Consider the following 72,089-nt stretch of genomic DNA (forward strand, 5'->3'; position numbering starts at 1 on the left):
TTGGAAACTTGGAATGATACTTGCCTGAGTAAAGGCCTAAACGCATTTTACATAATATGAGCTGGCACTCACTTGCCCAGCAAAAGCTATGGAAAGATTCATATCAGTTGCTTTTGGAAAAGTTGTCCTCATATTCTCTTGGAGGATCTAGGTGGAAGGCCAATATCCGCCTCTTTGTCATTTGCACAGTCATCAATATTCAGTGAGCCATACAATTGGAAGGAGTGTAGAAGCTTCAGATAATTAAAGTTTCTCATCTTCAGAGGGAAGGCTGAATGAACATATATTTTGTTGGGCAGTAACAACGGATAAGGGCAAATAGAACATTTGACCAGTCTGTCCTTAGAAAATTAAAAACAAAAACTATGTATGATCCAGACTAATGGTAAATAACTTATATTCCATGGACCCAGACTGTTTTGTAATTAAAATGTTATTAGACCACAGCCATGCCCACCCACTTAGAGACTGTGGATACACATTTTTCCACTACCTGACTCTTTATAGAAAAAGTTTGCCAACTTCTTGTCTAGATGAGAAAGGGAAGAGATAGGTATAATGTTAGCAAACACTAAGGCAGAATTATATGTTGCAAATAGTTGTGCTGGTCCTCATTTTGCATTCATATTTGCATATGGATTATGTTGGTTGTAGTATATTGGTACATTTTATATAGTTTATAAATCTACAAATATATAAACGACTTTATACAGTTTATCAACCTGTAAATCTTTACAATGATGGGTTCTTTCTATGGTTTTATAGCTAAGAAAGTTTATTCTAAACATGGAATTAGATAATATTAATGTTTGTTATTTTATGCTTGTATTGGAGCTTTCTCTTCTTTGTTTATGTGACTTAGGAAAAAACATTTTAGACATGCAAAATATACATAGAAAATTTTTATATCTAAGGGTCACCAGCATTATGAAATGAGCTAGGAAGATTTTACATTTACATTTTTGAAAGAGTTTATGAAGTTAATGTATTTTCTTTATTGAAATTTTACTAAACTTCACCTATAAAACTGACCAGGCATAGTGCTTTTTGGAAGGGGCAGAACATATTTTTGACTGCTATTTCAACACAATGGAGTCCCTGGTCACAGTTACCAAAATAGTCAAAGAATAGTCTATATCCATAGAACATTATGAGATGTGAAGACAGAAAACAGTAATGGAATGTCTGAGGTCCATGAGAGGTGGAAGAAACATGTCCTGTATATAATATCACATTTTCCATTCAATCTTGTGTGGTATATTGCAGTTACAAAGAGAAAGCTATATTGGAGTTTCACAGCTGGCCCTAACAGTTTAACCTTAGGGGATAGATTCTGAACAGTCCTAGTTTCTCTTAGCAAAATCAATTAATTCTCTGGACCAGATTTTTTGGGGTGGTACAATTGGTGGGTAAACAAAACCACACTACTCAGTTTAAACTTGTCTTCCTGACACAACTTAAAACTTAACAAATTTTTTTTATTATCAAACGCTTGCTAATGAGTATAATAAGCTGTTTGTCACATGGATGGCCCCAAGGATTGGATTGTTTCTAGGGTTATTTTGACATACAAATATGAAAAGAGGTGTCTTTAAATATTTCTCCCACCTAAAAATACATGTTTTCAGTCAGAAATTTCACACTGTAGAGTTGATTAATGATTAGCAAATACCATCAGTTCCCTATTCAAGAAATTTCAGGATAGGCGGTTGATGCCAGTGAATGATATTTTGTGAGCAAACTTTCCACATTAATTAGGTGGTAGTGCTTTTACAATTTTACCATTTTTAATCTATCCTTGTAAAAAAGTTGATGAGTAAGACACAGATTTGTTGTATATCATTTCATAGCAGGTGAGAGGTAAACATGGTAAGTAGAGTGTTTGCCATCAGATAACAAAAGACGGGCAATCCACTCCTGATTCCAGAAATATCAGACTGCTTCCTAAAGCGAAGAGACCATGAGAAAATTACCTTCTTTGGAAAGTAGCATTTCATACAATACAATACAATACAATACAATACAATACAATACAATACAATACAATACAATACAGTACAATACAGTACAATACAGTACAATACAGAAAAAAAGATCATTTTTGAATATTTTCCTGAAACATACTAAAAAAAAAAAAGTCTCCTGAACTTAGAAACCCTTCTCAGAAATAACCAGCTATCTAAACGAGATTTGCTATATAACTTGCGTATTTCTATGCCTTCTCTTTCACTCTTTGGCCTTCAAATACACATTTGTTGTTCTCAAATTCTATTGTCAATCTTAGGAAGACTGAAACAATAGGTAACAAGAAAATGAAATATAATTTTGCATTTGAAATTCAGCAAGGTCTATCCATACTGTAATAGCTGCCTTCATTGTAATTAATATATCATATGGGTGATCACTGAAGAGACAGAATTTAGTTATATGAAAATCACAGGAATCCCTATCTACTGCCTCAACTAGGGAGACTCAGTCTATGAAAGGGACTTTAAAAAAAGTCAGTTCTTATTGTAGTATGTGGTGTGCTGTCAATCTTTTCTAGAGACACTGCTCTTTGGTCTAATAAAACATCGTATTTTATCTATTGTTCTTTGCCCATGTTTTAGTAACAAATCATGAGGGCAATCCTATTGCTCCATTTAAACTTGCACCATATAATAAAACTACTTTCTTAGGGGGCACCCTGCGTTGGATATTGGATATATGAATATACCGTGCTCCAAGAGATTCAGACTTTGGATAATTCTGTCCTATCCTGGAAGTTAAAATGATGGTATCTCATTACAGAATCAGCTGTGACTGTAATGTGGCTTATTTAAAGGGGTCACTTATTCTTTGCATTTAGCAGAGTTCCTCACAGTCAGAGGCAAACCACCTACTTCCTGTGAATCAATACCATCGTATAAAATTTTTAAAGCTCCCAATTTGTAACTCATCTTGTTCATTGTCATGTATAGATTAAGCAGACTTTGCTATCCATGACCCCAGTCCCTCCTTCATCCTGACGGTATATTAAAGTCAGTTTCTGAAGCAAATGATCTGAGTTTAGAGTTGAAAAATTGCATCTTCATCCTAGATTTTACAAAAATTCATGGCAAGGTCATCATCCCTCAAGTCTTCCTGGAACAATGCTGTTTAGCAATTTTGGTCCCAAAGCCTTATTTGTTAAATCATTCAAAATATCAAAATTGTACTTTTGCTCCTAAGACTTAAATTCTGGGAAGTGTACCAGGAGTCAGTTAGTCATAGTCATTTACAATTGCTAAATGATTTTATTTGAGAGTAAATCTGATAGCTTTGAGAAAACATACAAATGGAAATCCAGAGAAGAGACTTTGTACAGAAAAACAACTATTTCACAAGGAACTGTGCCTGATCAAATGATATTAAAGCAACTTGTCAATGAGAATGTGCCTCTTTCCTTTCTTCTTTATGGGCTGCTTTAGAAATAGTTTCAGTTTAAGAATCAATTAGATTGATTAGTCCATTTTCACACTGCTACTAAAGATATGCCTGAGAGTGGGTAAATTATAAGGAAAAAGAGGGTTAATGGACTCAAAATTCCACGTGGCTGAGGAGGCCTCACAATTATGGTGGAAGGTGAATGAAGAGGAAAGTCACATCTTACATGGTGGCAGGCAAGAGAGAATGAGTACCAAGTGAAAGGGCTTTCCCTTTATAAAACCATCAGATATCATGAGATTTATCCACTACCATGAGAGCAGTATGGGGGGAACTGTACCCATGATTTAACTATCTCTCACCAATCCCTCCCTCAACACATGGGAATATGGTAGCTAAAATTCAAGATGAGATTTGGGTAGGGACAAAATGTCTTCTCATCCTCAAATTCAAATGTTGCTGTATCCAAATATTCCCTGTTTTTCTGGGTTCAAACCAAATGTCACTTCATTAAACACAGAGCCATAATTTTCTTTCAGAGATAATCTAATTTAGATACATGCACTTGTATGTTTATTGCAGTACTATTCACAGCAGCAAACACATGGAGTCAACCCAGGTTCCCGTCACTGGTGGATTAGGTAAAGAAAATGTGGTGCATATGGGCCATGGAATATTACATAGTCATAAAAAATAACAACATCATGTCCTTTGCAGCAACGTAGTTGTAGCTAGAGGTCATTATCCTAAGTCAATTAACAAAGGAATGGAAGACCAAATGCCACAGGTTTTCACTGATAAGTGGGAGCTAAACATTGGGTATTCATGGGCATAAAGATGGGAACAGTAGACACTGGTAGTTACTAAAATAGGGAAGGATGGAGGGTGGTGATAGTAAAAAAACTAGCTGTTGGGTACTCTGCTCAATACCTGGGTGGGGAGATCAATTGTACCCTAAGTATGCTATATATCCAGGTAACAAATCTGCATATGTATGCCCTGAATCAAAAAAAAAAGTTAAAATTACTGATAAAAAGTAAACTTTTTTCTCTAAAATCCAATATGCTGCTATTTGTTTTTTGCAAATTACATGCTCCATACTTTATCTTGTATAACATCTTTTTGTGTGTTTGCTTTTTAATCTTAATTATATTGTCAGTTTCTATTTTTCATTTTAGAACTTCCAGGATATTGTACTGCATGCAAGAGGTACAAAGACAAATATCTGCTTAATGAATTCATAATTTCCCTCAATAGACCCTCACATATAAATTTGGATCAACCAGTAATTATCATGAAGTTTCTCAAATATCATCAGGCCATATAAATAATTGAAGAAGTCTACATCACAAAGAGTTCCTGCTATCATTATGCAAGCGCTCTCTCCCTGCAGTGATGAAATTACACACTTTAGATCAACCTAGGAGGAATTCAAACATTAGCAAATTCATGAGATGTGTTTCTGTTTTCACCTCAGCACTCAATTTAGCTGTGTCAGTATGGTCTTTGCTTGACTCACAATGCCATTACTTTATGCCATTTACAAGGCTGGTCACTCCATTTTGCAAAATGCTTGTGAAATATAGGCTTTCATGCAAAAGGCATTAATAAGAGCAGAAGTCTTCATCTAAGACAAGCAATTTTAGTCCTTAACAGTAACAGGGTAAGCAATGGTTAACAAATTTGCTAATTGTTTTTCCATTCTTTGGAGCTTTATGTGATCTTTTATTAAAGATACTGTAATTAAGGGGAAAAAATGAATGGCCATTTTTCAATATTTATCTTCTTTTTGTTTCATTTCTCTTTTTTTCCTACAGTGAACCAAAACTATGAAGGAAGGAAGGAAAGGAGGAAGGAAGGAAGGAAGGAAGGAGGGAAGGAGGGAAAGAAGGAAGGAAGGGAGGGAAGAAAGAAGGAAGAAAGGAAGGAAGGAAAGAAGGGAGGGAGAGAGGGAGCAGAAAGGACGAAAAAGAGAAAACTGGGGCATACTTTCTTAACTTTTTTTCTTTTTTGAAACAGGGTCTTATTCTATTACCCAGCTGGGTGCAGTGGCATAATCTCAGCTCACTGCAGGCTCAACCTCCTGGACTCAAGCTATCCTCCTGCTTCAGCCTCCCATGTAGCTGGGAATACAGGTGTGTATCATCATATCTTGCTGATTTTTGTATTTTTTTGCACAGACCGGGTCTCACCACATTGCCTAGGCTGGTTTTGAACTCCTGGACAGAAGTGATCTACCCACCTTGGCCTCCCAAAGAGCTGGTAATACTGGCAGGAGCTGCCAAGCCCAGTCAGGCTAAATTTAAAATATGGTTCAGTTAGACTCTCTTTTGCACCACAAGTAAACTAGATAGTTTGTTAGCCTTTCTCACTAAGTAAATAACACATTCACGTGCTTGACACAATGCAAAAATCCTGGAAGTTATTCATGTATCAACGTTAAATCCCCCAAAACACCCCAGACACACTCAAATGCCCACATGCTGTCACTTCACCCAAGCTGCTATTATGTCTTAAAGGGAGTTCCTAGTGGTCATAGCAGGGCTGTTTTCAAGCAGCTCCAGCAGTTATCAGCATTCAACTGTTAGGAATCCCCTGCTTCACTGGGCTTACCATAGAATGTAGGATGTAAACTAAGCTCCACTTTGAAGTCTATGAGGACTGTGTGACTGCCTTCTTTCCTACTTTTCACCCTAAGTCTAACCATGTCTCCTTCACTGTGATCCTGCAACACCAACCTTCTCTCTCTCTTTCCTGAAACCATAAAGCTAATGCATACCTCAGGGCCTCTGATTCTTCCAGCCACTGGCTAGCTATCACAGCCCTCAGATCCTCCTGGGATGCCGTCTCCTTACCACTGAGTTTCAGGTACCATCTTCAATGACTGACTGACCTAAATTTTCCTTTGGAAATTTTTCTTTGTCTCTCCTTACCTGGGTTTATTTTCTTTAACTACATTCAGCTTATCTAAAAGAGGCTTGATCACATACTTTTCTGTTCATCTCTTGCTAGATAACTCCACATTCAGTAAAATATAAGATCTGTGAAAGTATAGACGTCCTCTGTTTTCTCATCATTGTGTCCTATTACCTAGAGGATGCTTGGAGCTTGGGTAGGGACATGCAGTGAATAATTGTTGAAATAATTATTTGCTTTCCCCTAGACTCCATTTAATTGTCATTGTGCCCATTTGTATGCATAAAGCATTTATCTAAATACACATTCAAAACATGGTATCACTCTTGTAAGTCAGTTGAATGTGTATTGAGACATCGCCTACGAAATGTAAATAAATGCTGTTTGATTCTTCAGGGTTTCCTCACGCAAGAGCTAAAGGAAAACATCTCCCCTGAAGTTTTGCTGAATAATAAGCTCTCAAAAGGCAGATTAATTGCAAAAAAATGTATACAAATTTTATTAACATGTATGTGGGTTCATTCAGAATGAAAACCCAATGACACAGTGAAACCGTATTTTTTTTGCTTAGGTTCAATGAAGTATGGAGAGTTGTATAGAAATAGGATTGGATAAAAAGGGTCTGATCTTATGCTGATGATCTGATGGGGGAAACCTAGCCAGGTCTATCTGTCTAGATTCTTCTTGGGATCTCTGAGGAGCTCTCTCTTTCTTTTAGGTGTGGGGGCAGGACCCTCTCTGGAACAAGGGTCTTAGGACCTACAGTCAGGCAAGGTACATCAGGTCATTTCTTCATGGCCAATTTTTACACCAAAAGGTGGGTGTGAGTAGACTCATTTATTTAGGCTTTATGGCTGGCTGTGGGGAAAAGGGATTCTGGTTTCCAGAGCATGCCTTGAGGAAGAGGGATTAAGGTTTCAATGGCACCTCAGGAGAGAATGGAACTGAGAGACAGGAGGGCAGGAGAAAAACTTTTGCTTTTGCAGCTGTTGCTGAGGTCTGCGTGTAGGGGTATTGTTTGCTGATCCCTAGACACTCATTAAGTGGCTAGTCTGTTCATGTGAACCATTCTCATGTTGTAGCCTAAATCATGGTGGAGCTACAGTAATTAATAAGTCACTCAACCTAAGTTGCAATCATCATTTTCCCCCTCTAAGTTAAACTGAGTTTCAAGATTTGCTTTTTAGAAATGGTGCATAGAATTTCATTAAAACAGAACTATTTTACCAGTAGGGTGTTATTTGAACTTCCATCATTAGAATTGATACTAGATAATTGCATCACACTGACATCCAAGTGTTCAAAAAGGTAAAAGACATAGGATTGTACTCCTTGAGTGTGCAGTTACTGGGGACATACATTTGCATAAGCTATTACAGAGATTCCTTTGTGGTGGAAATTAACTTGCAATTTTTTTCAATGACTATTTCATCTGCTAAGGTGTCAAATCTCTTTTTATTCTCTGCATGCTACAAGTAAGTAGAGCAGGCCTGGTGTGATTCCTTCACTTATGGTGGGCAGTTAGCAGCCTGTCCAGTTTCACATACCCAATAAAAAGCGTCAGCCTGGAGGTGGATCAATAACTAATTTAACCTCACACCTAATTCTTTTAATGATGTATCAATCACAGCCCCTTAAAACACCTGTATCAGATGAAAATCTACAGCTGCAGATTGAATTTAATTAATTTATGCAGCATTCATTTTACCTTAATGAACACCCCTCTACGTGGCCTGAATGCTTACGAGTATACATAAATTGCAGTTCCAATTTTCTCTGTCCATGAAAAGTAAAGACAAGCAAAACAAAGTAAAAAATAATTATCCAACTGTTAATGATAGGTGATGTTTTCTTTTAATCATGGGATGGAGGTGGGAAAAGAAAAGCAGGAAGAAAACTTCAAAAAAACACCTGAATAGATGTAATCACCTGTGTTAATCAATGTGTGAGACATTTTAAATATTTTACCAGATGTGGTCTTCGAGAAAAGTCTGTGAAGAGGGAAATAGATTCTTACATAGGGAAAGTGGTTTCTACCCAAGATGACTTGGTTTGGAATGGATCACTTTTTCTTTCCATTATGCTGTAATGCTACCCTTTGAAGCTGATGGCTGGCCTGATTAAACCCACCAAATGTCACCTGTGTTGCTTACTTATAACTGCCTATGTCTAGTTAGTCTTACTTAAAAGTGAGAACCTTCCATACTTGATTTTCTGTTCCTGCATCAGTTTGATAAAGATAATGACCTCTTCCTCCATCTGTGTTCCTGCAAAAGACAAGATCTCTTTCTTTTTTATGGCTGTATAACATCCCCTGGTGTATTATGGTATATACTATATTTTCTTTATCCAATCTGTTATTGATAAACATTTAGGTTGATTCCATGTCTTTGTTATGGTGAATAATGCTGCAATGAATATTCATGTGCATGTGTCTTTGTGGAAGAATGATTTATATTCATCTGGGTATATACCAAGTAATGGGATTGCTGGGTCAAATGGTAGTTCCGTTTTTAGCTCTTTGAGAAGTCACTATACTGCTTTCCACAATGATGGATTTAATTTACGCTCTCTCGGATACTGTGTAAGTGTTCTCTTTTCTTTGAAACCTCACCAGCATCTGCTATTTTTTGACTTTTTTTTTTTTTTTTTTTTTTTTTTTTTTGAGACGGAGTCTCGCTCTGTCCCCCAGGCTGGAGTGCAGTGGCGCAATCTCGGCTCACTGCAAGCTCCGCCTTCCGGGTTCACGCCATTCTCCTGCCTCAGCCTCCCGAGTAGCTGGGACTACAGGCGCCCGCCACTACGCCCGGCTAACTTTTTTTTGTATTTTTGGTAGAGATGGGGTTTCCCCGTGTTAGCCAGGTTGGTCTCGATATCCTGACCTGGTGATCCGCCCGCCTTGACCTCCCAAAGTGCTGGGATTACAGGCTGAAGCCACCGCACCCAGCCATTTTTTTGACTCTTTAATAACAGTCATTTTAACTGGTGTGAGATGGTTTCTCTTTGTGGTTTTGATTTGCATTCTTCTAATGATCAGTGATATCAATTTTTTTTTTCATATGATTGTTGGCCATATGTATGTCCTTTTTAGAAAAGTGTCTATTCCTGTCCTTTTCCTACTTTTTAATGGGGTTATTTGATTCTTTCCTGCAAATTTGTTTAAGTTCCCTATTGATGCTTTAGTATTTAAAAATCCCTAAGTTATAGCATGTTTACTGTAGGGAGCAAACGTCTTTTACTTTAGTGCATTGGCGTTTACTCTGTGGGGTCAATGTTATCCTTTTTGAGGAGAGAGAGGATCAAGAAAAATAACTAATGGGTACTCATCTTAGGAACTGGGTGATAAAGTAATCTATATAACACACCTCCATGACAAATGATTACCTATGTCATGAACCTGCACATTTACCCTTGAACTTAAAATAACTTAAAAAAAAAAATATGTGGCCGGACGCGGTTGCTCACGCCTGTTATCCCAGCACTTTGTGAGGCAGAGGCGGGCGGATCACGAGGTCAGGAGATGGAGACAATCCTGGCTAACAGGGTGAAACCCTGTCTCTACTAAAAATACATAAAAAATTAGCCGAGGGCGGTGGGGGGCTCCTATAGTCCCAGCTACTTGGGAGTCTGAGACAGGAGAATGGCGTGAACCCGGAAGGTGAAGCTTGCAGTGAGCCGAGATGGTGCCACTGCACTGCAGCCTGGGTGACAGAGGGAGACTCCATCTCAAAAAACAAAACAACAGCAACAAAAAATGTGCCAAAGTGTTGCCTGATGTGCTACTTGTCATAACTGTTGAGTGAAGGTACTTTAATATTTTTCTATAGAGATGAAATGGATTGATTAAATGTTACAACCTCATAGTATAGAATTGCATCAGGGAATTAAAATAAATGAACTAGAATCCGTATGTATTAACATGAAAATAAATAGTGAAATGTCTTGTCAGGGAAAAAAGAATCCTTGAATGAAAAAAAAAAGTCTGTAAAAAGGTTGGAGACATTATGGTTTTGTTAATGGCATGTTTTAGCTTTAAGGGCATCCATTGACTATCTGCCATGAAAGATGAAACACTTTCTAGTGATGTCTTCCTCGCACCTACACTCTCTCCAGCTCACCAGTTTTGTTGGTTATATTGTCATTTTGAAAAAGCAAAATCTGTAACAGTTAAATCCAGTTTCCAAAATTCTTTCAATAATTTTATCTTAGAACTAAATTGGGATGGATATGTTTCACACCAGCACTCATGAGATCAAGCCTTCTGAATTTTAGAATAATTTTCCTATAATCTGTTTGAATGGATTTCAAGAGTAAGTAGTAGCTCTTCTTCAAGAAGAAACCCTGGTTGCTGTCACATGTCTTCATACTTCAAGGACAGTTGTGAAGAATATATTGTATCAAACTTTACAGCCATTGTTCCATTCTATTCTGACATAGAACTTCTAGGCCAACCTTCTTTTTCTCCATGTTCTTCTGGACTTCCTTTTCTTCCTTAATGCCCTCATCTTTATTTTTAACATTTTGTAATATCCTTAAGCCATGGTCTAATGAGAAATTTATTGTGTAGCCGTTTTTCTGAAAACCAACTTGGAACCACTAGAGTGAAGTCCTGATTTATTCTTAAAAATGCCACTTCTGTGACATCTTTAATTTTTTCTTCTCTTCTCATCTTCATGATGTCCAACAGTCATCTGGAAAAAAGTTCAACATCACTGATTATTAGAGAAATGCAAATCAAAACCACCATAAGATACAATGTGACACTAGTCAGAATAGCCATTATTAAATGTCAAAAAATAACAAGGTTACTGGCAAGGTTGCAGAGAAAAAGGAACACTTACACACGTTAGGAGTGTAAATTAATTCAGCCATGTGGAAATCAATATGGTGATTCCTGAAAGAGCTAAAAACAGAACTACTATTTGACCGAGAAATCCAATTACTGGGTATATACTCAAATAAATATAAATCCTACTATAAAGATACATGTATCTGCATGTTCATTGCAGCACTATTCACAAGGGCAAATGCATGGAATCCACCTAAATGCCTATCAATGTGGACTGGATAAAGAAAACATGGTACACCATGGAATACTTTGCAGCCATAAATAGGAAAGAGATCATGGCCTTTGCAGGAACAAGAATGGAGGAGGAAGCCATTATCTAGTAAACTAATGCAGCAATAGAAAGTTGCATGTTCTCACTTGTAAGTGGTGGCTAAATGATAAAAACATGGAATATATAAAGGGGAACTGTTGGGATTCCCTCAGGATAGTGGCAGAAATATTAAAAGGAAATACTAGGGAAAGTTATACGGAATAGTCACAAACCTTTTTGAAAGGCCGAAAGATTACATAGCTTGTAATAATTGAACAGGCTGAAGGTGGCCAGTTCTTACCTTAGAGCTTAGGTCATAAAATAAATACTAGGGACAATAGAGGCTTCCTCAATTAAGTCTGTTTACCCTGCCTCCATTAACTAAGCTTTGAGCCACATGGCCCTCTTGCAGGGAGGTCCACCAGGGACATCGCCCCTTAATGGTATTTACTTTAGACCATGGAACCAGAGCTTTAATCATTCCTAGAACTACTCTCTTAACTGTGTTAATTATCTACAAATGTGTTTATTCAAAGCTTCTGTTGTTAATTCTATACTAAATAAATTCCTGGAGTGCAAGCTGCTCAGGGCCACAGCTGCCATTATTTACAGAACTGTCCTTGGAGTGTGTGAGTGGCCTCGGATCCTCAGCTGGACTGGCAATGCAGAATATCTGTGTGTCAGTGTACTTTATTCATCCATTGCAGGGTCAGAGGTCTGTGAAGCACAGACTCCCCACAGCTAGTGCCCTACAGCAAAAGGAGAGCTGCCTCAGGCAACAACACTTTGGGGCATGTTGGAGGGTACAGGGTGGGGGGAGGGAGAGAATGAGGAAAAAAAAAAACTAATGGGTACTAGGCTTAGTAGCTGGGTGATGAAATAATCTGTACAACAAACCCCATGACAAAAGTTTCCCGATATGAGGCACCCTCACATCTACCCCGAGACTAAAATAAAATTTTTTAAAAAGGGAATGTCAATTATGCAAACATTGAATCCTGCTTGTCTTTCATTGCTATCTAATCCAATGTAAAACATGCTTATCTTTCCTTGTGTCACTTGGAGTGATTTCCTAAAACCTATCCACTGTGTTTCTGGCAGTATTTCAGTCTTTAAAATTGTATTTTATTGTAGTCCAAATAACCATTGTCAACCTTTTTCTTCTTGTTTTTTCTGTCTTATGAGCTCTCCCAACTTAATTTAAATCAAGTGATCTGTGATTTCTGCTGTTTTGTAATTTTTTTTTTTTTTTTTTTTTTTTTTTTTTGCTTAAAGGCATGTACTTATTTCAACTCATGTTGAAAGCACAATCATGTGTTGAAAATGTGTTGTAGAATATGAAGAATGATACTGGAAGAGTTTTCTGAAATCAATATTTGCTTATGTGAACATTATTTTTCTCTCTCTTTTTGTTGTTTGTTTGTTTGCTTTTTGTTTTGTTTTGGTTTTGTTTTTTTTTGGCATGTTTCTCTTTCCACACTCCCCACCTGCCTTCCTTGCAGTTTTTAAGCTAGAGTTTTCTGGTGGGTATTTTGACTTTTACTTCTCTTAGAACAGACCACTGGCAATCCACAAAGACTAAAATTGAAGGGATCTGTTCTATAGCTGTCATTTTAGTTTGCTACTTTAAACTCCTTCTTGTCAAATCCGTTATTGTTTGTCCTGGGTTCCTTTTTCTTGGATTGGATAGTTTAGATAGTTGGTATAGATGATTGCAAAATCCCTATATCAGTACGTTGCTGATAAAGACATACCCGAGACTAGGTAATTTGTAAAGAAAAAGATGATAAATGGACTTACAGTTCTACATTGTTTGGGAGGCCTCACAATCATGGCAGAAGGTGAAAGACATTTTACATTGCTGTGGCAAGTGAGACTGAGAGCCAAGTGAAAGGGGTTTCACCTTAAAAAGCCAAAAGATCTCATGAGACTTATTCACTTCCATGAAATCATTGTGGGGAAAACCATCCTCACGATTCAATTATTTCCCACCAGGTCCCTCCCACAACCCATGGGAATTATGGGAGCTGCAAGTCAGGATGAGATTTGGGTAGGGACACAACCAAACCATATCATCCATTAACCCATTGTTTCTCTGTGGTTGTATTTATAATTTTGTGATGACTTCCTCTCAAACTTAACTTGCTTCACCTCAGGCAGTCTTGTAGAATTGGACATGTAAGTCTTACGAAAATAATAGGGGTGACAGGTTTTTTTTATATATTATTATTATTATTATTATTATTATTATTATTATTATCATTATTTTGAGAGAGAGTCTCACTCTGTGGTCCAGGCTGGAGTGTAGTGGTGTCATCTGGGCTCACTGCAACCTCCACCTCCCAGGTTCAAGTGATTTTCCTGCCTCAGCCTACCAAGTAGCTGGGACTACAGGTGCCCGCCACCATACCTGGCTAATTTTTTGTATCTTTAGTAGATATAGGGTTCCACCATATTAGCCAGGATGGTCTCAATTTCCAGACCTGGTGATCCACCCACCTTGGCCTCTCAAAGTGCTGGAATTATAGGCATGTGCTAGCACACCTGGCCTGGGGGTGACAGTTTTTTTTTAAAAACTCAGATGTTTTATCAAAAAGCTTATCCACCAAGATCAAGTGGGCTTCATCCCTGGGATGCAAGGCTGGTTAAATATACACAAATCAATAAATCCAGCATATAAACAGAACCAAAGACAAAAACCACATGATTATCTCAATAGATGCAGAAAAGGCCTTTGACAAAATTCAACAACCCTTCATGCTAAAAACTCTCAATAAATTAGGCATTGATGGGATGTATCTCAAAATAATAAGAGCTATCTATGGCAAACCCACAGCCAATATCATACTGAATAGGCAAAAACTGGAAGCATTCCTTTTGAAAACTGGCACAAGACAGGGATGCCCTCTCTTACCACTCCTATTCAACATAGTGTTGGAAGTCCTGGCCAGGTCAATTAGGAAGAAGAAGGAAATAAAGGGTATTCAATTAGAAAAAGAGGAAGCCAAATTGTCCCTGTTTGTAGATAACATGATTGTATATCTCAAAAACCCCATTGTCTCAGCCCAAAATCTGCTTAAGCTGATAAACAACTTCAGCAAAGTCTCAGGATACAAAATCAATGTACAAAAATCACAAGCATTCTTATACACCAATAACAGACAAACAGAGAGCCAAATCATGACTGAACTCCCATTCACATTTGCTTCAAAGGGAATAAAATACCTAGAAATCCAACTTACAAAGGACATGAAGGATCTCTTCAAGGAGAACTACAAACCACTGCTCAGTGAAATAAAAAAAGGATACAAAGAAATGGAAGAACATTCCATGCTCATGGGTAGGAAGAATCAATATCGTGAAAATGGCCATACTACCCAACGTAATTTATAGATTCAATGCCATCCCCGTCAAGCTACCAATGACTTTCTTCACAGAATTGGAAAAAACTTTAAAGTTCATATGGAACTGAAAAGGAGTCCGCATCACCAAGTCAATCCTAAGCCAAAAGAACAAAGCTGGAGGCATCACACTACATGACTTCAAACTATACTACAAGGCTATAGTAACCAAAACAGCATGGTACTGGTATAAAAACAGAGATATAGATCAATGGAACAGAATAGAGCCATCAGAAATAATGCTGTGTATCTACAACTATCTGATCTTTGACAAACCTGAGAAAAACAAGCAGTGGGGAAAAGATTACCTATTTAATAAATGGTGCTGGGAAAACTGGCTGGCCATATGTAGAAAGCTGAAACTGGATCCCTTCCTTACACCTTATACAAAAATCAATTCAAGATGGATTAAAGACTCAAACATTAGACCTAAAACCATAAAAACCCTAGAAGAAAACCTAGGCATTACCCTTCAGTACATAGGCATGGGCAAGGACTTCATGTCTAAAACAACAAAAACAATGGCAACAAAAGCCAAAATTGACAAATGGGATCTAATTAAACTAAAGAGCTTCTGCACAGTAAAAGAAACTACCATCAGAGTGAACACACAACCTACAAAATGGGAGAAAATTTTTGCAACCTACTCATCTGACAAAGGGCTAGTATCCAGAATCTACAATGAACTCAAACAAATTTACAAGAAAAAAACAAACAACCCCATCAAAAAGTGGGCGAAGGACATGAACAGACACTTCTCAAAAGAAGACATTTATGCAGCAAAAAAATTCATGAGAAAATGCTCACCATCACTGGCCATCAGAGAAATGCAAATCAAAACCACAATGAGATACCATCTCACACCAGTTAGAATGGCAATCATTAAAAACTCAGGAAACAACAGGTGCTGGAGAGGATGTGGAGAAATAGGAACACTTTTACACTGTTGGTGGGACTGTAAACTAGTTCAACCATTGTGGAAGTCAGTGTGGCTATTCCTCAGGGATCTAGAACTGGAAATACCATTTGACCCAGCCATCCCATTACTGGGTATATACACAAAGGACTATAAATCATGCTGCTGTAAAGACACATGCACACGTATGTTTATTGCGGCACTATTCACAATAGCAAAGACTTGGAACCAACCCAAATGTCCAACAATGATAGACTGGATTAAGAAAATGTGGCACATGTACACCATGGAATACTATGCAGCCATAAAAAATGATGAGTTCATGTCTTTGTAGGGACATGGATGAAACTGGAAATCATCATTCTCAGTAAACTATCGCAAGAACAAAAAAACAAACACCGCATCTTCTCACTCGTAGGTGGGAATTGAACAATGAGAACACCTGGGCACAGGAAGGGGAACATCACACACCGGGGACTATTGTGGGGTGGGGGGAGGGGGGAGGGATAGCATTAGGAGATACACCTAATGTTAAATGATGAGTTAATGGGTGCAGCACACCAGCATGGCACTAGTATACATATGTAACTAACCTGCACATTGTGCACATGTACCCTAAAACTTAAAGTATAATAATAAAAAAAAAAGTGACATGAACACACACACACACACACACACACACAAATAAAATAAAGGGTCAGCCAAGGACTGGAAAAAAAATTGAGATGTTTTTTCTCGTTTTTGTTCTCACCGATATGATTTTATTCGGAACTTCCCATAAGCACCTCTCTAGAAAGATGAGGCAGAGGGGAGTTTACAGTCAGCTTTCAACATTCAAAACAGGATTCTGAAGCAAGCGATATCATCTTGATACACAGGATTTGTTGAGAAAAGGGATTTACACTCATCCATTTGTATTTATATTTAATTACTGGGTATTACTCTCAAATCTCAAACACTTTTTTTCTGAGAACTATTTATTCTGATGGAACACAGGCTATCATTATCTACCCTTTCTTGAGTAGACTTCACAATTAGCCAGAAAGTGTCTTGGTAAGTGGCCTGAACTTGTCATCATTTCTTGCTTTCATTGAAGATGAAGTTTTCTTCCACTTATTTGATTGAGAAAGAGATTGAAGTTAAAAATGGCTTTACAACATTTAACAGAAATACTGGATAGTTTTAATTTAAGTTATCCATCTTAGAAGAAATTTCTGTAAAAGCTTGACTTTTTGCATGTAGGGATCATCTTAAAGTCTTTCAATCATTTATTCAAGGAATATTCTCAAGTTCCAGCTCTAAGACTGTGATTAAGCTAAGTCCTGAATATGTATCAATGAATAAATGAACATAGCCACCCACATGTTAGAAAGAGAATAATCCCTAAGATAAACAAAAATAGAGCAAAGAATATGGGTCTATGTGCTAAGTAGGAGAGGATGGTGTCTGGGGAGGGGTTGCTGTGGAAGATTTGTGAACAAGATGTCTTTTCAGTAAATTTATTCAATCTTACTTTGAATGGCATTTCCCACTCATAATGTCCCTATTTCTAGCAGAATTAGATTTGTAAGCAAATTTCCCATTGTAGGCATAAAATGTATTTCTTCATTTGAACCAGGATTGAGTTCTTCTTGAAACAGAATAAGCCAATCTCTATTTGAAGAGTGAACACCAGCTTCATTCAGTGCCCTTCTCTCTTCTCTCCATTTCAGACTAATTTTCAAGTTACTGTCCTCTCTCGTTTTAGATCTGATGTATGTCACTACTTTGGAATTATTTCTTTACATAGTTGGTTCTACTGAATGGAATTCCTGATTTATGGGCAATTCTTTATAATGGGCATTATATCATTTTATTGAAGCCCTGGTGTTCAGTTTGGGAGAAGGAGCGAGTCACCTTCCAGACATTTTTTTCCCCAATTTAAGGTCTTAGAAATTGACATGATTAGTCAAAAATAAGTAATTAAAATTGAGTTGAGTTACTTAATAATCATGTAAGCACCAATGTTTTCTGTTAGAAAATTAAGTAATTAAGGTGACTATTGATTATTATGGATGATAATATAAATTCATATTTCCAAAAGGATGAGCTCTCATTTTTTCATCTATATGTTTAATCACTTAAACTGAATCTTGTCTACTGATAAATGATGCTTAGATAGTACATAATAAACATATTGCATTGTTGGGCAAATTGAATAAATGTTGAGTTTGAATTATTAAATTGAAAGAAAGCATACTAACTAAAGAAAATGACCACTCTCTCAATTCCTCAGGCATCTCTAAGAATACGGAGAAAATAAAATAGGGTGTGGTTATTAGGGCCGAATTATTATTGGACCGGGCATAGATTCAGGAAAAGAAAACTGTGCAATTTAAAGCTATCATAACTCCACAATTTGAAATTTACCCTAAAGAAATCATCAGATTTACCAAAAGATTTATGACTGAAAATGTTTATTACAATTTTATTGCATGGTTCTCCAGGCTGTATAGAAAGCATGGTGCTGAGATCTGCTCAACTTCTGGGTAGACTTCATGAAACTTACAATCGTGGCAGAAGATGCAGGGGAAGCAGCCCCATATTACATGACTAGAGCATAAGAGAAGAGCCAGGGAGATGCCACACATTTTTAAACAACCAGATCTCACAATAATTCACCATCACAAGGACAGTACCAATGGGAAAATCCACTCCCATGATCCAATTGCTTTCCACCAGGTCACAACTCCAACATTGGACTTTACAGTTCAACATGAGATTTGGATGGCAACACAGATCCAAACCATATCAGAGGCTGAGAGAGATGAAAAGCTTTCTGTTATTTTGAGCAGATGAGTAAAATAACTTGATAGATATACTTCCCTAGGATCACAGCTAAAGTCCTCTGTTGCACCTGTAGTGCCTTCAGAACAAAGTTCACACTTTTTTTTTTTTTTTTTTGAGGTCTCCTCTCTCACCAGGCTGGAGTGCAGTGACATGATCTCGGCTGACTGTGACATCTGCCTCCTAGGTTTAAGCAATCATCCTGACTCAGTCTCCCAAGTAGCAGGGACAATAAGTGCAGGCCACCATGCCGGATTCCATTCTTCTTAATATAGTTACCTGATACATTCATCTGTCAGAGCCACCCAGTATATGTTCCAGCCTTTTTCGTACTATTCCTAATAACCTAAGTGCACCATGTAGTTTACTTCACCGTGTCTCTGTGCATCCTGTTTTGTCTGACTCAAAAGTCATTTCTTCCACTCTTTAAATAGTCAACTCTGACCTGTGCATTTAAACAACCAATTTAGGGTTGCATTTCCTATCCTGGCACTACTTGGATTTTATGTTAGCATCTCTTGCTCCAGATTGGGCGCACCCAGAGGACCAAGACTCTTCTCAGAGGAGCTTGTGAGAATTGATGAATTTAAAGAAAAAAGATATAGAGAAGAAAGTCCATACACATTAGAAAAAAATGCCAAACAGAGTAAACAACGGGTAAAAGGGCAAATCATTACAAAATGACAAAAAGGGTGACTTCAGAGCAAAGCCCTTTCTTAGCATAGCAAGTAGGACAGACATTTATATTTGATAACATTATTCCACTCTCTTGCTATCCCACAGCCACCTGGTTCAAGATGCAGATATCATGAAATGGGGCTATATCATTTAGTAGGAAAGAAGACTGTGTAACATAAGATTACCAGGTTTCTCAGAGATGTTTTGCTGAACTATTTTTTTAAGGATGTGGAGGGAGCTTTGAATATTTTATTATATATCTTGTCTCTACTGGAAACAGTCCTTGTTCTCAGTTTACTGGGATGCACTATGCCTTCTCTTTGGAAAACAGTCTTAGATTCTAATACAAGAGAGCTTGGGACATTGCCAGAGGTGAAAGGCTGGGCTAAATTTCTGTATCCAAGGCTCTAGGCCTAAATGAGAAGCTGTCTCCTGTGCTGCACAGTCTAGTTCAACAGAAATGAAGACTGTAATTAGGGAGCATTGGAGGAATAAGCCAGTGTATTGGGCAGGGCCTTATATTATGGTGCACTGTTTTTTTTTAGTATGATTCACAGGCAATTCCTATACACAGGCTCCCACTTACAGATTATGGAGATCAGTTAACACATATATCCAGAGATGATCCAACAAGATGATGGAGTATTCTAGAAGGATCTTGGTGTACACACTGATTTTCTTCTATTAAGAAAACACTACAAAATAGGGCTGAATTAAAATGAGTTGTAACAGCAAGTGAAATCACCTTGAAAGATTGTCTAAAATGTTGCATGATTTATTTACAAAAAGACTTTTTTTTCAACTTTTATTTTAGATGCAGGGGGTACAAATTCAGGATCATTGCCTGGGTGTATCATGTGATGCTGAAGTTTGAGGTATGGTTGTTGCTGTCACCCAGGTACTGAACATAGTACCCGATAGTTAGTTTTTCAACCCTTGCCTCCGTTATCCCTATCTCTTCTAGTAACCCAAGTATCTATTGTTCCAATGTGTAGGTACATCTATTCTCAATGTTTAGCTCTCACTTAGAAATGAGAACATGTGGTATTTGGGTTTTCACTTATCTTAAGTGAATTAACACAGGAAGAAAAACCCAGGTATTTGGGTTCAAGAAATTCTCAGGTATTTATTTTTTTCATTCTGTGTAATTCACTTCGGATAGTAGTTTCCAGCTGCATCCATGTTGCTGCAAAAGACATGAGTTTATTATTTTTCACATCTGTGTATTATTCCTTGGGGTATATGCACATTTTCTTATCCAGTCCACTGTTGATGGGCACTTTGGTTCATTCCACTATTTTGCTATTGTAAATAGTGCTATGATAAGTATAGAAGTTTAGGTGTATTTTGGTACAAGAATTTATGTCTCTATGTAAAAATTTTTTATTTAGTGAACTTATTTTTTAAAGAAGTTTTAGTTTCGCAGTAAATTCAGGTGAAAGTACAGGCAATTCACATGTAGCCTCTGTCTCCAACAACAAAACATCTCTTTGAGAGCATACAACCTCCACCACACCCTTCTAACATGTAAGCAGTCATGATTTTCAGTTATTATTTTGGATTAACTATGCCACTGTCATTTTCTGGGAGCCTCCTTTCCTTGTTTGGCTCAATATTTTTATTATATTTTATTTGTAAAAGCAATTTTAGGGTCACAGCAAAATTAAGCAAAAGGTACAGAATTTCCATGTGCCTCTGACCCCACACATGCACAGCCTCCCCCACTCTCAACGTGGCATTTCACAGTGGTGCATTTGTGAAAACTGATGAACTTACACATCGTTGTCCCTGAAGTCCATAATTCACATTACGGTTCACTCTTGGTGATGTTCATTCTAGAGGTTTGAACAAATGTATAATGACATGCATCCATCATTATATTAGGTGGGTGCAAAAGTAATTATGGGTTTTGTTAATACTTTGGTACAATAATTTTGCACCAACCTAATAGGATCACACAGTATAGTTTCCTTGCCTTAAAAATCCTCTATGCTCCACCTATTAAATCATCACTTATTATCTGAATTTTTACTCTAGCCATCCTTGTGGGTGTGAAGAGGTATCTCTTTGTAGATGGCAGATTATTTAGAGGCTAACACTTGGTTGTGTGTCCAACCAATTGGACAAGGCTGAGTATTCATGAGGACGATGAAATGAATCCATTTAGCTGCACAGTGAGAAGAGGGTATGTGCAAACAGACAAGAAAACAAGATGCACCCAAACATTACAAACCACATTTCAAACTCTTCTCTTTGGACAACTATCTCATAATGCATCCTTGTCTTAGGTTGCCTGACTGGAAGACAGCATGGATGATCCCTTGTAAATTTATTGACATTGTTGTGATTCCAAATTCATAGCCCGCAATGTTAGGTGAAAAGCAGCAGTTCTATCCAGGATAGCAAGAACATTGTGTTACAAAGTGATTCAGACTGAGAATGAGAACAATTTTGGAAGTATCCATGAAATTCAGCATTCCAAATTAGTTTGGGATATAGATCACCACCATGAAATATGTGCCTTTATCAAAGATGTTAAGATTCTACTATAATTTAGCATAACCTTCTCTTATTTTTTCTCAGGGCTTTCATATGATGAATATCTCCACTCCCCTAACACAGCTACCATCAAGAGACAAAATTGAGTTCCAGATATTTATAATTTTCCTCATCCTTTCCCCGGAATAATTGTGTAAGGGAATGATATAGTGGAACTAAGACTTTAAACATAATTAACGACTATGATTTGGGCTGTGAATATTGAAGATATTATTGATGATGATGATGATGATGATGATGATGATGATTATGACCATAAAAATAGAGTTTGTCAGAGCATTGAGTACTTCCCAGCTATCTTCAATACTTTGTCATCACAGTTTTTCCTTTGTAGGCAGCATTCACATTGGATAATTTTATTAGCACCTGACTCACCAGGACAACCACTGTCTCTTGCCTACCCACTATCTGTATCTCCTTTTTTAATAAATAGACCTAAAGCTCACTCAGAACACTGCAATGAGACTGTTTAAACCCATTAATGCCCCTGGGTTCCCTTGCTGCTTTGCATGGCTGGGACTGCAAACTCTTTGATATAAAAAGACAAAGATTTACTTGGAAGACCTTCACTCCTTTGCTCTTCTTTTTTTTCAAGACTAGGGATTTTGAAGCATGGAGTTGTCACGCTATCTTGTAATCACAAGGCTATATAAGACATGAAGCTCAAGCCTGGAGCCTAGGGATATGGTGGCTTCATCCTTAGGAAAGAGGAGATGAGTCTATATACCTCAGAGTATCATTGAGCCATCACACCAACTCACTGCTCCGTGCTAAAGCTGGAGTAATGTTGCTTTTCTGTTACCTGAATCTGAATGCAATTTTGTCTGATACATCCTGCCAGCTGCAGGAATTTGCGGACTGTTTTACAACTCAGGACATTGAAATAGCTGACATTTTTCTTTGTGATATTCAGAAATCATTGAACATTTTGAAGAGATGCATAATGAAAATGGAATTGCCCAGTCACTCCAGACTTCTAACATTAGGTGCCAGGTAGGTGGCAGACTCCCTATGCAGCTAGGGGAACAGGGAATGGTGAAACATAGATGAAAATTAAGGACTCACATTTGGACATAATGAGTTGTGAGACACACACTTGCAGAAATCAAGGAGGAAGTGGGAGCTCAGAAAATGGATCTGAGAAGGAGAAGTCAATGCATATATAATCAGCAAGATGATAAGGTTCAGTTGAGATTATCCATGGAGACTCTGTGAAGAGAGCTGAGAGTACCCACCACACACCCTCAGGAAGTCCAGCACTTAGAAACTGATTAGAGGAGGACCCTGTAGAAAGGAGGATGAGGGGAACACTGAGAAGTAGAAGGAAAACTAGAAGAAGTTACCAAGGCCAAGAGAGAAGCATTCTAGGAAGAGATCCCCTTTAGCTCCCATCAAATGAGGCTTAAATGGATGTAATAGAAGACGCAGCATAGTATCTATTGAATTTGCCAAGATGGAATTTGTAACATGATACAAATGTCTCTGAGGATGATGCTAAGTAGAAAACAGTTTCAAACATGGCATGATTATTTAAATAGAATATATATATATATATATATATATATATATATATATATTTATGTTTCTAGACTCTGAGACTAGTATACACCTTCTCTTGGATATATTGGTTTCCAAATGCTGACAGTTAGGTGGTGAGATCTGGGGTGATTCATACCTTCTTTTTAATATATGCTATACTTTTTTGTTCTTTTTATACATTTTCAATCATTTCTTGATTAATTATATGAAGTGACAAAAATAGCTAGATAATGTGGAGTCCATTCATGTCTTCATTTCAAGTAATCCTGTTTTATTGACAGACAATACCCAAAATTTGGGAAATGATCCATTAACTAATGTATTTAACTCAGTCATATAATTTATTCTTTTTTTTATTAGAGTCATGATCTCACTAATATTGCTGATATGGTTTGGCTGTGTCCCCACCCAAATGTCATCTTGAATTGTAGCTCCCATAATCTCCACCTGTTACGGGGGGTACCCAGTGGGAGGTAATCAAATCATGTGGGCAGATCTTTCCCATACTGTTCTTGTGGTAGTGAATAAGTCTTATGAGATCTGATGGTTTTATAAATGTCAGTTCCCTGACACAGGCTGTCTTGCCTGCTCCCATATAAGATGTGTCTTACTCCTTCTTTGCCTTCCACCATGATTGTGGAGCCTCTAAAGCTATGTGGAACTGTGAATACATTAGCCCTCTTTTCCTTGGTAAATTACCCTGTCTCTGGTATTTCTTTATAGCAGTATGAAAATGAACTAACAGATTTGCTCAGACTTGTCTCAAACTCCAGAGTTCAAGCAATCCTCCCAATTCTACCTCCCAAAGTGCTGAATTACAGGCATGAGCCATCATGCTCAGCCAGTCACAGAATTTTTGCAATAATGGGTCTTCTGTTTTTGTCTTGTCCTGACATTTCTAGATTATTGCCTAGAGAGAAATTACTTCATTTTGAACCAGGTGTGCTATAATAAATAATGCTATCTAAAAAAAATGGATAACTTTAAACTCCTTTGGATTCATAGATTGTTATAATTCCAACAGTATCACATTCTTTTCCATCTCAAAAACCTGCCTCATAACAAATGCTCCTTTTGCAGGAATATTAACACAGTATTTTTTTTCATCAAAGAATAACACAAAACAAGAAGGACAGACATGCATGTATGCTTTGGTATCCCAGATGAAAATATATATATGGTGTATAGGAGATAATCACAGCATCAAATTGAGAAAATTATGCATCTTTAGTGACTTCACGATTTTAAGATCATAGAGACACATCTGTGGTCAATGAGGCAAAATTGACAGCTGCCTGTTCTTGTGAATAAAGTTTTGTTGAAACACTGCCAGGTTCATTCATTTACATATTGTCTGTGTCTGCTTTTTCATGATAAAGACAGAGATGAGTGGTTGTAACAGAAACTATGTTGTCTGCAAAGCCTACAATACTTCCTACTTGGTCCTTTACAGGAAATAGTTGCAGAACTCTGATTTAGAGTATCTACTATGTGCAAATAACATAGGAAAAAGAAATCTTTTCGTGTGTTTAAAACTCAGGGCAGTAACAAAATTATCAAAAATACTAGAAAAGGTTTCCAGAAGATAGAGAGATAATTTCCAGCAGGGTGACTTCAGAGATTAACAGGAGAAGAATGTAAATGAGGCTTCTTTCTTAAAGCAAAGTTGTGAAGCAAACATAACCGGAGAACTTGGCCCTTTTCTATTGAGCCAGTGTTTCCTGAAGGAGGTGTTCCATTTTCTTGATGAGAGCTCCTGAGGGCATGCTCATCTATGACTAATCAAATGCACATCAGTCCACTCAAGGTTCTAAGAAGGTCTGCAGAAATAAATGCAGAAATTCTCAAATGCATAAGAAGTCATGAAATAGAGGCTGGGGTATGATCTCGTAACTATGCAGAATGAAGCAATATTTTGGGAATAGGAGTGCAATATTCTGGGAGAGTTGGAACTTGAGAGAAATTCTATGTAGCCAGGAAATGAAGTTCTAGATGGATGGTTGAATGTTGGCAAAAAAAGCAGACCTCAGAAACTATTACATCCAGCTGGCTAAATGACCCACTTAAAAAATCAATTATATGGCCAGGCATGGTGGCTCAGGCCTCTAATCCCAGCACTTTTGGGAGGCTGAGGAGGGTGGATCATGAGGTCAGGAGATCGAGACCATCCTGGCTAACATGGTGAAACCCTGTCTCTACTAAAAATACAAAAAAAATTAGATGGTTGTGGTGGCGGGTACATGTAGTCCCAGCTACTCGGGAGGCTGAAGTAGGAGAATGAAAAAAAAATACAAAAAACAAAAAATCAATAGTATTCACTTCTTAAAATCTGTGCAACAATGTTGAAATACTTGCATTGAAGGAACATATAACAGTAGTTTCTATAGCTGACAGGAAGTCAAATTAGAAAAACTTGACCATGCCTTACACAAATTTCCCTGTCTCTCTTCTCTCTAGTTACTACCCTGCCTTAAATTCTACCAAAATAATTTGAAGCTGTGAGTTGTTTTTGCATACACATTTTTTTTTTTTTTTTGGATCTTGGATCACTGCAATCTCCACTTCCTGAGTTCAATCAATTCTCCTGCCTCAGCCTCCTAAGTAGTTGAGATTACAGGTGAATGCCACCATGCCTGGCTAATTTTTGTAGTTTTAGTAGAGATGGGGGTTTCACCATGTTGGTCAGGCTGTTCTTGAACTCCTGACTTTGTGATCTGCTAGCTTCATCCTCCCAAAGTTCTGGGATTACAGGCATGAACCACCACGCATGGCCTGCATAGGTCTTAAACAAATGATTATTGACCTCATACCCAAAGCCAGTTTATAATGAACAAACTTGAGGTAGACTAATTCAACTAGGAACACAAAATTGATCCCTGTATAGATAGAAATGATTATTGGAAATTCTGGACAATAAACTAAGATTTGGAGTAAAAATGACAGGTCTAAATATTGGAAATGGTAAGTAAAAATTAGATTTATTTGCAGATACTCTGACTGCTGTAAAAGCATGATGATCTGTTTTTGAAGATTGATAGAACTGATTTGTTCTAAAATATTTTAATACCTTTTGTATATGCCAGATATAAGTAATACAGTAAGAAATAAAAATATTTAAGTGGTCTTAAAGTAATAAAATATGGATTGTAAAATATGTTGAGATGTACTCTCTACAGGGGACAAATTTCTATCAGCCCATATACATATACATATATACATATATGGGCTAAATTTCTGCATTAAGAAAAGCAATGTGTCTTCATTTTGTTTTATTTTTAAATTAAATTTTAAGTTATGGAATACATGTGTAGGATGTGCAGGTTTGTTTCATAGGTAAACATGTGTCATGGTGGTTTGCTTCAACTGTCCTTCTGTCACCTAGGTATTCAGCCCCATATTCATTAGCGATTTATCTGGATGTTCTCCCTCCCCCAAACCCCTCTGACAGGCACCATTGTGTATTGTTCCCCTCTATGTGTCCATGTGTTCTCATTCTTCAACTTCCACTTATAAATGAAAACATGCAGTGTTTAATTTTCTGTTCCTGTGTTAGTTTGCCAAGGATAATTGATTCCAGCTCCATCCATGTCCCTGCAAAGGACAAGATCTAGTTCCTTGTTATGGCTGCATAGTATTCCATAGTGTATATGTACCACATCTTCTTTATCCAGTCTATATTTGATGAGCATTTGGATTGGTTCTATGTCTTTGCTATTATGAAGAATTCTGCAATGAACATACATACATGCATGTATCTTTGTAACAGAATAATCTACATTATTTGAGTATATATCCAGTATTGGGACTGCTGCATCAAAAGGTGTTTCTGGTCCTAGGTCTTTCAGGAATCAGCACACTGTCTACCACAATGTTTGAACAAATTTACATTCCCACCAACAGCGTAAAATCATTCCTATTTCTCCACAGCCTTGCCAGCATCTGTTGTTTCTTGAGTTTTTTTTTTTTTATATCTATATGTATATATGTACTTTAACTTCTAGGGTACATGTACACAACGTGCAGGTTTGTTACATATGTATTCCTGTGTCATGTTGGTGTGCACCCATTAACTCGTCATTTACATTAGGCATATCTCCTAATGTTATCCCTCCTCACTCCCCCGCACCCCATGACAGGCCCCAGTGTGTGATGTTCCCCTTCCTGTGTCCAAGAGTTCTCATTGTTCAATTCCCACCTATGAGTGAGAACATGTGGTGTTTGGCTTTTTGTCCTTGCGATAGTTTGCTGAGAATGATGGTTTCCAGCTTCATCCATGTCCCTAAAAAGGACATGAACTCATCCTTTTTTATGGCTGTGTAGTATTCCATGGTGTGTATATGCCACATTTTCTTAATCCATTCTATCATTGATCGACATTTGGGTTCGTTCCAAGTATTGGCTATTGTGAATAGTGCCACAGTGAATATAAGTGTGCATGTGTCTTTATAGCAGCATGAATTATAATCAAATTCTTCCATTTGTTTGTATCCTCTTTTATTTTGTTGAGCAGTGGTTTGTAGTTCTCCTTAAAGAGGTCCTTCACATCCCTTCTAAGTTGGATTCCTAGGTATTTTATTATCTTTGAGCAATTGTGAATGGGATGTCACACATGATTTGGCTCTCTGTTTGTCTGTTATTGCTGTATAAGAATGCTTGTGATTTTTGCACATTGATTTTGTATTCTGAGACTTTGCTGAAGTTACTTAACAGCTTAAGGAGAGGAGTTTTCTAAATATACAATCATGTCATCTGCAAAGAGGGACAATTTGACTTCCTCTTTCCTAATTGAATACCCTTTATTTCCTTCTCCTGTCTGACTGCCCTGGGCAGAACTTCCAACACTATGTTGAATAAGAGTTGTGAGGGAGGGCATCCCTGTCTTGTGCCAGTTTTCAAAGGGAATGCTTCCAGTGTTTACCCATTCAGTATAATATTGGCTGTGGATTTGTCATAGATAGCTATTATTATTTTGAGATACGTTCCACCAATACCTAATTTATTGAGAGTTTTTAGCATGAAGGGCTGTTGAAATTTGTCAAAGGCCTTTTCTGCATCTATTGAGATAATCCTGTGGTTTTTGTTTTTGGTTCTGTTTATATGCTGGATTACATTTATTGCTTTGTGTATGTTGAACCAGCCTTGCATCACAGGTATGAAGCCCACTTGATCATGGTGGATAAGATTTTGATGTACTACTGGATTCAGTTTGCCAGTATTTTATTGAGGATTTTTACATCAATGTTCATCATGGATATTGGTCTAAAATTCTCTTTTTGTGTTGTGTCTCTTCCAGGCTTTGGTATCAAGATGATGCTGGCCTCATAAAATGAGTTAGGGAGGATTCCCTCTTTTTCTATTGATTGCAATAGTTTCAGAAGAAATGGTACCAGTTCCTCCTTGTACCTCTGGTAGAATTTGGCTGTGAATCTGTCTGGTCCTGGACTTTTTTTGGTTGGTAGGCTATTAATTATTGTCTCAATTTCAGAACCTGATATTGTTCTATTTAGGGATTCAAATTCTTCCTGGTTTAGTCTTGGGAAGGTATATGTGTCCAGGAATTTATCCATTTCTTCTAGATTTTCTAGTTTATTTGCATAGAGCTGTTTACCATATTCTCTGATGGTAGTTTTTATTTCTGTGGGATCAGTGGTGATATCCCCTTTATCATTTTTATTGCATCTATTTGATTCTTCTCTTTTTTCTTCTTTATTAGTCTTGCTGGTGGTCTATCAATTTTGTAGATCTTTTCAAAAAAACCAGCCCCTGGATTAATTGATTTTTTGAAAGGCTTTTTGTGTTTCTATCTCCTTCATTTCTGCTATGATCTTAGGTCTTGCCTTCTGCTACCTTTTGAATGTGTTTGCTCTTGCTTCTCTAGTTCTTTTAATTGTGATGTTAGGGTGTCAATTTCAGATCTTTCCTGCTTTTTCCTGTGGGCATTTAGTGGTATAAGTTTCCCTCTACACACTGCTTTGAATGTATCCCAGATACTGTGGTATGTTGTGTCTTTTTTCTAATTGGTTTCAAAGAACATCTTTATTTCTGCCTTAATTTCATTATGTACTCAGTAGTCATTCAGGAGCAGGTTGTTTCAGTTTCCATGTGGTTGAGCAGTTTTGAGTGAGTTTCTTAATCCTGAGTTCTAGTTTGATTGCACTGTGGTCTGAGAGACAGTTTGTTATAATTTCTGTTCTTTTACATTTGCTAAGGAGTGTTTTACTTCCAACTATGTGGTCAATTTTGGAATAAGTGTGATGTGGTGCTGAGAAGAATGTATATTCTGTTGATATGGGGTGGAGAGTTCTGTAGATGTCTATTAAGTCTACTTGGTACAGAGCTGAGTTCAATTCTTGGATATGCTTGTTAACTTTCTGCCACATTGATCTGTCTAATGTTGACAGTGGGGTGTTAAAGACTCCCATTATTATTGTGTGAGAGTCTAAGTCTCTTTGTATGTCTCTCAGGACTTCCTTTATGAATCTGGCTCCTCCTGTGTTGGGTGCATATATATTTAGGATAGTTAGCTCTTCTTGTTGAATTGATCCCTTTGCTATTATGTAATGGCCTTCTTTGTCTCTTTTGATCTTTGTTGGTTTAAATCCTGTATTGTCAGAGACTAGGATTACAACCCCTGCCTTTTATTGTTTTCCATTTGCTTGGTAGATTTTCCTCCTTCCCTTTATTTTGAGCCTATGTGTGTCTCTGCACATGAGATGGATCTCTGGAATACAGCACACTGATGGGTCTTGACTCTTTATCCAATTTGCCAGTCTGTGTCTTTTAATTGGAGCATTTAGCCCATTTGCAATTTGCTATGTGTGAATTTGATCCTGTCATTATGATGTTAGCTGGTTATTTTGCTCGATAGTTGATGCAGTTTCTTCCTAGCATCAATGGTCTATACAATTTGGCATGTTTTTGTGGTGACTGGTACTGGTTTTTCCTTTCCATGTTCAGTGCTTCCTTCAGGAGCTCTTGTAGGGCAGGACTGGTGGTGAAAAAAATCTCTCAGCATTTGCTTGTCTGTAAGTTTTTTTTTTTTCTCCTTCACTTTTGAAGCTTAGTTTGGCTGGATATGAAATTCTGGGTTGAAAATCCTTTTCTTTAAGAATGTTGAACATTGGCCACCACTCTCTTCTAGCTTGTAGAGTTTCTGCCGAGAGATCTGCTGTTAATCTGATGGACTTCCCTTTGTGAGTAACCCGACCTTTCTCTCTTACTGCCCTTAACATTTTTTACTTCATTTCAATTTTGGTGAATCTGACAATTATGTGTCTTGGAGTTGCTCTTCTCGAGCAGTATGTTTGTGGCATTCTCTGTATTTCCTGACTTTGAATGTTGTCCTGCCTTGTTAGATTGGGGAAGTTCTCCTGGATAATATCCTGCAGAGTGTTTTCCAACTTGGTTCCAATCTCCCTGTCACTTTCAGGTACACCAATCAGACATAGATTTGGTCTTTGCACATAGTCCCACATTTCTTGGAGGCTTTATTCATTTCTTTTTACTCTTTTTTCTCTAAACTTCTCACTTCATTTCATTCATTTGATCTTCAATCACTGCTACCCTTTTTTCCAGTTGATCAAATCTGCTACTGAAGTTTGTGCATTTGTCACATAGTTCTTTACCATGGTTTTGAGTTCCATCAGGTCATTTAAGGACTTCTCTACACTGTTTATTCTAGTTAGCCATTTGTCTCATCTTTTTTCAAGGTTTTTAGCTTCTTTGCAGAGGGTTCAAACTTCCTCTGTTAGCTTGGAGAAGTTTGATCATCTGAAGCCTTCTATCAACTCGTCAAAGTCATTCTCTGTCCAGCTTTGTTCCATTGCTGGTGAGGAGCTGCATTCCTTTGGAGAGGGAGAGGCACTCTGATTTTTAGAATTATCAGCTTTTCTGCTATGTTTTTTCTCCATGTTTATGGTTTTATCTACCTTCGGTCTTTGAGGATGGTGACGTGTGGCTGGGGTTTTTGTGTGGATGTCCTTTCTGTTTGTTAGTTTTCCTTCTAACAGTCAGGACCCTCAGCTGCAGGTCTGTTGGAGTTTGCTGGAGGTCCACTCCAGGCCCTGTTTTCCTGGGTAGCAGCAGCGGAGGCTGCAGAACAGCAAATATTTCTGAACAGCAAATGTTCCTGCCTGATCATTCCTCTGGAAGCTTCATCTCAGAGGGGTACCCGGCTATGTGAGGTATTAGTCTGCACCTACTGAGGGATGGCCCCCAGTTAGTCTACTTGGGGGTCAGGGAGCCACTTAAGGAGGCAGTCTGATAGTTCTCAGATCTCAAACTGCATTCTGGGAGAACCAATACTCTCTTCAAATCTGTCAGACAGGGACATTTAAGTCTGCAGATGTTTCTTCTGCCTTTTATCCGGCTATGCCCTGTCCCCAGAGGTGGAGTCTACAGAGGCAGGCAGGCCCCCTTGAGCTGTGGTGGGCTCCACCAATTTCGAGCTTCCTGGCCATTTTGTTTACCTACTCAAGCTTCAGCAATGGTGGGCATCCCTCCCCCAGCCTTGCTGCTGCCTTGCGGTTTGATCTCAGACTGCTGTGCTAGCAATGAGTGAGGCTCTGTGGGCATGGGACCCTCCAAGCCATGTGCAGGATATAATCTCCTGGTGTGCCATTTTCTAAGACTGCTGGAAAACTGCAGTATTAGGGTGGTAGTGACCCAATTTTCCAGGTGCCATCTGTCACAGCTTCCCTTGGCTAGGAAAGGGAATTCCCTGACCCTTTGTGATTCCCAGGTGAAGTGATGCCTTGCCCTGATTTAGCTCACACTCGCTGGGCTGCACCCACTGTCCTGCACCCACTGTCTGACAAGGCCCCATGAGATGAACCCAGTACTTCAATTGGAAATGCAGAAATCACTGGTCTTCTGCGTCACTCATGCTAGGAGCTGTAGATTGGAGCTGTTCCTATTCAGCCATCTTGGAACCACCCTCTCTTTCCTGAGTTTTTAATGATTGCAATTCTGACTGGCATGAGATGGTATCTCATTGTGGTTTTGATTTTCATTTACCTAATGATCAGTGATGTTGAGCATTTTTTCATGTACTTTTTGGCCACATAAATGTCTTCTTTTGAGAACTGTCTGTTCATGTCCTTTAATCAAATTTTAATGCAGTTGTTTGTTTTCTTCTCGTGAATTTGATTAAGTTTCTTGTAGATTCTGGATATAAGATCTTTGTCAGATGAATAGGTTGCAAAAGTTTTCTCCCATTACATAGGTTGTCTGTTCAATCTGATAATAGTTTCTTTTGTTGTGAAGAAGCTCTTTAGTTTAATTACATCCCATTTGGTCAATGTTTGCTTGGGTTGCAATTGCTTTTGAGGTTTTTATCATAAAATATTTGCCCATGCCTATGTCTTAAACAGTATTGCCTAGCTTTTTATAGTTTTGGGCTTTACATTGAGGTCTTTAATCCATCTTGATTTGATTTTTGCATAAGATATAAGGAAGCAGTCTAGTTTCAATCTTCTGCATATGACTAGTCAGTTTTCCCAGCACCATTTGCTTGTTTTTGTCAGGTTGGTTTAAAATCAATTGGTTGTAAATGTTTTGTCTTATTTCTGAGATCTCTATTCTGTTCCACTGGTCTATAAATTACTTTGGGCTGTATGACCATTACCATGATATTGATTCGTCCTACCTATGGGCATGAAATATTTATGTCCTTTCTGATTTCCTTGTAGTTCTCCTTGAAGAGGTCCTTCACTTCCCTTGGTAGCTGTATTTCTAGATATTTTACTATTTTCTTAGCAATTGTGAATGGGAGTTCATTCATGATTTGGCTCTCTTCCTGTCTATTTTTGGTGTGTAGAAATGCTAGTCATTTTTGCACACTGATTTTGTATCCTGAGAATTTGCTGAAGTTTCTTATCAGCTTAAGAAGCTTTTTGCCTGAGACAGTGGAGTTTTCTAGATATGGGATCATGTCCTCTTCAAACAGAGACAATTTTACCTCCTCTCTTCCTGTTTGAATAGCCTTTTTTTTTTTCTCTTGCCTGATTGACCTGGACAGAACTTCCAATACTATGTTGAATACAAGTGGCGAGGGAAGGTGTCCTTTTCTATGACATTAATAGACTAGATCGTCTTCCCCTCTGAGTCTATAGGCCAGCTAAAATATGAATATAAATAAATAATATAACAATAAATAAATATTCTATATATAACACACACACGCGTGTGCACACACACACATATATATGCATATGTATATATATGTACATGTGTATATATATGTACATATATATGTACATATATATATGTACATATATATGTACATATATATATGTACATATATATGTACATATATATATGTACATATATATATATGTATGTGCATATATATATATATGTAGAGAGAGACAGATTGAGAGAGAGAGAGAGAGAGACAGCCATGGGGAACTATTAAGTTTTTGTGTGGGGAAATGACATGATCCGATTTTTGTTTCAGAAAATTCTCTCTGACTCTTTAGAAAAAACTCTGACTGCAGAGACTAGAACACATTATAGCTGATGTGTCCTAGAGCCAGAAAGGCCAAAAAGGAGGAAGTGTTTGCTGTAAAGAGGAAAATTTTTTAAAAATTCTACATCCTAATTCTGAAAAATGAGGACATATGTTTTTAGTTAAATCCCTCTGATGTCCTAGGAGCCTTAAAAAGTTCAAGGAACATCTAGGATGGCTATGGGCTCCTAGGAAATGTTCTTTCTCGATGATCTTTATATATGGAAATACATGTTTCCTTCTGCAAGTTCATGAGGGAGGCTCTATGCCAGTCTAGGGCATGTCTACGTGACTCCCAGAAGCAAGTGGTAGAACGACCCTCATTTTGAGTTCTGAAATTCCTGCTCTTGCAATCAGTGCTCGACTCAGAGGCCAGGGTATTTCTCTAAAAATATAAACCATAGCATGCTCTCTGCTGCTAAGCCTATTGATGTTTGACCAGGTCCTTGCCCACTCACTGCCTGGACAAAGGTGAACGTTGAGACAGAGGTAAAGTAAGAATTCAATTACTGCAGGCAACTGAGCAAGGAAGAAAGGAGATATTTCTCAAAGCCACCTCCTTGAAACTTCAGAGGCTGGGGTTTTTAAGTTGATTTGGCAAGCAGAGGTATGAGGAGGAGGGTGCTGCTGATTGGTCTGAGATGAATTCAGAGGGGTGTTGACTGTCTTTATGCACTGAATCAATTCCTGGGAAGAGAGGAAGTCACAACACTAGTCAGTTCCTTGGTTGGGTTTACAGGCCACTGGTCTGGTTGATGTCAGTTGACCAATTTGCAAGACAGGTCTAAAAATATCTCAAAGGCCAGTTTTAGGTTTACAATACCTCTTGTTACTGCAAGTTACTGTGGAAGGCAAGCTGGGAAACAGTGACAGGTTATCGTTCACTCTGCCTGGAATATAGCAGAAAAGTTTTCAGGGGTGATAGTTCCAGTAATCAAAGCTGCCTGAGACCCCTTTGGCAAGCTAAAATTCTGGAAGCTATTAAATAGTTCTGCAAGATCTAAGAATCATTGTTCTTTAAAACAAAACAAAAAAAAATGTCCATTAATCTTGCAAGCAGCCTGCCCAGGGGCTAGGACAGCAAGACAATCAATTATTGGTGACTACCATTTATTAAATTACTATGAACAATCAATCATACATGGAGGAGGAAAATATCAGAGAGAAAGGAAAATATGTTGCTGAAAATCATGCACCTACCATAATTTTAATTTTGTGGTCTTTTAATTCCGTGAAGGCAGTTTCAGACCTCTCCAACAATGTGCAGCTATTTGTAAAATACAATGGAAACACTTAGCCCTGGTTTATGTAACTCTATTTTTTGACCTGATTGTCTTATCCTTTACACTGTCTTTGTCCACTATAAAAGCTGACTTCAGAAACTTCATGGAAATGTTTTGTTATGAAAAAATTATGCATGGATTTACATTTTTGTTGTTTTTTTCACAAAGATAAACTCTTACTAGCTTGTAATAACATGTGTGAACAGAGTCAAGTTTGAGGCTTTAAGAAAGACAAGACATCAGTTTGAAAAGAGCCCCTATCAGAACAATATGCATTCCACTACAATTAAAGAAAGAACAAACATCAAATTTATGGTGAGGTTTGGGTGGAAGAAGGGTGAAATCATGGATGTTTTATGAAAGATTTATCAGGAAAATGCAGCAAAGAAACCAGCAGTTTACAAATGGACAACTCATTTTAAGAAGGGATAAGATAATGTTGAAGATAAAGCTTGCAGTGTAAGATCATCCACATAAATTTGAAAGGAAACATTAATCTTGAATGTGCCCTAATTAAAAAGGACCCGATGATTAAAAACAGAAACAATAGCCAACACCATAGACATCTCAACTGACTCAGCTTACACAATTCTAACTGAAAAATTAAAGTTGAGCAAACTTTCCAGAAGATGGGTGCCAAAATTGTTGCATATGGATCAGCTGAAGACAAGAGCAGAGCTTTCCATGGAAATTTTAAACATGTGACATTAAGTTTCTGAAGCATTTGTCTGAAGAATCATTACAGGAGAGAAAACATAGCTTTACTAGTACCATCCTGAAGGCAAAACACAATCAGAGCAATGGCTATGAAGAGATGGAAAGGGTTCCATCAACGCAAAAATGGATGAGACAAGAACAAAGATCGTGGCAACAGTTTTTTTGAATGATCAAGGCATTTTACTTGTAGACATTTTGGAAGGACAAAGGACAATAACATCTGCTTATTATGGAAGTATTTGAGAAAATTAGCCAAAGATTTAGCAGAAAGATGCCCAAGAAAACTTCACCAGAGAGCCCTCCTCCACCACTGCAATGCTTCTATACAGAGCTCAGTCCTGCAGACCCTGACTCAGTGATGAATGAATAATGTACACCCATACAGATATTATGCCTGTCAGTCTGGCTGAGGGTCCAGGCTACTTACAGACTGCAAGGCGTGTGCTGTCAGCCATAGACCCCGACTTGCTGGCCTTCTGACATTTATTCAGTACACATTAAATGATGAAAGTCTCCAGTAAATACCATTAGAGGGTAATCATCCTGACCACCTTACTCACCCCTCGCTCCAAGATTGCTATCCTGCCCACAAGTGATCAAAGGTTAGTTTTAGAACCACATGAGTAACAAGCTATTTAGATAAACTACTCTATATTCCTATGTTTATTCCCCTTGCTGTAGCTCAAAGAGGATTAGGCTGCCCTCAGCCATAACTATCGTGAAGCTTTTGCAAAACCTTTTGGCCTTCTAAGAAGGTTTGTGTTTTAATTTATAGTTTTCCCCATCATTCTGACTGAACCCCTACACTTCTACTCATTCCTCTCATGAAACGAGGGAAATTCTGTAAGAGTTTCAATGAGAAATAATTAGGCATCCATCTTACCATCTGATCTGGTTCCTTTTGACTTCTATTTTGTCAAAGGACACCGATTTTTCTTCAGTTAATTATGTAAAAAATATGACATTGACATGGGCAAATTCCAAGGGTCTCAGTTCCTTAGGGATGAACTAAAATGGCTGATATTATCACTTACAGAACTTGAACTTGATGGAGATTAAGTTGAGAAATAAAGTGTAATTTTTTAACTTTTATATTTTAATTCCATTTTTCCATGAACTTTTTGAAGTCCCCTGATATGTAACTGCAGAGGAATTCTTTATATGTATTCAACAAATAAGCCACTTCCCACTGACAGGCCTTTACCCTGGCTGTACCTTTCACCTGGAGAGAGAACTGTCTTACCCAATTCCAGCCCTGACTTCACAAAGGATCACACTTGGACATGGGATATTTCTCAGGGTCTGTCTCTTCTGGTTTTCTTCTAGCCAAGTCTTAAATCTCTCCACTACATAGCATCCAGAACTATTTTTCTTTTCTATGCTTTATTTAGAAGAGTGTTCATTGTTTATTTTTTCCATTGCTACTTTCAAATCTGCCTGTGTGAGTAAACAGTGGCAAAGAAGATATCCTCTTTCCCACAGATTGTGCAACTAAGAAAGGACATCTTCATAACTACAAAATAAGTGAATGAAGGACAAGCTAGACAATTTCTCACCAGCTTCTCCATGTGGTCTTCCAAAAGAAATTATTGATAAAGTCCTGCTAACTTCCTACTTCTACTTTTTAACTCCATTTCCAAATGTAGTTTGTGATATGACTTGGGAGGCCTTGTGATGTAAGCATTACTCACAATATCTCATTTTTATATTTTTGGTGGCTGTTTTGTTTTTTTTTTTGTGTTGAGAAAAACTCTTACTCCATCACCCAGGCTGGAGTTCAATGGTGCAATCTCAGCTCACTGCAACTTCTGCCTCCCATGTTCAAGCGATTCTCCTGCCTCAGCACACTGAGTAGCTGGGACTGTGGGTATGCCCCACCACACCTCTCTAATTTTTGTATTTTTTACTAGAGATGGGGTTTTATCATGTTAGCCAGGTTGGTCTCAAACTCCTGACCTCAGGTGATCCACTCGCCTCAGCCTCCCAAAGTTCTGGCATTACAGGCATGAGCCACCACATCTGGCCTTAGTGGCTGTTTTGAATACATAGATCCATAAGAGTGTTTTAGCATGAACTCTGCAAAAGCAATATGCCATTGTCTCTCCCATTTACCTGTAAGTAAAAAAGGACAGTTCCATGTTCTTTGTGTCACTCAAAAATAGCATCTCTGGTATTGTGTGTGTTTTTTGGGAGTCTATAGATCATGATAAACAGCAGAGATGGAAAATCAACATTTGATTCCCACTTTCCCTTCCAATGGCAGCACTGTTTAGCCTGTATTCACAGAATATCTGCCTGTGAATCCTGACTGTTCTATCTCTCCCATGAGGTACACCATACAGTCTAGTCATTTCTGTCATTTGTCCTTGTAATGTGTTGAATAATCTCTCCATTCAGACAAGTCCACCCAGAACCTGTAGATGGGAACTTATATGGAAAAGGGGTCGTTACAGATGAAATTCAGTTGAAGATTTTGTGATTAGGGTGAGTCTTCAATGCCATGACTTTATAAAAGAAGAGAAGATACACAGAGGAGAAGACCACATGGAAATGGAGATACCAGCTGGAGTGATGATGCCACAAGCAAAGGACAACTGGAATCAACAGGAGCGGAATAGGGAAAATAGATCCTTTCCCTAGAGCCTCTGGAGGGAACTTGACCCTATCTACTCCTTGATCTCAGACTTCTTGTCTCCAGAAGTGAGAGAATATTTATCTGTTGTTTATGTTACACAGCCTTTGGTAAATAGTAATGGAATCTTTAGGAAATGAATACTGATCTGTGGTATAATTATAAATTTTACTCCATATCTCACCTCTTTTATGAACACTTACATTTGACTTTTAGTTCCAATTACTGAATAAAAGACTTGGTAATCAAGGTAGTCAAATAGAGGATGGAAATTCAGATACTGTCCTGCAAGTGAGGGAGATTTTGTTTAGAGGAGTGAGCCACTTGAAATTCCACTCCTTAGGTGAGATAATGAGTCCCCCAGAGAGCTCTCCCAGACCCCTGGGTTAATAAGCACATGTTAAAGGTGAACTATAGGTATTCCTCCTCTAACATGGGCCTTCCATGAATGAGTAGACTGTATAAGTGCCTCCGATATTGGTGGGTAGGTAGATGTTCCTAGTTCATTTTCAAACAGATAAATAAGTTTTTAAAATTAATTTTAGTAAAGGGAGAAATAACCTCTAATGGTAAATTCTAAGAGACTTATGTCTGTAATGGGTACGTCAGAAGATGCCTACATTAATTTTGTTAAATTGATGACCTTCCAAGCCAGAGTTAAAGTATCCTAAAATGCCGAGATGAAGATAATTAAACTATGAAGTTTTGAGGAGGTATATATAACGTTCTATTTCCTAATAAGTAGGAATTAGAAGACCAAAATAAAGAATCATTTGATTTTGCATTTTTTTAGTGAAGTTATGAGAAATTAGTGTAAGAGAAGAAGTTCTCAAAGCAGTGCCCACATTATCAAAATCAGTCTCACCTGAAACCTAGTTAGAAAAGCATATTCTCAAGTCCCACCCCAAGCAGACTTGCTAAATCAAACACTCTGGATTAGGACCCAGAAACTTGCACTTAAACAAACTTTACTAGAGATGCAGATGCACAGCCTCTGCTAGAATAAGGCTAACATGAAACCATTTACTTTTCCAGCTCTGTGAGTAGTTTCACAGAGAATGTGACAACTATATAAAAAGATTATAATTTTTACTTTTTGGAGAGTTGAATCAGTAACCTTCAAATAGTTTCTTAAAGAGACAGACTATTGGGAAATCTGCATTTTATTATTAAATCTTAGTGATAACAAGTTGTCAGTGAGTAAATTTAATGTGGCCAAAACCTGGCTGGGGAAAATGGCTGCAGGAGAGCCCATTGCTAATCATGTCCCCAGGGAAAACCTGGAATCAGTGCTGAGTTTTGCCAACCTGAAGGAGTTGATAGTAGCCTTGTCCCTAAATTGGCTGCACAGTCTGCTTTAGAGGAGAAATTAACATGTTCCAAAAGGATGACTTCAATTTTCATTTGGAGCCACACCCTGGGAGATGCAAAGCCATGTGTCTCTGTTGAATATACAGGTGACCTGGAGAAGGAGTGTGGGTGAACTCCAGAGAAACAGTGAAAATTTTACTCTCCCTTCTCTCTTGATTTCCAGAAAAGAATGAGACCACTATGCTCCATGTCCCCAATTTCCAAAGCTTATTTAGATTTCAAAAATGATTTGAAGACCCAGCCATGTGTGTTGCAAGAAGCCTATTGACTTTACTACTGGTGACAGTCCTGGCCCTAGTGAAAAAGGAAGCAACACAAAATTAAGTTATCCCCTCAATAATGACAGAATTGCAATCAGAGAATGAAATTTGTTTTCTCATCTGATTATACCCAAAAGGCTACATTCAGATGAGCCATCTCTCCATTTTGCAGAAGAGAAAATCTTATAAAATGTTTATGTGAGGGTGTTGAGGGAGTTCTTTGACACAGGAGAGTCATTGGATAGCAGGAAAGCAGATGTGAAAGTTAGACTTCTGAGTAAAGTGAGAATGAAGATAAGATAGACTTGAAACAGGATATTTCGAGAAAATTGAAATGCAAAAGTGAATCCTTTCCTTTGACTTATTTATAATAGAAAACAAAATAAAGAGAATCTTAGAAATCTTGAATATTCACATTTAGTTTAAGTAAATAATAAAATATTTTCCAGAAACTTGTAAATAACATAGAAACATAACATAGCATTTTCTCTCTGTCTTTCTCTCTCTGTATCCCTGTCTCTCTGTTTCTCTCTGTATTTCTATCTCTCTTTCTCTAACACACACCTGTCCATTTAATATAGGTAGAAAGAAAGAAAGAAAGAAAGAAAGAAAGAAAGAAAGAAAGAAAGAAAGAAAGAAAGAAAGGAAGGAAGGAAGAAAGAAAGGTTGAGTGGGGTATTTACAATGTGGTACATTTGATTTTGACTGTTTTTGACATTCTTATTCTGAAAAATGATATAACTTTGAAATTAATTATGTTTACACACCCATACATACTCTTCACATAGGCAATTGGTGTGAAAATGTGTCCAGTGAGTCTAAAAATAATAAAACTGTGTAATGTGAAATGTGGAGGAGCATTGTAGAATGCATATTAAAACAAAATAACCATAAAGATAGATTCTAGCACAGAATGCCTGGATTCCAATCCTTTGATAGGATTTCAAAGTGAAATGAGATAAAATGACTGGAGAGAGAGAATGATGATAACTTTAGACACTAAGGCAATTCCCAGGATGTGTTCAGTGTGACACATTGCACATGGACCTTAAGCAAATGCACAATGGTCAGTTGGGCTCAGGGGATTTCTAGGGTGGACTAGCCCTAGCTTGGGTTTAGAAGAAGCTTGACAGAGCCTCTCTCCTAGCCATACATCTATCAATCTGGGAACAGCAAAAATGCACTCAGTGGGATTTAGGACTTTTCCCCAAAGCATTAGAGACACAGAGCTCTATCGGTCATCTCTGAATTCTCTGAGTTCCCATGTCTTGTCTTAAGATTCTTGTTGGTTTGGCTTCTTTTTTCTTGCTTTGTCCAATAATTCCACCAGCTTCTTACGTTCTTGGTTAATGAAGTAACCCATGACTATCTCAGCACTCAAGTTTGTCCCTATTGATTGATACCTGTAACTTCTAGCTATCTGATTTTTCCACAAATCCCCCAATACACATCTACACCAGTTTTTGAATCTACTTTTTTTTTTTTCTCCAAGGTTACCAATGACCTCAGGAAATGCAGTCAGATCCAATTATCTCCTCTTAGTCCACCACTGGCATTACAGTATTTGACTCTATTCACCCGCATCTCAGTTTCAAGGCGTAGCTCTGTGGCTTTAAATCTGTTCGCCTTCTTCATTGACTTCAGTTTATCCAACAATTTTTATAAGTCAGCATTTCCCAAAGCTGTGCTTGAATTCAGCCTGTGCCTCTAAACTCTGCTTTCTGTGGGTTCCCAATCATCCCTATAGCTTCTACCATGAGTTCTTTGCTGCTAAGTCCCTAATATGTGTTTCTTTGCTCTCATTTCTAAAAGCCAAACACTTACACCTGTAACTCAGCACTTCTAAAATTAAATTCGTGACTGCCTTCTCTATTTTTGCAGTCTGGATTGATTATCAGTGTTCTCTAGTTTAATAATAAACCCATGGAATACCGCGGAGCCATAAAACAATAATTTTATTAGGTAAATATATATTAATCATATTTTTATTTTAAAATACATGCTGAGTTAGCACATTGCATTTATTTTCAGGAATGTCTGTAAAACACTTTTAAATTCTTTCTTTCTTTTTGGAGATGGAGTTTTGCTGTTGCCCAGCGTGTAGTGCAGTAGTGGGAATCTCAGCTCACTGAAATCTCTGTTTGTTGGGAGACAATCAATGAGACCAGTGTCCAGTGTGTATCAGGAATGGTGGCATGCTTTCTATTACTGGTCTCCTCATTTGTGTGCATTCACCCCTCACACTTTCCTTATTCTAAAAAGTCTTTTATAAATCTTGAAGTTCTTCACCTTTTGCAGCCCAGGGCCATTTCTCCAGGTTTGCAGCACAAGTGATGCAGCAGACCATCAAGGGAGACATCCAGTAATGCGTGAGTACGTCTTCTGCCCTGAATTCTACTCTGCTACCACTTGGGTGAATTAAGTTGCCTACAATGATGGTACCCCTAGATCTAGTGACTCAGCCAACTCAAGCACAGGAGTATGATTACATTCACCTGGGATAGTGATTCTGACATGCAGCCAAGATAATGGATCTACCACCATGAAGGAAGAGCCATTAAACAATGGCTAGTAGGCCAAATCCCTCTGGCCATCTGTTCCTTTAGGGACCACTGACTAGGAATATATTTTCATATTTTTGAAATGATTGGGAAAATAATCAAAAGGAGGCTCATGTTTCATGATGATAAAAATTATACAACATACAAATTTCAGTGTGCATAAATGGGAACACTACCATATTTGTTTATCTTCATATTGCCTGTAGCCGCCTTCTCCATATGACAGCAAGGTTGAGTAGTTGCAGCAGAGACTTCACCCATCTTCAAGGTTTTCTCACCTCTCACTCTCAAGGTTTTGTGCACAATGTATGAAATATTTGCTCATGACTTTTCCTACTTTCTTAAACATTTTGGTTTCTACTTGGTTTTAAAGAAGATCAACCTTGGCCCTGGATTTCCTAGTTAAATATAGACAACCTAGATTAATTGTATCATAACATTATCTCCCCTAAGCTGTCTGATGGGCCAGGAATGTTGCAGTAAGTAAACTCATGCATCTTTTCTGGACATGAATCAAGAAGCAGTGAACTTGGAAGGGACCTTGGGCCATCAAGGGAGTTAGCTTTAAGATGACTGAAACAACAGCAGGTAGGGCAGTGTGAGGAAAAAAACCAAGCACTTGGTTCATAAAGGAGTTGCTGGATGAAGTTTTCCCTGAAGGATGACCAACCTTTGAACTTTCCATTTAGTGTTGTCAGAACTAGTAGATAATATAACATGACCAGTTGTATTTAAATTTTAGATAAACAACAGAGAACTCTTCAGTATAAGTGTTGTAAAAATAAGTAACTCAAAATCAAAGCTGTTGGAACTTTTTTTTTTTTTTTGAAACTTAAAGGAATGTGGTTATGGGAACTAAGTCTCCTGACAGGCAGCTTTAACCTAGGCAGCTTCAACCTTTGTTCTGCTGATCATAGAATACCCTTTGCTTTACCTACATTGTCTTGTAAAATATTGTGAATTACTAAAGGGCAACAGAGAAGATCCCTTCCCACTGCACTGTTGATTTTCCTTGTGAATTAACTTATCTCTTGCTTCTCATGCACAAAGATCTCACAATTACCACATTATCTAAGATGAAATATTAAATATACTTTTAATTTAGAAAAGGGAAGGAAAGCAGCTGTAAGTTAGCTGTATGTAAGTTTGACCAAATTGATGAAACTCTTTTATACCGGATTCTGATCCTTTTGATGATTTTAGGTTGACAGTATGTTGTATGTTAGTGTGTATTTACATGTGTATATATGTATAGGTACATATATTCATATATATGTGTGCATGTGTGTGTGTGTGTGTGTGTGTGCACTAAGCTCTTATTTGTTCCCCTACTGACTGTTTTTATTTATTTGGATAACATCTTGAACCTCTTGTTACTACCTGTTATTACTGTTCAGAAGTTTGGCAGCAAAAGCAGATGTTGAACTCAATTAATAATTCTAACCTTACATAAATGCTAAACTTTCAGTAGATAAACTTGGACCCATTATGTATTTTTAGAGAAGAAGTCATGTGCCAAAACACCTAGATGTGTTAACTTTTCAGCGAAACCTTATCAGAATCACTTATCAAAGAAAATATGTGGCACAACTCCCTGGACTTGCCATTTAAAAACCCACGATCTTTATATGTAATATGTATATATAATACATATTTATTTAACCCATGAATTATATGTAAGGTGTTTCACTAACAGACTTTCTTTCTATAATCAACCATATTTCTTGGTATCAAGGTATATCCTGTAGCCTGATTTTCATGTCCCATAACTTTTGAGTGGGTAATTGTAACTGATCATAGCTCATTATGCAGTCTTCTGGAGGCTGCTGTTTTTCAACATTTTATCCAATGAATATTTGCATAAAAAGAGTAGACTAAATATCCCAATTTTGCTTAAAAAATGCACACAGAATTCAGGAGGTGAAGAGTCACAGGGATAAGAAGCCACACTTAGTCTATGTAAATAATTCATTTGGTTGAGGGAAAGGAGATGAATGAATAAAAACAATCTAACTCTGGAGAATAATTCTCATACATAAATGGATGAAGAATATGAACAGACACTTCTCAAAAGAGGATATTTATGCATGCGACCAACACGAAAAGAAGCTCATCATCACTGATAATTAGAGAAGTGCAAATCAGAACTACAATGAAATACCATCTAATTGCAGTTAGAACAGTGACCATTAAAAACTCAGGAAACAACAGAAGCTGGAGAGGATGTGGGGAAATAGGAATGCTTTTACACTGTTTGTAGGAGTGTAAATTAGTTCAACCACTATGGAAAACTGTGTGGTAATTCCTCAAAGATCTAGAATGAGAAATACCATTTGACCCACCAATCTCATTACTGAGTATGTACCCAAGGGATTATAAATCATTCTACTATAAAGACACATGCACACACATATTTACTGCAGTACTATTTACAATAGCAAAGACTTGGAACCAATCCAAATGCCAATCAATGATAGAATGGATTAAAAAAAAGTGGCACATTTACAACATGGAATACTATGCAGCCATAAAAAAGAATGAGTTCATGCCTTTTTCAGGAACATGGATGAAGATGGAAGCCATCATTCTCAGCAAACTAACACAGGAACAGAAAACCAAACACCTCATGTTCTCACTCATGGGTGGGAGTTGAACAATGAGAACATATTGACACAGGAAGGGGAACATCATACTGGGGTCTGTCGGGGGGTGGGGGTCAAGGGCAGGGAGAGGATTTGGACAAATACCTAATGCCTGTGGGGCATAAAACCTAGACGGATTTTCATAGAATATGCATTGCTGATGGCCTGAAATGATCTTGTAAAAGCCAAGGTTTCAAACTTGATAGCTCTAAGTTATTTAAGGTAACATGTAACAGCAAAGTATTTATTACCAGCAGAAATTGTTTCTCCAAAGGAAAATAAATTATATATAAGACTCCATTAAAATAGAATAGTTTTTAAAAGAAGAATAAAAGGGGTAGTATACAGAAACATTGAGTTATAACAAATTTTGGCTTCTATATATACTGATGGCTCTCAAATAGAAATATTTCACGTACCTAGATGTGTGCATGTGTAAGAGTGTCTGCCTGTGTTCTGTCTGATGTTTTCAAGTTAATTTGTCTGAATGTTTTGTAAAATTAAAATAAAATATTATAATAAGTCCATTGTTTCATTGCTTAAATACACAATATTTAATAGGATTAGTTAAGAAAAAAAAGCTTCCATTAATTGAAAATACGTTTGAAGAGTACAAGGAAAAGGAGAGTTTCTCTTCTGAGACAAACATTTCTTATCTCAAAAATGGGAAGTAATTAGGGCTTTGGGATTTTGTTAGGTAAATTTATATTAATCATATTTTCATTTTAAAAATATATGCTGAGTTAGCACATCACATTTATTTTCAGAAACTTCTATAAAACCCTTTTAATTGCTTTCTTTATTTCGTTTCTGAGATGGAAGTTTGCTGTCACCCAGCGTGGAGTGCCGTGGTGGGATCTCAGATCTCTGCAATCTCTGCCTTCTGGGTTCAAGGCATTCTGCTTCAGCCTCCTGAGTAGCTAGGATTACAGGCATATGCCACCACTCCTAGCTAATTTTGTATTTTTAGTAGAGATGGGATTTCACCGTGTTTGCCAGGCTGATCTTGAACTCCTGACCTCAAATGATGCACCCGCCTTAGCCTCCAAAAGTGCCAGGATTACAAATGTGGGCCACTGCACCTGGCCCAAAGACTTTTAATTTCAATTATTCCATTTTTCAGATACATGTATGTGTGTGTCTCTGTGAAGTCTGTATGACGGTATATATGTCTGCATCTATGTACATATTATTATACAGATACTCATGGGTACAGGGTTGGGGATGAGGGATGGGATTACTTTTTCAGAGGTCATATGGTTTATTATACAGCCACGCTGTGATATTTCCTTATCTTTCTAATTAATAATACCTTCAAATGTGCACAAGAACAACAGCAAGATCTCTGCAAAATCATGGTGAGAATTTATCAGTTTGCAAATTTAATGAACAAGTTTCAAAGAGTGTATTTTGAGGATTTTAAATGGTTTAAAGATTTCACACTTCAGCGATTTCTCTTTCATTGTCACAAATAATGTAAGTTTTCTCATAAATATGTAAAAATGTTAAAAATGTATATGATGAGTACAAAGGTTACTATTGTGTAGTAATTTGATGAAGACATAGAGTGCTCAGATATTTGATTAAGCATCATTCTGGGCGAGTCCCTGAGGGTGTTTCTGGCTGAAATTAGCATTTGAATTGGTACATCGGGTAAAGCATATTATCTTCCCTATTGTGGGTGCACATCATCTTTCCCATGGAAGACCTGAATATAATAAAAGACTGAGTAAGAATTATTTCTCTCTGCCTGACTGTTTTGGAACTAAGGCACTGGTCTTCTTCCTGCCTTCAAAATTGATATTGTACTGAAAATAACATCATTGACTCTGCTGATTCTTTGGCTTTTGGATTGACACTGGAACTTGCACTTGCAGCTCTACAGGGTCTCTAGTCAAAAGACTGGAATTCACACCATTGGCTTCCTTGAGTTTCACACCTTCAGACAGGAAATCATGCCAGCAGCTTTCTTGAGTCTCAAACCTTCAAACTCAGACTGTAACTCATACCCGCAGCTCTCCTGGGTTTCGGGCCTTCAGGCTTAGACAAACTCACACTCTCAGATCTCCTGGGTCTCAGGCCTTCAGACTCAGACTGGAACTGACACAGTTGTCTCTGCTGGATCTCAGGCCTTTACTCTCAGACTGAAACTAACACCCTCTGCTCTTCTGGGTCTCAGGCCTTCCGACCCAGACTGGAATTCACACCCTTGGTTCTCCTGGATCTTGGGCCTTCAGACCCAGGTGGAACTCATACCATTGGCTCTCTTGGGTCACAGGCCTTCAGATTAGAACTCACACCTTCAGCTCTCCTGGATCTCAGGCCTTCAGATGTAGACTGGAACTTACACTGCTGGCTCTCCTGGTTTTCAGGCCTTCATGCCAGAACTCATACCATGGGCTTCCCTAGCTTTCTAGCTTTCCCACTGCACATCTAGGGACTTCACTCCCTCCACAATCATATGAACCAATTCTTTATAGTTAATGTCTCTAACTGGCCATTAAATAAATGATAAGTATGTTATGTACTATTTCTAAGAAAAAAATGTGATTTCTAAGGAAAATGTTTCATTATTACTTACCAGTAATACCTCTAATTCAAATGAGAGTATATCTGACTTTTAATGCTGATAGGCTATTAATTCAATTTATATTCAAAACATTGTTTTATGACTTCTACTAAAATATAGACGTGAAGAAGACAGAGTTAAGACCCTAGAAGAGTTTACCACCATTCAGGAGGGAGATGTGGGCACAGTGGGCCATACTACCAAGACTAAAGAACACCTAAACCATTCCACGTCTCAGTAGCTAACCCCAAACCAAGCTTTAGTATATGTGCCCATGTTCTGAGTCTGAATCCCAAACAAGCTCATTGGTTGGAAATGTGTTTATTATGTCTGTCTCTATTTAATTCTATTCTTTCTCATTCCTTTGGAAGAGAAGAAAGATTAGTGGTGCAAGATGAATGCCAAGTTGAGAACTACTTGACTGATATTGCACCACTTCCCCAGGAAATGCTTAGCAATGTCTAGAGACAATATTGTTTCTTGTCATAATTGAAGAGAAAAGGAATTACTGATTAAAAGACAGGGATGGTGCTAAACATCCTACAATGCTCAGAACAAACCCCCAAAACTGAAAATTGTCTGGTCTCAAGTGTCAATACTGTTGATCTTGAGAAACTCTACTGCTGACTCACAGTGGAGGAAACAGCAAAACAGAATTAATAAAAACCTTAATTAATATGATGCTGGTAAGAAATCTAATCAGAATTTGAACATCATATCTTGCACTTATTAATTCATTTTTTAATTATGTTTTGGCTTTTTATTTTTATTTTTTGAATACATCCTTACAGAGCTTCATTTATATTCTAGAGCCTGGATATACAAAGCTAAGTAAAATGCTCATGCAACACTTGAAGTTCACCAGAGAAAGTATATGCATGACAACATGTATTAGGGTACTCCAGAGAAACAGAGCAAATAAGGGATAGATAGATAGATAGATAGATAGATAGATAGATAGATAGATAGACAGACAGATAGATATAGATAGATGTAGAGATAGATAGATGGAAAGATAGAAAGATATAAATAGATATAGAGATAGTTATAAACAGACAGTAGTATTAGTCTGTTTTCACACTGCTATAAAAATACTACCTGAGACTGGGTAATTTATAGAGGAAAGTGGTATAATTGACTCACAGTTCTGCATGGCTGGGGAGGCCTCAGGACACTTACAATCATGGCAGAAGGAAAAGGGAAAGCAAGGTATGTCTTACATAGTAGTAAGAGAGAGAGAAAGCAAAGGGAAGTGCCACACTTTAAAACCATCAGCTCTCATGAGAACTCACTCCCAATCACAAGCACAGCATGGAAGAAACTGCCTTCATAATCTGATCACCTCCTACCATAACCATCCCTTAGCACATGGGGATTACAATTCAAGATGAGGTTTGGATGGGGACATGGAGTCCAGCCATATCAGATAGATATCAAACATAGATATAGAGATAGAGAGCTCTAAATAGACAGAAATAGATACATAGATACAGAGATATAGAGATAGATAGATAAAGATATGTAAATTAAGAGATAAATGATAGATAGATTTATGATATATTGCTGCATGCTACTATGAAGGCTGAGAATTCCCATGACCTGCTATCAGCAATGCATACCCAGGAAACCTGGCCTTGAAATTCAGCCTGAGTTTGAAGGTTTGATAATGAGGGGAGTCAATGGTATAAATACCAGCCCAAGAGCAAGAGAAGGTGAGATGAGATGTCCCAGCTTAAGCAGTAAGTCAGAAAAAAAGGGATGATTCCTAGTTTCTCCTCTCTTTGTTCTATTGAGGCTCTCAATGGATTGGATGATTATGGGTGGATCTTCATTATTCAGTTGACCAATTCAAATGCTAATTTCATCCAGAAACAATGAATGCTGATTTCATCCTTCCACAATGTAAGTTTCCTGAAGCATCTCTCTCTCCATCCCTATCCCTGTATCTATTTCTATATCTATTTATATCTATTTTCCTATCTCTACAACTATCTATCTGTAGCTATCTCAGTATCTATTTCTATACCTATTATATCTATCTTTCTATCTCTACATCAACCTATTTCTCTATCTGTCTGTCTGTCTGTCTATCTATCTAGCTAGCTATCTATTTATCTATCTCTTATTGGCTTTCTCTGGAGTACCCTGACTAATACATCCTCACAGACACACCCAGAAATAATGCTCAACGTAGGCAACCCATAGCCCAGTTAACTGTACACAAGTCAAAACAAACTATCCCATCATACACACTACAATACTGTAGGATGAAATCATGGGACATCCCCAGACTCTAGGAATTCAGGACAAGGATTTACTTCTAGGATAGCCTGGATATCTTCAGAGGTGGTGTAAAGGGTGCAGACCCTGGGGGATCAGAGAATATTAGACAGAAAAGGAAATCAGAGGGAGACAGGATAGCAAATAAAAGCCCAGTGCATCAGGAAAAGGTGAGTGTGTTCTGATACGTGGAAAAGCCAGTGTGGCTAAAGTCAAGTTAGAAATCAATTTCAATAGAATGTTGAGCTAAAGACAGGGAATGTGACCATGGCTGTGGTTGTGATTGGCAGCTTGGAAAATTCACATAGTGATTAAAGACAACACTTTTAAGAAGTTTGTCTGTGACCTTGTAAGACAAGGGTCATCAAAAATGTAGTGAGATATTACAGCACCCCAGTTAAAATAGCTATTATCAAAAAGACAAAAAATAATGATCGTGCAATGGATGTGGAAAAAAGGAACTCTTGTTCTCTGTTGGTGGGAATGTAAAATAGTATAACTGCTAGGGAGAACCAATCACATGGGAGTTCCTCAACAAGCTGTAATTAAGACTACCATAAGATCTAGCAATTCCAATGCTAAGTATTTGCCCTAAAGAAAGGAAAACAGTATATTAAAAGAATATCTGTAGTGCCATGATTTTGTAGCAGGGCTCACAATAGACAAAGTGCAAAATCAACCTAAATGTCCCTCAATGAATGGGTAAAGAAAACGTGGTATACATACATAATGAAATATGATTTTACCATTAAAAAAAATGAAATACTGTCATTTGTGGCAACAGGGATGGAACTGGAGGTCAGTATGTTAAGGAAAATAAACCAGACACAGAAAGGCAAATATTGCATGTTCGCAATCACATGTGAGTATTGGGGGAACCTGTCCCCAATATTTCAATGTAGGTTCTTTCTATTTTTCCTAAGTGTTGGCTGGTCTCAATAATAAAGAGAAAGAGCACAAACAGCAATTTTACAACTGGGCCACTGGGGGTGACATCACATATTGGTAGGTCTGTGATGTCCACCTGAGCTGCAAAACCAGCAAGTTTTTATTTGGGATTTTAAAAGGGGATGAGGTGTATGAACAGGGAATAGGTCACATGCTTCAAGGGGCAAAAGGCAGAGCAAAGATCACATGCTTCTGAGGAAACAGGACCAGGGCAAAAAGAGAAACTACTGATAAGAGTTTATGTTCAGTGGTGCATGTATTGTCTTGATAGACATCTTAACAGAAAACAGGGTTGGAGAGCAGAGAACTGGTATGACCTCAAATTTACCAGGGCTGGGGTTTCCCAATCCTAGTAAGCCTAAGGATACTGCAGGAGACTAGGGAGTATCTCAGTCCTTATCTCAACTGCAGAGGACAGACAACCCCAGAGCAACTGTTTACAGACCTCCCTCAGGAAAGCAGTTCTTTTCCTAGGGTCTTAATATATTCCTTGCTAGGAAAATAATTTAGTGATATCTCTCCTACCTGCACATCTGTTTATAGGCTCTCTGCAAGAAGGAAAATATGGCTTTTTTTGCCTGCTCCCACACAGTCAGACATTATGGCTATCTTCCCTTTTTCTCTAAAATCACTGTTATTCTGTTCTTATTCGAGGTGCACGGATTTCATATTGTTTAAACACATGTTTTACAATCAATTTGTACAGTTAACAAAATCATCACAGGGTCCTGAGATGACATACATCCTCAGCTTATGAAGATAAGAGGATTAAGAGATTAAAGTAAAACAGGCAAAGTAAATTATAAAAGTATTATCAGGGAAGTGATAAATGTCCATGAAATCTTCACAATTTATGTTCCTCTGCTGCAGCTCCAGCTGGTCCCTCTGTTCAGTGTCCCTGACTTCCCACAACATTTGAGAGCTGAAGAAGTGGATCTAATGTAGATAGAGAATAGAATAATAGGTACCAGAGGCTGGAAAGTGTAGGGGGGAGGAGGGAATAAAGACAAGTTTGTTAACAATACAAAAAATATAGTTAGATGGAAGCAATAAGTTCTAGTCTTTGATAATGAGTAGGGAAAGTATAATTAACAAGAACTTATTGTATGTTTTTAAATAGCTAGAAGAGAATGATTGAAATGTTCCTAACACACACAAAAAAAGATAAGCATTTAAAAAGATAGATACACCAATCACCCTGATTTGATCATTACACATCATAAACAGGTATCAAAATCTCACTTTGACCACCAAAATATATACAACTACTATACATCAAAATATTTTAAAAACACAAGTGTCAACATAAACTTTTTCCTTTTTTAATTTTAATATTATTGTACTTTAAGTTTTAGGGTACATATGCACAATGTGCAGGTTAGTTACATATGTATACATGTGCCATGCTGGTGTGCTGCACCCATTAACTCCTCATTTAGCATTAGGTATATCTCCTAATGCTATCCCTCCCCCCTGCCCCCACCCCAGAACTGTCCCCAGAGTGTGATCTTCCCCTTCGTGTGTCCATGTGTTCTTATTGTTCAATTCCCATCTATTAGTGAGAACATGTGGTGTTTGGCTTTTTGTCCTTGCGATAGTTTACTGAGAATGATGATTTCCAATTTCATCCATGTCCCTACAAAGGACATGAACTCATCATTTTTTATGGCTGCATAGTGTTCCATGGTGTATATGTGGCACATTTTCTTAATCCACTCTATCATTGTTGGACATTTGGGTTGGCTCCAAGTCTTTGCTATTGTAAATAGAGTGACAATAAACATACGTGTGCATGTGTCTTTATAGCAGCATGATTTATAGTCCCTTGGGTATATACCCAGTAATGGGATGGCTGAGTCAAATGGTATTTCCAGTTCTAGATCCCTGAGGAATTGCCACACTGACTTCGACAATGGCTGAACTAGTTTACAGTCCCACCAACAGTGTCAAAGCGTTCCTATTTCTCCACATCCTCTCCAGCACTTGTTGTTTCCTGACTTTTTAATGATTGCCATTCTAACTGGTGTGAGATGGTATCTCATTGTGGTTTTGATTTGCATTTCTCTGATGGCCAGTGATGGTGAGCATTTTTTCTTGTGCTTTTTGGCTGCCTAAACGTCTTCTTTTGAGAAGTGTCTCTTCATGTCCTTCACCCACTTTTTAATGGGGTTGTTTGTTTTTTTCTTGCAAATTTATTTGAGTTCATTGTAGATTCTGAATATTTGCCCTTTGTCAGATGAGTAGGTTGTGAAAATTTTCTCCCGTTTTGTAGGTTGCCTGTTCACTCTGATGGTAGTTTCTTTTACTGTGCAGAAGCTCTTTAGTTTAATTAGATCCCATTTGTCAATTTTGTCTTTTGTTGCCATTGCTTTTGGTGTTTTCGATATGAAGTCCTTGCCCATGCCTATGTCCTGAATGGTAATGCCTAGGTTTTCTTCTAGGGTTTTTATGGTTTTAGGTCTAATGTTTAAGTCTTTAATCCATCTTGACTTAATTTTTGTATAAGGTATAAGGAAAGGATTCCATTTCAGCTTTCTACATATGGCTAACCAGTTTTCCCAGCACCATTTATGAAATAGGGAATCCTTTACCCATAGCTTGTTTTTCTCAGGTTTGTCAAATATCAGATAGTTGTAGATAAGTGGCGTTATTTCTTAGAGTTCTGTTCTGTTCCATTGATCTATATCTCTGTTTTGGTACCAGTACCATGCTGTTTTGGTTACTGTAGCCTTGTAGTATTGTTTGAAGTCAGGTAGCATGATGCCTCCATTTTGTTCTTTTGGCTTAGGATTGACTTTTTTCTTTTATTTTGTATTAATACAGGGAAAAATGGAGTTGGCTTTTTGAGTTGGCTCATCTCAATTTTTGGATAGCTTGCAAATATTTTCATCAGCCTTTACAAGGAGTGAGACAGGCATGTTTATGCTTTTCTGAAGCTGCATGTTGAAATTTAGATACGTCTTCATGTCTCTAACAAATATTCTGGATATTTGGAGTTGGCTTTGTGTTGGGAAAGAGCTGAACAGGTTGGGAAAGAGCTGAATCAATAAACAGAGATTTCAGCAAAGGGGCAGCTGAGACAGTTGTTGTTGGCTCTGCAATATCTGTTCTTGTGTGCAGGATCTGGCTCTCCCCTAAGACTCAAGTCTTGTTTTTATATCTGAATGAAAAATGTCTGGCATTCTTAGGAGATTGTTTCGTTCCTTTCATGAGTTTTACAGATTGAGCTTGTCTTCTACATACTTAACACTTCTGCCTTTGAACAGCTTTGCTTTGCTTCATTCAGAGGCACTTGCAAATGAGATGCCTCTCCATCAGTCTCTTCCTCTCAAATATCTCTGTGCTACTTTTTAAAATTTCCTGAATATGGTAAACATAGGGGTCTAGTTTCATTCTTCTGTATATCAGTAGCAAGTTTTGTCAGCACCAGTTATTGAATAGTGTTCTTTTCCCATTTACTTTTGTTGTCACTGCAAAAGATCAGACGAATGTAGGTGAGTGGTGTTATAACTTGGGTCTCTATTCCATTTATCTATGTACCTATTTTTCTACCAGTACTATTCTGTTTTGGTTACTATAGCCTTGTAGTATAATTTGAAGTTGGGTAATATGATTCCTCCAGCTTTGTCTCTTTTGCTTACAATAGCTTTCATATTCAACCTCTTTTTTAGTTCCATATGAATTTTAGAATTGATTTTCCTAATTATGTGAAGCATAATATTGGTAATTTGATAGGCATTGTGATGAATATGTGATGAATCCATGAACATGGGATTTTTTTACACCACAGAATACTACATTGCCATAAAAAGAATGAAATTATGTTTTTCACAGCAATATAGAAGGACTGAGCTATTATGTGAATTAAAATAACTCAGTAAATCAAACACTGCAAGTTCTCTCTTATAAGTGAGAGCTAAACAGTGGGTACATATGGTCATAAAGATGGAAATAATATACCCAGGTTACTCCAAATGGGAAAGTGGGAGGGAGCGAGGACTAGAAAACTACTTATTGGGTACTATGTTCACTACTCTGTTGGGTGATGGGTTCACTGGAAGCCCATATCCCACCATTACACAATACCTCCTTGTAACAAACCTGCACATGTACTCTCAAATATAAAATTTTAAAAATGTTCCCGAGAAAACAAGCCAATAATGAGGAAGAAATCCCACAAAGAATGAAAAACAATCAAACCTTATTATCCCAGCACCCCCCTCCTCCACCTGGTGCCCTTAGCCTTCTCCCTGGTGCCCCTAGCCTTCTCCCATGTGATCCTGATGCCTCACCTGCTGGCATCTCCCCATCTCCAACAGCCAGGTGTGTTCTACTGTGCTTCCTCATCAAAGACTTCTCAAGATCTGTTTGTACAGCCTCCAAGTGCAGCCAAACCTAGAAGAGCAGATGGTCCCTCATTTAAACATAGGGAAATAAGTTGCCTGATTTATATCCCTGACAAGTGACCTAAATATAAGACACAGGTTTTATTTTTAGACTAGACAAATCAATGTTACCAAGAATGTTGTTTTAAAATTCTTAAGTGTATGTCTGTTATATATTGTATTCCCAATTATTGCATCTTAGAATAAATGTAATTATGTAGAAATTAGAGAAAGAGAGACACAAAGATATATGGATATAACCTATCCTCAATGTGATGAGGAAGATAAAGTAAAAATATAATATCGGTGAAAATATAAAAAGCTACAGATAATATCAGGAAGTGCAGCTTTTGTTAGCATTCTTTCAAAAGGCATTGTTTTAAAACTTTTAGCCTAGACTTCATCAAATCTAATGCACAAGAATAATTGACAGTCATAAGATCAAGTACAAGACACTGAAAATTTAAAATCCATCTCCTGAGTTATCAAAGAAATATTAAACTGTGATTTCACTCAGGATGAAGGTGAGATTAATTTAGTTTTTACTTCAGTAACTGTCCTGTATTTATTTGAGAAAATATCACAGATATTGTCAGCTTTTTTCCCCCTCAAAGGAGAATGATACTGGGTTTAAAAAATTAAAAAACCTGTAAAAAATAAAAATAAAAAATAATCAGAGCTGTAAGGTGACAAAAAACTTTTATCTATTTTTTTTTGTTTTTTTTTTTGGTTTTTAATTTTAACTTGCTTTTAAATTAAATTCAAAGTCATGCACATACATGGGAAGAAAATCTCAAAAAAAAAATCAGTATACAATGGAGTATAAAACTGTGAAAATCCAGACTATCAACTCTTTCTATACCCTCTGTGTATTGTTCTGGTGTACACCCATCTGTGTTTAGTTGTATCTGTGAATGTGTATATATGTATGTATCTACAGGTCTGTGTGTGTGTGTGTGTGTGTGTATATATATATATTTAGGTATGTCATTTTTCATAATTGGAGAATATTATACACAATATTTTGTACCTTATTTTTTATTTAAAAAGCTTATTTTGCAAAACTCAAATCTGCAAACTTCAATTATAGCTTCAAAGTAATCCTTTGTATGGAACCTATACTTTATTTTACAAGTCCCTGATTATGTCCACTTGGGTTGTTTCTAGCCTTTCATAAATAATGTCCAAATGAACATTTGTGTCTGCAGGGCTTTGCACATATTTCAATGTATGCGTAGTGTACATATCTAGCTTTTCAATTGCTGTATCAATTTTGTTTCCAAAGAGGCTGTCCCAGTTTACATTCTGACCAATAGCCATGTGAGTGAGTCTGTTTTACCCGTATCTTTGCCATTACACTACATATTTCAAAACATTTTGAAACAACAGGCTAAGAAGAATTTTTGCTGATTTAATTTACCATTTAATATTACAGATATTATTGAACAACTTTTAATATGTTTGTAAGTAAGTGGTGTTTATTTTTCTGTGAAATCTGTTCTATCCCACCTGGCTGCCAGTTACCATATTCTTAACTCATATAGGATTTATGTAATTAAAGGTGTGTTAAGAGAGTAAGGGAATAAAGGATGAACTTGAAATCACCATCAAGGCATTTTAAAGGAATATACCTTTATTTCAGAGCTTTCACAAATTTTGAGGATAAAAATTCCATATATTACATAAATACTATCATTCACAAGGCCTTAAACACTATGATAGGACTTGCCCCGCTGGACATGAAGAAACTGCAGGAGGAATGAATAACTGCTAGGAATCTATATCTTTTGTTTGCCTTGCTTAGTGCAAAGAGTATCTCAGAAGATAGACTGAAATATTCCTTATGGACTCAAAACAATAATTAGAGGCATCTGGTTAATCTAATCTTCTAGAAGCTTAAGACCAGTAGCAGCAATACTATTACTAATTAGTAAAATGTTATTTTTCTTGATTTGATTTGTTTCTAGTCTAACTAAAATGATGTTGAATACATTTCAGGAGGAAAGATTTTAGTATTACCCACCTGGGTTTTAAAGGCTAGCTGGTTTAGTAAAGATCCATATTTTAGGAAAACCTAAATAACCAAGGCAGTATTTGAGATGTTGCTCTAGATTTTTTGACTTGGCATTTCTCTTCTGCTCCCTGGAGGGACCAGCATGGGGCATGGTGCAGAGTCAGAGCCAGAAATGACACGAACAGTTCCAAAACTTGAATGGAAGAGAGCTATCCCTAAACCCATCCCTATTGTGTCTGTGCCCAAATATTAACTTGCTTTAAGCTCTTTCTCCCAATTTGAGAATAAATTAGAATTATAAGGAAACAGATAAGCTTTCAGGAATTAATTAATAAATATGGCCTGCATCAAAAATAGTTTTCAAATAATAAGAGTTAAAATCCATCTAAAAAATGTTGCAAAGAACAAAGCCATTCTTTCCCACTTTCCCCTCTATGATCTTTCAGCTATTTTCAGATGCAGCAGTTGCAGTGTTTATGCCAAAGACAAGTTTGCTCTTACAAAAGTAATCTTTTTGTAGGTAAAAACACACTACTAACTCCTTTTATAAATTACCCTGGAAAGCTGGGGCCAAAGTTGTCCAATGGCAAGGAATAGCTTTCCCATGTAATAGTGGATCATAAGTGATGGAACCAAGACAAGCCCTTTATTTCCAAAACTTTACTCTTTCCCATGCCTTGTTGCTTACATAAGACATATTCCCAATTCAAGAGCCACAGGATTTACATAGGTTTTTGTGATGTGTTGACAAGGAGAAACTCTCAAAAGAAAAAATGTTCTTTGGTAAACATTCAGTCCTACTTTTAAAACTGTTATATTTCCAAATACTTGGGGTAAAAGGATGAATGGATTAAGACCAGGAGAAAAAAAAATGAGCATATATTTTATTCCTTAAAATTTTTACAGATAAAAAATCCAAAATAGACAGATGCTGCAAAAAAAGAAAAGAAAAGAAAAGAAAAAGAGTATCCAAATGGTTGATAAACAATTTTTAAAGGTTATTCTACGATTGCAGGATCTGGCCAGCAGCCCGCAATGCAACAGGGCTCTCTCTTCATTCCCAGGCAGATCGGCAGGTTGAGAAATAATAGATACACAAAAGATAGTGAAAGCTGGGTCCACGGGTTCACCGCCTTCTGGTCCCATGGTGCCAACAATGCACTGGATATACCAGCATTTATTATTAAGTTTAGTGAGGGCGGCGGGGGGCGGGGTAGGTTAGTGAGGGATTTAGGGTCATTAATTATGAGGTGAGATGGTCACATGGGGATGAAGTAATTCTTTAACATAACATTTGTATGTAGAAGTACAGTACATTTGTATGTAGAAGTACAGTATACAGAGATAAGAATTTACAATATAGTGTGTGCATCAGTAATTTCTAACAGAGCCTTAAAACAGAAACACAATCTTTCCATAACATGTGATTAGCAAGATATTAATCAGCAGTAACAATTGCAACAAAAGCTGGTTACAAATAATCCATGGAAACAGGACGTGAAGCTAGACAACTGGTTAGACCAGAAATTCTCAGAAGAGAGTATGCCTTAACCCTAAAGAGGCCTAGAAGAGTCACCGGCAAGATGAGAGTGTTTATAGCCCTATCTTATCCATAGGGACAGGTGTCCCCCATGCGTCCATTTATAAACTCTCCACAAGGGTCGCATTCCATTCCCAAAGCTATGAACACCTGCTTTTCTGGGATAGGAATCTTGGTGATGTGAAATCTGCCTGACTGCATGTCCATTCATAGGCTCTCTGCAGGGGGAAGCACATCACGTGCTGTTGGCTTGTTCGGGCAGTCCAACCTGGCATTGTCTATACACAATCCAGCATGCAATTCTGTATTTACAGTAATCAGGAGCATTTCATCTTTTATTCCATAGCAACAGTTTCAGGGGGTCTCCCTACCTCTCCCTCTTTCCTCTGATTTAAATGAACCATAGCAATCATAGCTTGGCACTGATCACAATTGGATTGAAGAATTTTTTTCCAATTTTACACGTGAACAATAAACCAATAGCACAAATCATACACAGAAGAAAATTAATGATAGTGGATCCTCCCAAAGATTTTACCCATTGAATGGGGTTGAGATTAGATAATCCCTCAGAGATACCGTCTAAAATTTCAGCACCAGGTAAAGCAGTTAAGAGTGCTTGAGAGGCCTCAAAAATCTGTTCTTTTAGCTTGCTTATGTCTAAAGTTAAATTATCTTCACTTCCTTGTAAATGGCGTTCTACTGATTCCCAACTGTGAACAGACTCATTATATTGAAATAGAGTTATACAAAAATCAGAAGTATTCCAAACACATTGCATTTGTAATCTATGTTCTAAACTCATAATTCTATCTCCCATCCATATAACAGTTTGTTGTAGATCATTAATTTGATTAGTTAACTTTTGATCAACACCTGACTGAGAATTCCACATCCAAGAAGATTTTTTTTTTGACATTTATCCCACAAAATTAACAGTTTGAATACATTGATGTAATGCAACTCCAGCAGTAGCAGCAGTCGCAGTAACAGCAATCAAGTCCATTATTATTTCAATTAATTTAAAAATAAATCATTTACTCCTTTTAAGAATTTTCTGTAGAATATTGTTAATAACCTGGATAGAGGGGGAAGATTCCCAAGACCTATGTAAGTCTACAGGGAGCCAAATACCTTATCTGGCTCTGACTATTAAAATACTATGATTTGATTAAAGGATGAATCAATACAAGTATACAAGTAACAACACAGGTAATTATGTTGGTTTCTGAATGAAGATGCATCTTTCCTACTAATAACATATATGGTGGTTTAACACAACTTTTAAGTGGTATATAGATAGTATACATATTTTGAGGTGACAAGGTGGATTTACTTATAACACTTTCTCCAGCCCAAACTCTCATACCAGTCATAGCTCTTGTTAGTCTCCATAATTCTGAATGTTCAGGTCCTAAGTGGGGAACAATGAGCCTTGGCTTTGAAGGGCAACCCCCGCCCCTTTCCACTTCAGAGGAAAAAAGGAGTTAAATCTGTGATATAATAGGGGACGGTTGTCACTACTTTTTTGATACATAATAAAATAGAGAAAATGTTGACAATCTCTGTGACCTTGAGAGCAATCATTAGTAATATGACCTTTGGGAGTCCAACCAACAATGGTGTAGTGAGAAGAATTAAATAACACAGTTCCTTCTGAGCTAACACAATCTTTCCATATTAATTTGTCAGCATTTGAAGACAAGTAGAGAGGACATAACTTATATTGAGGTGTGTGAATATAATCACATATCCTAAAGGCTTATATTGGGATGTGTGAATATAATCAGTGATTCCTGTTTTGATTTGCCTTAGAGGTTTTAATGAGAGTCCTGATACCAAGTGTCCTAAAGGAAGGACAGAGTGACCAGATGATAGTGTGACAGCCCAAATTTGAATATCTAACAAGAGACATCCATTAGTGGATCACAGGCACAAAGGTGGACACCTAAAACGTAAAGTGATATTGAAAGGGGTTCCTTCTTCTCAAGGTTGGGCAGGACAATGATCATCTACAGAACCAGGCATCCAAATACTATCATTAACATAGAACTCGATGGGAGCATCCATCCATATCATGGCTTGAATAAGAAGAGGAAAAGGAATATAGGCCAAATATATAGTTTTTAACAGTCTGTGGAGGGACAGAGGGTAGAAGGATCAGTGTTGTCAGGAGGAGGCAGAGGTTGAGCTGGACCTGGATCACTGGAGACAAGTTGTTCAGTGTGACTGACTGGATCGTCTGTTGTAAAGGAGTTAGTGTGGTCATTTTCTTCTTTTTGATGATTGGATATGCTAGTTGTTTCTTGCTGTGGTGCTTTTTCAGCAAATTTTTCTGTCTCGTTGTTGCATGCATTTTCAGGACACAATTTTAGGTGTGTAGCAGGAATCCAAACAGGAGATTGATGTTCACCTGGGGAAACACAAGCATAGCCTCTTCCCCACGTTAAAATAGAAACTTTTGACCATATATTAGATTGAACATCTTTCCATCATACTTCTCTTCCTTAGTTTACTGTAGGACAGTTACCAGAGAAATGTTTTTTGGCAGCAGTAACAGAACTAGATTTAGGAATATTAAGAAAATTTAACGTGAGCAATGCTAAGTTTAGTTGTATGTGGTGGGTAGACAACTGCTTATCCCTCTCTTTTTGTTTCAGTAATTGTAATTTTAAAGTTCTGTTACTTCTTTCTACAATAGCTTGGCCCTCTGGGTTGTAAGGAATACCAGTAATATGTTTAACATGCCACTGATCAAGAAAATTTTTAAAAGCTTTACTGCAATAGGCTGGAGCATTTTCTGTTTTGAGCTCATTAGGAATTCCCATAACTGCAAAACATGAAAACATATGTTTTTTAACATGAGATGTGGCTTCTTTGGTTTGACAGGTAGCCCAGATGAAATTGGAAAAAGTGTCAACTGTGACATGTTCATAAGCTAATTTTCCAAAAGAAGGAATATGAGTAATATCCATTTGCTGGATAACATTAGGAGAAAGTCCTCAGTGATTAACTCCAGGAGATTGTGTGGGTAAGACAAAAACCTGACATCGAGAACAGTGTTGTACAACTTGTTTAGCTTGTTTTCAACTGAGAGAATCTTTACGTTTAAGACCTGACGCATTAGTATGAGTGAGTTGATGAAATTGTTCTGCATCTGTAATAGCTAGAGAAACTAGAGTATCAACTTTATGATTACCACTGGCTAAAGGTCCAGGCAAGTTAGTATGAGAACGTATGTGAGTGATGAAAAAAGGGTGGTTTTGGTTTCTGACAGTTTTCTGTAACAAAGAGAACAAGGAAAACAGATTAGGGTCAGCAATATTTTTCATGGTAGCTGTTTCTATTGCCTTAGTGGCATGGACTACATATGCTGAGTCAGAAACAATATTAAGAAGCTGATCAAAATCCTGTAATGCAGAGATAACAGCAAACAACTCGGCTTTTTGAGCAGAAGTGTATGGAATAGAAATGACTTTATCTTTTGGTCCTACATACCCTGCCTTTCCATTACTGGGTCCATCAGTAAAAATGGTAACGGCTGTTTCTAGTGGTGATGAATGAGTATGTTTTGGTAGAATACAGGAAGTATTTCTTAGAAATTGAAAGAATTTTGACTTAGGCAAATGATTATCAATAGTGCCAATGAAGTCAGCCAGACTAGTCTGCCAGCACAAAGATGTAGAAAAGGCATTTTTAATCTCATTTTTTGTCAAAAAGACCACAATGGTGTTTGGATCAAAGCCGGAAATTTTAATGATATGTTGAGGTCCTAACCCAATTAAAGTGGCTATTTGATCAAGATATATTGAAAGAGTTTTAGAGACTGAATTAGGAAGAAATACCCATTCAAATAGAGAATCATTTTGTACTGTAAGGCCCGTAGGAGAGTGGATGGAAGGAAAACCTAAAAATCATAAAGGCAAACTTGGGTCAATACGAGAGACTTTTGCCTCTCTCACTCTTTGTTCTACAAAAGACAACTCTTGTTTTGCTGGCTCAGATAGAGAGTGAGAACGGTTTAAATCTCTATCTCCTGATAAAGTGGCAAATAGATGAGATAATGCATAAGTAGGGATGCCTAGGGTTGGTCTGAGATAATTGGTGTCACCTAGTAATTTTTGAAAATAATTTAAGGTGTTTTAATTGTCAGTATAAAGTTGGACTTTTTGGGGCTTAATGGAGAAATCTTCTAGCTGAATTCCTAAGTACAGAAAAGGAGTGGTTTGTTGAATTTTATCAGGAGCAATGTGGAGTCCTGCATTGGCAACAGCTAATTTTAAAGAGGTAAAACATTGAATTAATTTATCTTTAGTAGGGGCAGCAATCAGTATATCATCCATAAAATGAAGAATGTAATTATTTTTTAAAGTCTGTCAGATAGGTTGTAACACAGTACCGACAAACAACTGACAAATAGTAGGACTGTTAATTATTCCTTGAGGTAGAACTTTCCATTGCTATCTAGCTGTGGGAGCTGAATTGTTAATGGAAGGTATAGTGAAAGCAAATTTTTCACAGTCTGACTTGTCTAAAGGAATATGAAAAAAACACTCCTTAAAGTCAATGATAATTAAAGGCCATTCCTTAGGAATCATGGAAGAGGAGGGATACTGGATTGTAACACACCCATAGGTTTAATAACTGCATTAACGGCTCTTAAGTCTGTTACCATCTTCCATTTTCCTGACTTTTTTTGTACAACAAACAGGAGAGTTCCATGGAGACAAGGAGGTCTCAATAGTGTTTGTTTGTAGTAAATCATTAACAATTTCAATTAAAGCCTCCAATTTGTGTTTCGACAGTGGCCACTGCTCTACTCAAACAAGTGACTCACACATCCGTTGTAAAGGGATTGGCAGGGGAGGCTCAGCAGTGACAGCACCTAAAAGGGTATTCAAGTCCTGATTTGTTAAGTTTTCAGGAGGGTTCCAAGGGCTCTTTAATTCCCTCTCCATTAACTCCTAATCATCTTCCAGGAAAAAAAATTCATTTTATACATTTTGTTTTTGTTAGCTTCACTATAATTTGATAAAGGGATAGACATCTCAGCCCCCCATTGTTGCAGTAAATCACATCCCTATAAATTTATGGGAATTGGAGTAATATAATGTTGAACAGTGCCCATTTGGTCATCAGGTCCTGTACAAGGAAATATAAGAGAGCTTTGGTATACATCAGATGACTTTCCAACTCCCACTAAATTGGTTGAAGAGGGCTGTTTTGGCCAAGAGGAAGGCCACTGATTAGCAGTGATTATAGAAATATCAGCCCCAGTGTCAACTAAACCTGCAAACTTTTTTCAGGAAATTTTAATAGTACAGGTGGGATGGTGAGAAGAAATAGTATTAACCCAATAAGCAGCTTTGTTTTGTTTAAAGGTATTTTCTACACCTCTTGTGTGAGTAGCAGATTCTGTGGAGGGGCACAGTTCAGGGAGAAGTAGTAATAGAGCAATGCATTCTCCTGGTTCAATGAAAATGGGAGATTTTGTAGAAATAACCAAACATATTTCATCTGAAGTGTTGGCATGGATAAGGCCAGTATGAACAATTACACCTTTTAAGGCTAATGAAGCTCTGCCCAGAATTAAACCAATATGATTTTTAGGTAAAGGCCCTTTAACTCCAGTAGGAGCAAGGACAGGTTGTTCTTCAGGGAGTAAAGACAAAGGGAGAGTACTACATAAGTCTATTGAGTCCTCTCCTGTGGTGCAGGTGGATGGGCATTGTACTGGGACAAGAGGAGGGGGTAATTGGCATTGGGTTGTGGGTATAGAATTTAAGGTAATGTCTGTGGCACTGTTTGTACTTGAGTCTGCGGCATTTCTGGTGCAGTTATAGGGGTAGCCACAGGGAGGGGGAACGAAACCCCGGAGCCCTGATTGGGATTGGGGCTTGAGGCTGGCCCCTCCCCCTGTTTCCCTGAAATGGAAAGGGATTAAAAACAGTGTTGACCACATTAAAAGGAGGCAACAGATTACCATAATATCAAATTTAGATTGACAAGAACTCATTCAATGTTTACCTTTTTTACACCGTGGGCAAATAGTACTAGGTGTTTTTTGTAAATTTGGAGTTTGTGGAGCAGGTTGTTGGGGATTAGCATTAAGTAAAGGACACGATTTTTTAAAGTGTCCTACTCCCCCACATTTGTAGCAAGTACCAAGAAAAGTATTGGGCACACCTGTTGTAGGAACATTGAGAATAACAGCAGCAGCTTTTAAAGATGAGGTCATGGCTTGAGCCCTGAGCATAGCTTTATGAGTTTCAGAACCAATACCATCACAGGCTCTAATGTAGGAAGGAATGATGGCATCATCAGGTGTGTTTTGGGTTTTACGACGTAATGGTCATATGGCAGCCTGACACTTAGTGTTAGCATTTTCAAGCGCCATAAGTCGGATAACCACATCTCTTGCTCTAGTATCAGAAATAGCCTTTTCAGCAGCATCTGTGAGTTAAGCCATGAAATCAGGATAGGGTTCAGAAGGACCTTGTTTAATAGCACTAAAAGATAAAGGGGCCTTGCCTGTGTCTTGAATACATTCTCATGCTCGTAAACACACTTGAGTTACCTGAGTTAAAATACGTTGACTATATTCCAATTGTCGAGCAAGTATATTCCACAAATCACTAGTACCCATAAGCATATCATAAGGCACTTCAGTCTCATTTTCAAAATTTATCGAAGTTTGAATCATGGCCTCTTCTGACCACAATATCTTAAATTGTAGGAATCAAGAAGGGGTAAGAGAAGCATGAGCTAACAAATTCCAGTCAATAGGAACAAGTTGTTTTTCAGTGGTAAGGGAATGTAGAACAGTTTTAACATAAGGAGAATTTGGTCCATATTGATCACAAGCAGCTTTAAAATCCTTAAGGAGTTGTACAGAGAAAGATTCATAATATCACCGGCCTTTAGCTGTGCCTTTTCCCCACCCTCCTGCACCTTCACACTTAGAGGCTATGGCTATGGGGAGCTGCCAGACATCCAAACCACTAGAAGCCATAGCTCTACACATTGCCTCCTGAATAGAAGTGCGGACAGGTCTAGCAGGGGCAGAAGAAGAGAGAGAAGGAGAGTGGGAGCTCCAGGATGTGGAGTGGGGGGAAGCAGGGTTCCACGTCTCTGAAAGAAGGGGTCCCGGAGCGTCAAAAGAAACAGTGGGCTTAAAAGAGGGGAGTGGTCCAAAAGGATGAGAGGAATGAGAAACAGACCATTCAGAAGAATGACACACGTCCTCCTCTGGCAGAGGGGGCAACAGCTTAGTAGAAGAAGAGTTAACATATACAGGTTCCATGATAGGAGGTGGAGGGAGGGGATCATCACCATGTTCCTCCTCTTGGGGAGAAAACAAGGAGAAATTAGATTCTTCTTCATCATCAGAAAGAGTACTAGTAAGGGGGTCATCTACCCGAAGTTAAAGGGGAGGTTCACCATCCACGTTAACTTCTGGCAGTTGAAGAGGATTACCAGACTGAAAAGGAAGTAAAGCAACACAAATAAGAGCCCAGTCAGTCCAAACAGAAATAGGAAGTAAAACACCATCTCTCATGAATTGGCAGAGTGTGGCACCAACTCTATCCCAGTCTAACAGGTCCATAGAACCTTTGTCAGGGAACCAAGGACAATATTTTTCAATAGTCTGAAATAAGAGAACAAGATTATTGGAATCAGCCTTGATTCCACCCTGTTTAAGAAGAAGTTTCATAAAAGACGGATAAGCCTGGTGTTTAAACTGTGATTGTCCCATGATAACCCTGGAATATTACCAGTTGACAAACCCAAAAAGAGGGGAGAGTTGGAAAAAGCGTACCCAGAGACCTTACCATTGAGACTGAAGACTAGTCATCACTAGTGCACTCGGAGTGCACTGAATGGAGGAACAAAGAAGGCCACGTTGGGTGTCAGATATTGTGGGATCTGGTCAACAGCCTGAAATGCAATGGAGTGCTCTTTTTGTTTCCAGGCAGATCGGCAGGTTGAGAAATAATAGATACACACAAGATAGTGAAAGCTGGGTCCGGGGAGTCACCGCCTTCTGGTCCCACAGTGCCAACAATGCACTGGATATACCAGCATTTATTATTAAGTTTAGTGAGGGTGGGGGTAGGTTACTGAGGGATTTAGGGTCATTTGATTATGAGGTGAGATGGTCACATGGGGATGAAGTAATTATTTAACATAACATTTGTATGTAAAAGTACAGTACATTTATATGCAGAAGTACAGTATACAGAGATAAGAACTTACAATATAGTGTGTGTGTCAGTAATTTCTAACAGAGGCTTAAAACAGAAACACAATCTTTCCATAACCTATGATTAGCAAGATATTAATCAGCAGTAACAATTGCAACAAAAGCCGGTTACAAACAATACATGGAAACAGGATGTGAAGCTAGACAACTGGTTAGACCAGAAATTCTCAGAAGGGAGTATGTCTTAACCCTAAAGAGGCCTAGAAGAGCTGCAGCAAGATGAGGGTGTTTATAGCCCTATCTTATCCATATGGACAGGTGTCCCCCATGCATCTGTTTATAGGCTCTCCACAAGGGTCACATTCCATTCCCAAAGCTATGAACATCTGCTTTTCTGGGATAGGAATCTTGGTGATGTGAAAGCTCCCTGACTGCACATCCATTCATAGGCTCTCTGCAGGGGGAAGCACATCACCTGCTGTTGGCTCATTCTGGCAGTCCAACCTGGCATTGTTTTTACACAATCCTGCATGTAATTTTGTATTTACAATTATCAGGAGCATTTCATCTTTTATTCCATAGTAATAGTTTCAGGGGGTCTCCCTATATTCTACTTGATTAGTTTCAGGCAGGGAAAAGAAATGAAAACCACTGGCTAACATAATGGCTAGAATTTGAAAATAAGGGCAATATCAAATGTTGGAGAAAATGTAGACCAACTGAAAATCACACTCACATCTGCTGGAAATGAAAATTGGGCAGCTACTTTGGAAAAACTGGTACCTTACCCAAAATTTAAACATACAACTATTTGTGACCCAGCAATTTCATACCCAGAAAAACTAGCTAAATACATTCACTGAAATAGATGTATTAACTCCCAAAAAACTCCACAGCTAGTCAAATGGCCTCTCATATCAATATGAAGAAACAGCTTATGCTGTATTTATACAAGGAAATACTCTAAAGTAATAGGAAAATACAAACAACAACTACACAAAAAATATGAATAAATCTCTAAACAATGTTAACTAAAAGCCACCAGAAACAAAATGTTAAATACTATCCAGTTTTCTTTAAATAAAGTCACAACATATGCAAAGCTAATCAGTGTTGCTAAAATCAGTCTTGTGCCTGTGCTCAGAGTAGGTGGTAACTATAGGAGGTTGAGCACAAGTTACTGGGTGCTGGAAATGTCCAGTTTCTTAATCTGAATGCTGGTGACATGATTTTTCTATTCAGGCAAATTCATCAAGCTGCATATATTGGTCTTTGCATTTTTCTCAATGTACATGATACACCAATCAAAAGTTTCTGAAGCCCAAAAGAGAGAGGGCAAAGTATTTTGGAGGAAGGGAAACAATTTATAAAATGACTACACAGGGGGAGATAACCTCAGCTGAACATATTTTACGTGGTAAAGTGAAAAGAAAAAAAAAACCTCAGAGTTTGTGTAGAGCTTCCTTTCTTTAAAGGTAGTTTATTTCTATTTCTATTTTAGCTAGAATGCTTTTCTCATTGACAAATAAAAATTGTATACACTTACCATGTACATCAAACTACATGAGAAAAAGGTAAATGTTGGAGTGATTTATTTTCACATGCAAAGGCAATGTTTCAGATAAAAGACAATCTTTATTAAGACTTTAATTCAAAGCTGTCTGGAAAATAATTTGGGTCTTTCTCCATGATCTTCTCCCAGCTCCTCACTGTGTCCTTCTCATAGCATTTGATAATGCATTGAACATATGTGCCAGTTACTAAACTATATATATACATATATATATAGTATATATAATATATATATATATAGCGACCTCTCTGGTTTGGTTTTATGCTTATTGCTATCTCCATGGTTGCTTTGACAACTCTTTGTCTTATCACAATTGCCTTTCAAGTCTTTTTCTAATTTTCTTCTTGTCCTAAGAGCTTTTAGATCCTCCGGACAGGTGAAACTGTTTCTGTGGTTTGCACCCACAAACACCTATTTTATGCCTCCTTTCCTTGTCTCCCTAGAGAAACCACAAAGTTTTGCAGGACATCCTCACCAAAGCTGTTACCCATTGCCTGATCCATAGATGACATCTCAAATTGTGTTGAGTTAATAGAAGATTTAAACGTCAAACAATAAGTTGGCAAATTGTACAAAGTGAAGAAGAATTTGCTTTTAAACAGGAGTCTGCATATGAGCTTTGCGAACCAAATAGAATTCAGTGCATCTATTTTAATCTTCATGCTGGGGATATCCCCATGTATATACATATGTATATATGCATATACATGTATATACATATGTATATATGCATATACATGTATATACATGTGTATATGTATACATATATGTACATATACATATGTGTATATGTATATACATATGTGTATGTACACATATATGTGTAGATGTATATGCATATGTGTATGTACACATATATGTGTAGATGTATATACATATGTGTATGTACACTTATATGTGTAGATGTATATACATATGTATATGTACACATATATATGTATATGTATATACATGTGTATGTACACATATATGTGTATATGTATATACATGTGTATGTACACATATATGTGTATATGTATATACATCTGTATATGTACACATATATGTGTATATGTATATACATGTGTAGATGTATATACATATGTATATGTATATGCAGAAACTCACCAGGCTTGCACCTTCTTGTCTTCATCAGTGGGTCCTACTTCATGAAGCTAAGACCCATGTTCTACAGTGTCGCAGCTCAAAGGGCACATGCTTTGTTTAATGCTCTGCTATTGTGGCCTTGAAATCCTTTATTTAGAAACACTGGGACATTCATTTTCATTTTTCCTGAACCCCATAAATTGTGTAGGTGGTCCTGTTCATCACAAATATAAAAATATGTTGCCAAGCAACATGAAAAAGTCTAAATGCCATTTTTTTTTTTCTAAAGACAAGGTCTAAAGCAGAAGGAAAGATTCATTTTGGAATGGATCTTTTTTTGCAGTTGCAGCATAGTAATGTAGAATTCAGGGCTATCGATATTTCACTATTTATTTATTGAGATAAGGTCTTGCTGTGTAACCCAGGCTGGAGTGCAGTGCTACAATCATAGGTCACTGAACCTTCAACCTCCTGGTCTCATGTGACCTTCCTGCCCCAGCCTGCCAAAGCACTGGGATTATAGGCATGCACAACTGCACCTGGCCTCTGACATTGTACAATTTAGTATTTCACACTTGTCATACCAAGACCCTAAGCATATTTTAAAACAAAAAAAATCTCAAAAATGGAAAGAGTATTATCTGCAACTAAGCACTAAAAAGGACATCATCTAGCCATTGCATCTTTATAGAACCAACAAAGAGAGCATCTAGGCAAATACTACATTTGCGATCTCACAATAAGAGTTACATAGCTCAGAGCCAGAACCATGTTGAGATGTAATCATCCATTTCTAAGCTCAGTCACTGCTTAAAATTTAAACTAATTTTCTCTGCCTTCAAACCTCATCGGTAAACTGGATCTCATGGGTAAGACAATCCTACTACAAATCATCTGAATGACAATGTAGTAAGTCAAACTCATATAGAAAATAAAAACCCATATACATCTCATATATGTTTAGAATCTTTAAATAATATAATATAGTATATTTTATATTACATATAACAGATTGTACTTTTTATTTATTTTTATTTTTTGGAGACAGAGTCTTTTTCTGTTGCACAGGCTGGAGTGCCATGGTGGATTTTGGCTTACTGCCACCTACACCTCCCAGTACAAGCGATTCTTCTGCCTCAGCCTCCCACATACCTGGGATTACAGGCATCTGTGACCATGCTCAGCTAATTTTTGTATTTCTAGTAGAGATGGGATTTTGCCATGTTGGCCAGACTGGTCTTGAACTCCCAACCACAAGTGATCTCTCTGCCTGGGCCTCCCAAATTGCTGATATTAAAGGCATCTTCCACCATGGCTAGCTAATTTTTGTATTTCTAGTAGAGACAGGATTTCACCATGTTGGCCAGGCTGGTCTGAAACTCCTAAACTCAAGTGACCTCTCTGCCTTGGCCTCCCAAAGTGCTAGGATTACAGGTGTAGGCCACCATGCCCTGCCTGTACTTTATATTTTAGTTGAGGAGTAAATGTTTCTGTTTATCTTGAAAATGGCGGTGCATGAGTTTTAAATAATACAACAAAAAAATCATGTTAAATCCAATTGTATTTGTGCTTGTCCCACAGGTTTCTGTGATCTTTAGAGCCATTTTATAATGATCTTCTCAGAAAGTATCATTCGTTACACTCTCCATCTTTCAAGGTTCCCTCATTACCTAAGGAGACAGTATGAAGGTCTGAAAATTGCTAATGATTTAAACATCTTTATATCTTTCTTGCATGTTTCTTTTTCTTTCTGTATTTCAGTGTATACCACTCACTCAGAGAAGGGTTGCCCTATTAGAGCCTTTAAGAACAATGGTGAATTTAAGAATTGGATGTTGAAATATTCAATTTAACAATAAATTTTAAAATTTAAAATTTATTTGGATTTTCTCCTTTAATTTGATTAGCTATAACAAAGACAATTTTGCTGGTGTGTTAGTCTGTTCTCACACTACTGAGGCTGGGTGATTTATAAAGGAAGGGGATTTAATTGGCTCACAGTTCTTCAGGCCAGTAGGTCTCAGAAAACTTACTGTCTTGGCAGAAAACAAGTGGGGAGGCAGGAACATTTTACATGTCTGGAGCAGGAGGAAGAGAGAGTGAGGAGGGAGGTGCCACACACTTTTTTTTTTATTTATTTTGAGACAGAGTCTCACTCTGTTGACCAGGCTGGAGTGCA

This window comes from Homo sapiens, chromosome Y, assembly GCF_000001405.40.
Source record: "Homo sapiens chromosome Y, GRCh38.p14 Primary Assembly".
Taxonomy (NCBI): domain Eukaryota; kingdom Metazoa; phylum Chordata; class Mammalia; order Primates; family Hominidae; genus Homo; species Homo sapiens.